The sequence below is a fragment of the Nematostella vectensis genome, chromosome 13 (genome assembly GCF_932526225.1).
Source record: "Nematostella vectensis chromosome 13, jaNemVect1.1, whole genome shotgun sequence".
Lineage (NCBI taxonomy): Eukaryota > Metazoa > Cnidaria > Anthozoa > Actiniaria > Edwardsiidae > Nematostella > Nematostella vectensis.
Genome location: NC_064046.1, coordinates 9,277,704 through 9,337,512, shown reverse-complemented (window position 1 = coordinate 9,337,512; position 59,809 = coordinate 9,277,704). Strand labels below are relative to the sequence as shown.

Below are 59,809 nucleotides of genomic sequence, written 5' to 3'. Positions count from 1 at the left end.
AAAAAGGCGCAAAAAAAAATTAAGGCCCTCCCCCAGAACAAAAAAAACTAAAATTATAGTGTAAATACAGCAAACATAGCAGCCCTCCCCCCGTTAAATAATGACCCTTCCCTACAAGACAAGAGAATCTATTAGAATCAGGCCATCCGTTCTAAATTATCAATCACATCCTCAAAGAAACTTCCAATAGACACACTGCTTTCGATATTTTGAAATATTTTTCGCGTCTTCCGTTTAAAATCATCGGAGATTTTTACGTAATCGACCTGAAGTAAACTGGTGACAATGCGGCTTTAAGCTCTTTAAACAACCATTTCGGCGTTCTTTTCTCCGTGGGGAAAGTTACTCGCGCATTTTATTACAATATAACTGTTGAACTAATATATACAATAAAATTTACAATTATAATCGAAAATAATATGAAATAATAGATTCATAGGGAAAATATTGAATAAAAAAAATAAAATAATAAAAATAAAATAAAAATTTTATATTGATGATTATGTGATATCAAGTGTTAAAAGCTAATTTAAAAAGATGAGTCTTAAGTTGCGTTTTAAAATTTAAGATATTGCAATTGATGGTGCAAAGATGTGCAGGGAGAGAGTTCCATAATGTAGGTGCAGCAACACTAAACGATCTGTCACCGAAAGACTTCATCATTTTTCCTGGGGGATGCGTTAAAGAAAGGCCCTCATTTGAGCGCAGTGAATAGCGCGCGTTATTCTTAATTCTAATGAGATCAGTTATGTAACGAGGAGCTAGCCCCTGAAGAGCTTTGAAAGTGATTAACAAGATTTTAAATTTAACCCGATATCTTACAGGCAACCAATGAAGATTTCTTAGCACAGGCGTAATTTGATCGTACTTTTTGCACGACGTGAGCAGCCTAGCTGCAGCATTCTGCACCCTTTGCAATTTACCCATTTCTCGTTCTGGTAGTCCATAAAGGAGTCCATTACAATAATCTATTCTATTGGTAGCAAAGGCATGTAACACCATTTCTAGTTTATCCCTAGGCAAAAATTGGCTTATTCTCTTAATATTGTGCAGCCAGAAAAACGCTGAACTACAAGACTTAGAAATATGGGTCGGCATAGAAAAATGTGAGTCGAACCAGGCACCAAGATTGCGCACTTCTGAAACGGGCATAATATCTATATTGCCAACACGAACTGATCAATTATCTACTTTCAACAGCTGTTGTTTTGATCCGATAACAAGAAATTCAGTTTTATCGTCATTGATTTTTAACTTGTCCTGGTACATCCAAGTACGTAAGTTATTGATGCATCGTTCCATAGCATCCAAAGAATCCGCTAGCTCCGTCTCACTATTGGGATCAAAAGATAGATAAAGTTGTGTGTCATCAGCGAAACAAAGAGCTTGGAGGTGTAAAGAACAAACAGAAGCGGGCCAAGACGGCTGCCTTGTGGGACACCAAAACGCAGATCAAAGCTGTCCGACGTCACCCCCTCAAGCAACACACGCTGGCTGCGCCCTGATAAATATGACGTAAACCACTCTAAAGACTTCCCACAGATGCCGAAGCTAGCAGCTAGACGTTGGAGAAAATTAAGTGATCAACTGTATCAAATGCAGCACTTAAATCTAAGAGTACAAGTAATGTAACGCGCTGCGAGTTCAAATTCAATAATATATCGTTAGCAACTTTGACCAACGCCGTTTCCGTACTGTGATGCTTGCGGTATGCAGACTGTAATGGCGGATAAAGCGCTGACTGAATAAGGTAATTATCCGTCTGATTGAAAACTGCACGCTCAATGAGCTTGGAAACATAAGCTAAATTGCTCACAGGACGCAAGTTCTTGAAGATAGATTTCAATCCCTGTTTCTTTAACAGTGGTACGACAATAGCCTCTTTCCAGCAGTCAGGAAAAATTCCTGATTCTAACGAGTTATTGATTAGCTTGGTGATCACGGAAACAAGTGGCTCACTACAGGATTTCAACAAGTGCGTAGGTATGGGATCGAGGCAACAAGAAGTACATTTCGAATTCTTAATGAGCATGCGTACATCTTCCTCAGTCAACAACTTGAAAGCTTCCATTCGAGGGACTAGAGAGACCGTTTCAACAGTACAGTCATTCACCAGATCACCACTCTGTACATTCTCCGAGGCATTACAACCCATGTCAAGCTCATCACGCAGTCGGTTGATTTTTTCCACAAAATACTTTCCTATGTCATTTGCCAATGCTGATTTATCCGCATAGTCCAAGAAGCATAGTGAGTTCTTTTCCACTAAAAGATCTTTCACAGCACGAAATAACTTGCCTTGATTATCAGAATTCTGACTGACAAAGTCAGTCAAAAAAGCAGATTTGGCTTCTTTCAGCAAATATGTCACATAATTTTTGTCTCAGACGTGTTTTCCGAAATTCAAACTTCGACAAAGAGACCTTAACGAGCTGGCCAAGATCGATAACTGCCACTACTCTAAAACACGATGAAGGCAGAAGCTGATTTTCTATACGGCTCGGCGATAATCTTAGAGAACTTTGGGTCCGGGTTACAAAACACAAGATGACAAAATAGCACAGCAAATATCATAAACACCGGAGACCCACTCTTAACCACCATCTTCCTCAGGCGAACGTTGAATACTAGAGGGTGCGCTGTAACCACTGGCAACGTGGACTTGTGGTGCGAAAATGTAGATCAACAATTTTCTTTGTATCCGAGTTACCCCTTGACTGGCCCACCCAACCACCCAACCACCGAATTTCTCTCGAATTTTTGGATTTGTTTTTCCAAACGGGTTTTGGGGGTTCTTGACCGGTTACAAAGTCTATAATAAAAATTATTATATTGTTATCCATGAACGCACTCGACAAAAGAAAATTCGTTACGGCCAAAGAAAAGCGCTTTTTCTGTCGTAGCCAGTCAGAGCTGTAGCAGACCTCGAACTATGTGGATGCGAGGGGGGGGGGGGGGGGCACGATACAGAAACACATTGTTGGCAAAGCCACTTCCCTACTGGTCATTTCCTTATTAACGTTCGAAAAAAGCGTTTTGGGGGCACGTACCCCCCTCCCCCCCTTCCCCCTGCTACAGCACGGTCGATCTAAAATCATCGTGTGACTATATATGAGTATAAGGACTAAAATTACTTGAAAACCCGTATCCAATTCGTTATCAATTAATTAGTCTTATACAAAAGGTTAGAGATAGTTAATAATTCAATGCGAGAATGCCCTCAAGAGTGGCGTTTTTTTGTTAGAATGGAGAGTTTTTGGGTGAGGATTAAATTTGGTATATCTATATTAACAAACATGAATTTAAAAATCTATTTAACCGAGGTTGAAAAAGACAACGAAATTTTTAAAAAATGAAGGAATGGAATATATCTTATAATAGGGCGTTCATTTTAATAGAAATAAAACTAGAAAACCCTGTCTATATTTTTAAATCAATTGTTATACTATACTAATATGTATAGCAAACGATTTGATCAATTTGATAATAAGTCTTACCCTTCTAGTACAGTTCCCGACTTGCACTGATCACGTGACTGTTTCAGTAGCAAATCCAAAATCCAAGCCGAAATAACCACAGAAATGACTGCTCCCGTCACCCCAGAGAACGACAAAAAATTAAATGAAAATAAGCCCTTTCTGACAACAAACAAATATGTCGATTTGTGTTGTTATTTTGCGTGAGCGCGCTAGTGTGCCACCCAAAAAGTCATGAGATCTGTTAGCGCAAGCCACATATTGGTTTGCCCACCTTTGCACAGATTACTAGCACAGATTGCTAGCACAGATTGCTAGCTCAGATTACTCGCACATATTACTTGCAGATTGCTAGCACAGATTAAAAGCACTGATTCCTAGCACATGTTGCTAGCTTCGATTACTAGCACATATTACTTTCAGAGATAACTTGCACAGATTACTACACAGATTACTTGCACAGATTACTAGCACAGATTACTAACACAGATTACTAGCACAGATTACTAGCACAGATTGCTAGCTCTAATTACTAGCACAGATTGCTAGCACAGATCACTAGCACAGATTGCTAGCAGATTGCTAGCACAGATTACTAGCACAGATTATTAGCACAGATTACTAGCACAGATTGCTAGCTCTAATTACTAGCACAGATCACTAGCACAGATTGCTAGCTCTGATTACTAGCACAGATTGCTAGCACAGATTACTTGCACATATTACTAGCTCAGAGTACTAGCACAGATTACTAGCACAGATTGCTAGCACAGATTACTAGCACAGATTGCTAGCACAGATTAAAAGCACAGATTACTAGCTCCTCGTTTATTCCATTTGAAAATATGAAAATCAAATTAAACTGGGAAAACCCTAAGCATGTTTCATATCAAAGTCCTTGTGTTCGGATTTGTTTTTCCAAACGGGTTTTGGGGGTTCTTGACCGGTTACAAAGTCTATAATAATAATTATTATATTGTTAACCATGAACGCATTTGACAAAAGAAGTTCGTTACGGCCAAAGAAAAGCGCTTTTTCTGTCGTAGCCAGTCAGAGCTGTAGCAGACCTCGAACTATGTGGATGCGAGGGGGGGGGCACGATACAGAAACACATTGTTGGCAAAGCCACTTCCCTACTGGTCATTTCCTTATTAACGTTCGAAAAAAGCGTTTTGGGGGCACGTACCCCCCTCCCCCCCTTCCCCCTGCTACAGCACGGTCGATCTAAAATCATCGTGTGACTATATATGAGTATAAGGACTAAAATTACTTGAAAACCCGTATCCAATTCGTTATCAATTAATTAGTCTTATACAAAAGGTTAGAGATAGTTAATAATTCAATGCGAGAATGCCCTCAAGAGTGGCGTTTTTTTGTTAGAATGGAGAGTTTTTGGGTGAGGATTAAATTTGGTATATCTATATTAACAAACATGAATTTAAAAATCTATTTAACCGAGGTTGAAAAAGACAACGAAATTTTTAAAAAATGAAGGAATGGAATATATCTTATAATAGGGCGTTCATTTTAATAGAAATAAAACTAGAAAACCCTGTCTATATTTTTAAATCAATTGTTATACTATACTAATATGTATAGCAAACGATTTGATCAATTTGATAATAAGTCTTACCCTTCTAGTACAGTTCCCGACTTGCACTGATCACGTGACTGTTTCAGTAGCAAATCCAAAATCCAAGCCAAAATAACCACAGAAATGACTGCTCCCGTCACCCCAGAGAACGACAAAAAATTAAATGAAAATAAGCCCTTTCTGACAACAAACAAATAAGTCGATTTGTGTTGTTATTTTGCGTGAGCGCGCTAGTGTGCCACCCAAAAAGTCATGAGATCTGTTAGCGCAAGCCACATATTGGTTTGCCCACCTTTGCACAGATTACTAGCACAGATTGCTAGCACAGATTGCTAGCTCAGATTACTCGCACAGATTACTAGCAGATTGCTAGCGCAGATTAAAAGCACTGATTCCTAGCACATGTTGCTAGCTTCGATTACTAGCACATATTACTTTCAGAGATAACTTTCACAGATTACTACACAGATTACTTACACAGATTACTAGCACAGATTACTAACACAGATTACTAAAGCACAGATAAAAAGCACTGATTACTAGCAGATTGCTAGCTCGGATTACTAGCACAGATTACTAGCAGATTGCTAGCACAGATTACTAGCACAGATTATTAGCACAGATTACTAGCACAGATTGCTAGCTCTAATTACTAGCACAGATTGCTAGCACAGATCACTAGCACAGATTGCTAGCTCTGATTACTAGCACAGATTGCTAGCTCCGATTACTAGCACAGATTACTAGCAGATTGCTAGCACAGATTACTAGCACAGATTATTAGCACAGATTACTAGCACAGATTGCTAGCTCTAAATACTAGCACAGATTGCTAGCACAGATTGCTAGCTCGGATTACTAGCACAGATTGCAAGCACAGATTACTAGCACAGATTGCTACCACAGATTAAAAGCACAGATTACTAGCTCCTCATTTATTCCATTTGAAAATATGAAAATCAAATTAAACTGGGAAAACCCTAAGCATGTTTTATATCAAAGTCCTTGTGTTTTCATCCAGTCAAATCACAGGGAGCCCACTCAAATCAGCGCATTGTTTATTTAGCATGTGCTTTGGACTTTGTTTATGAATATCAATTAGGTCACGAAGTTCTCAATAAAATTCCTTCCAAATACATATGTCTTACTCTTTATTGCATCCATTCATGTTTGTACACTTATTTTACACCCCTGCATCAAATATTTTCAGAAATATTCGGGTTTTGCAAAAACCCGATTTCAATCCTAAAGGCTTAAGTTCAGACTTCACTCTAATCCCCAGATGTTTCTGCCATTGATTAACTTTTTCATGCTTTCTTATTGTTAGGAAAATCTAATTTCAGTCATAAAACACATGCTTTGGAGCTTACACCAGTGAAACTTTGAGCAGCAAAAGTATGGATATACTGTATATTCCAATTCACCACACATAAGATAAAATTCTGATGCTTGAAATCACCCTTGTAACAATAAACACTCTTACAATTCTTTAAGATAAAAAAGGACATGATTTCTAATCTGCCTGAATATAATTTAAAATTTGTAAACCTTTTTGTGATCAGCCCATTTTTAGCAATGGAAAATTCTGGGTACAACTGGGGGTTGAGATTCTTGCCTTTAGTCTTGGTATCTGCAGATCAAAAAGTACTTAAAATATTGTCCCTGTCTAATTGGGAAAGTTTTGAGCAGAAATTACATTTCAAAGCGGGCACCAGTAAAGCTTTCTTGTGACCATTCCTGAAGTCAAACCTTCTTAGTGCACAGTCCATTCTGTTCATCCTTGCCTCCATTATACATAGCCCGGGATGGCTCAAGATAGCCACCAATGACAATCACTTTCTCATGTAGAACTGTCATAGAATTAACTTGAAATTCAACATAATATTTGTCCATTTATGGCACATAATATTTGTGGCACAAGAGACCACATGTTGGTGCTTATATCATACACTTGAAAAGGATCTAACCATCCTCTGGGAAAGCAGCAGTGTAGATCTTACCATTTGACAAACAACAGCAATTCTCGCCAATGGCTGGTACGAGCATAGGGGCCAGATGTTCCCATGTGTTCAGTACTGGGTCATATCTCTCTACCGATCTCAAATTTACTTGTTCTTCACTAGCAACACTTTTAACTTTACCCCAAACAACATAGATATACTTTTCATTATATACAACTTGAGGATAACACTTGGCCTCTGTAAGCGATGTGACTTCCTGAATACTTGCGTCAAGCATTGCAGCATCAACAGTTAACCTTGATCCACAATGCGAACAGCTAGGGTTGTTGTTGGGCCATTATTGAACACAGAGGTGACATCACAAACATAAACTTGGGTGGGATAAGCACCAGGCCCAATGAGTCTTGAACCACCAATAATATACAACATGTTGTTCAAGCAAGCATAACCAGCCTGTGTAACATTGGCAACACCTTGAGAGACAGCATAGAATGACCATTTGTCTGCATCCAGATCATAGCGATATAAATGTAGCAACTCATTTCCTGATCATGGGCCACAAAAGGAATTGACCTGTTATAGTATATAAAATTGTGATAGCATTTCAAATACTTGTGGCCCACACTTTGCCACTCCATGTTATGTGGTATAAAAAAACAAGGGGGTCTAGGTAGAGCTTCTTTTATCATCCATTCCACGGTAGTGCAAGTACAGCACTAATATGTGTGTCCAGGAGGTTGATCGCTTGTTGAGGTAGGCTGGTATTCTAATCCTAATGCTATGACCACACGGTCTTGACACTGTGGGTTTTAAGACACTAGTTGTTCACCCATAACTGTACTTTGAAGAAACTCTTTTGTTAATGAACACAATCGTATTAATTAAAGAGAACAGCTTGGGAAACAGAAACGCCCTTCCATATTGCTTGAACTTCACCCATTTGATAAGTGCATGGTAGACCTCTTCTTCGCTTTTGATGATGAGGTCATCATTTGCGATCACGTCCTCTAACCCCTGAGGGCTAAGAGATAAAAACTCATCCAACTCTATCAAAGTTGCAAAATTCTTGCAGATCAAAGACAGCAAAGCTTTCTTAAACAAAGGGGATTGGTATGTCTCTGCAGTTTCATAGCTTATGAAGAAGTTTTCTGACATTTCTTCTGCAAAGTCGGCCAGGGATTCATCTATTCTATATATTTCAGATCGTCCGAAAGCAGTAAAAATTTATCTACTGCTTTTAGTATCGACAAGGCATTTTCTTGAGTTAGCACAATATTCCCAGTGTAGATGAAGCCAATAACTTCTTCAAATATACCGGGATCGATTGCATCCAAGTTGATGACATCTTGGTTGTTCTCTTTCATGTTAGATTCGAACAAACCTCCGAAAACCCCCTCATTTGCAGCTAGTACCGCACGATGCACTGGGGATATACGTCCATTCACGTCGATGCTAACATCACATAGATGACTAGTGGCTCGAAAACCATAAAGCTTTTCAAGTGATGCTCAGATAAAAAGATTTTTTCAGTGGGTTTTCTCAACTTCTTTGTATACATCTCTCGCAAAATAAAATAAAACGAAATACATGGCTTCCAGGACGATTCACGGTCAAGCACAGGTAGCCCATAAGGTACGGTATAAAAATCTGTAAAGCTAATAGAGCAGATTGTTTTTTTCTAACAACAGAAAAAATTGATTAAAAAATAGATAGTTAACGTTTTTTATTCAAGGAGATTTCAGGTACTTATTTTCAGCTCACTAGGTTTTACTTCCGCTGACTTGGGGTCCCTGTTGTTTTAAACGATCAGGAGCCTGAGGACTAAGAAGACCAATTCTCCCGCCAAACATCGATCGGTCAGACTTGCTCAAACTTCCGATAAACAACATAGCCCTTCGCTACCGGTTCCTTGTTTACCCGGTTTCCCGATTGTTTCTCCCCAAGCACCCATTTAGATCTCTGTGTCCATGTCTTCTACAAGGAGCCGAAAGAAACAAGGTATGGATCGTCAAGTAGAAACAGCGAAATTTGAAGGTTATTTTATGGTTGCTTGTTTGAAAAATTTTCTCATTCATTTGAACGCTGATTGAATGAAAAGACACTAAGAACATGCGAGGGAATAAAATATATATTTTTATTTTTTTATCTGTGAATTAAAGTTAATTCTTTGATCCCTTTTGTTATAAGCTTTTGCGATGCACCGGTCAATGTAGATCTCGGGGGGGGGGGGGGGGGGGGGTGATTTAATTACATTGACTGATAAACTGATCATAATATAAGCACAGCCTGTCTAGTTTTATCGATAAAATTGATATTAATCAATCCCAATCGATACAATTAGCTAAATTTAATAATAATCTATAGTAAAAAAAAAGTCAATTGATAATAATTATTATTGAGATGGATTTCCATCTGTGTGACAAGGCCATAGAAAACTTTGTTCAGGGGGATAGGCTGCAGATGTTTTTTTGTTTTTTTTATTTCGGGGACAAACACTTTTTTTATGTCTTTTGTAAATTCCTGCTGCCCCATGCTGTTCTGATAGCTACAGGCCTGTGTAGTTGATATGACTAATTTGGAAGGGTCATGCAAATCACGGTTATTATTGATCCTCCGAATCAATTTCAATTAAATAAGATTATCAATTGATTTCAATATATAAATTTTTAACTAAATGAGAGCAATCCACAAACAGTTCAGAATAACAATTTTTGACCTGATCTGTTCCTCCTTTGTCACCAAAAGTAAACGATTATAATATAAGTTGTCCCTCTAGTTCAAATATACTTATGGAGGAAAATTAAAGCAAAAATAGCTAAAATTCGAAATGATGAAGAAATGTCAACTTCCAGACATAACCTTATAACACAACTTGATTTGTTCCCCCTTAAACTTAAACCTTCTCACTATACAACGTGTCCCGAAATTCACGAATCATGTAATGTGCACAATATATGATAAAATAAAAGATTTCATGTAGATATCAGGGGGCATAAAACATCTGTGCACCCCCTGCCCCCCCTCCCTCTCTTATTGAAACCTTGTTGTGGGAGTGATCAATCGTCTGTATACACACTTTTCTCCCTAAGTCTCAAGTCTTAGTCATCAAATCTCCTTAAATTAGAAGTAGAATACTCATTCATTTTCTTGCCAAATTGTTCTACACATCAGCTGCCGCCATGTCAGATGTGGCACCTTCCCCCAGAAAGAAAATCAAAACAGAAACCAATGGCAGCACGTCAGCCAATGGGGTGGGAGCGGTGGTTAACATAGCTTGCAAGTGGGAGCACGAGGGAGCAAAAGACAAATGGAGCCAGTACACTGGGGAACAAAGTAAAGCCATCTCTGAGGCATTTAAGGAAAGAAAGACATGTGTGGAGATAAAGAACAAGGATGCAACACTTGTGGTTATGTTTGACCGCATGGTACAGAGAAATGCCATGTCTGGCTGGGAGAAGAGAGTCCGGTGCATGCCGTCAGGGTGGAACCATCTGGAATGTAAGGGAAATATATGGAAATGTAATGGCCTGATTCTTATATGCTGTGATTTTTATTATACTGTTCAACAAATTCCAACCGCTAAACCGCTTTCTGGCCTTTTTAATTTAAACAAAGGTAATTACTGTGAGTTGGCATCATTGGGAATAATTGTATTGATGGCTAATTAAAATGCTAACAAAGATTTTGAATGATGGGGACCAGAGGGAAAGGCTATCGGAAATTGTTGGTGACAGTTCACAAAAAATCAAAAACCATAGTGTACTTGAGAACTTCAAGGTCATTATTCTTACTTTACTTAACCTTTCTAGAGTAACGCTCATCATTTTGATTGTGTGGTATATTTTTTCACAGTCAATTACAATAATGTTCCACAATAAATAGCATAGAGTCAATTGGTAGCTGACCAAAATTATAGGTCTTAATTAGATTACTAATATTTCGAGGGTAACATGCAATCAGTACTGACAAAAAAAAGTGTCCAAACTGGAACTTTACATCACAAACATGCTGTGCACCTGGTCATTAGCTACTGCAATGGAGACAAATTGTGTTACCTCCATTTGTTCAAATTTAAATTATCCAGATAAAACCCCATCTTTATCCAAATAACATCCATTGCTAGAACCCATTGTATTTGGGGACACTATTTCATCATCTGTAGCTGAATTACAACATTTTAACCCCTCCTCCCTTCTCCCCCTGCTAGTTATTTCAGAGATACTTGTGTAGTGAATTTCTAGGTTAAGCTGGAAAGCACCATTAAGAAAAAAGAAGTCCCAGTGATGAAGTATCTAACATGTGAAACAAAAGATTCTAGATACAGTATTTTTACTTTAAAGGCCTTTTCTCCGCTATTTATTTTGGGCATTTCATTTTTAGGTATACAACAAATGTGATGTACTAGACAAAACCTTTATTTGTTAGATGTTTGGCAATGGATGGAGGGAAAAAACAAATGGTCTACCTACTCCCAAGCAACAGTCCACCTACTGGAGGCTGCTCACATGCATGGGGTTACTTGTGTTACCTTTTCTATGATGGGTAAACAGGCTAGCGTAGACTTGACCAGCTACAAACAGACATTAGCAGGAAACAAGACACAAAAGAATGTCAGAAGAATCAAGGCTGATGAAGCAGGTTAGTATTGGGAATGAAATTGGGCGGATCTAAGATTGGGCAGAGTGCGCATACCCCCTCCCCCATATTTTCAGTATAAAGCACTCCATAAAATAACAATGAATGGCCCTACTTTCTCAAAATCCTTGCTTCAGTCCCCCTTCACTGGAACTCCTCTTGTAGACAGTATCATAACTCACTGTCACAGACACCATAACTTCCTGTGCCTGCAATACTGAAGAAATGGGAAAACATCAACATTACAACTTCCCCTTAGTGTACAGTACTACAGAATATTGCCAATTGAAATAATTGCCTAAAAAAATAGAAAAAATTTAACTTGAAATAACCTTTAAAATTCTACCATGCCCCCTTAGTATCTGAAGGTTTGTTCCCAATACTGAAAGCCGACTGTTTTGCAGTTAGATACACAATACCTGGGAGGTCTGTGGTATTACGCCAAAGGGGGGGTCAAACAGGTCTCATTTTATCTATTTGTGTTGCATAGGTGAGCCTCCCGCAAATGATGCTACAGTGACAACTACAAAAACCAGACCAGCAGCTAAACCAATGAAGGATGTGAAACCCAAGAAGGAGGCTGTGAAAGAGGAAGCTGTAGAGATGAAGTCCTTAACATTTTCTGGAAAAGCACCTGTGGACAGCTTCTGCTCAATCAAGGACAAGGTATGACAGTAAAGAGCTTAGTTTTACTCAACTCATTTAGCAAACACTTAGTCCAAACCATATTGCATCTTGAATTAGCAGGCTCAGGAGTTAAGCCGCATTGTCGCTTGTTTACTTCTGGGGGAGCGACAGAAACCTCAACCGTTGAAAGACAAAAGAATCTATTAAAATCTGAGATATTTAACAGCCCATCCGTTCTAAATTATCAATCACATCCTCAAAGAAACTTCCAATAGACACACTGCTTTTAATATTTTGAAATATTTTTCGTGTTTTCCATTAAAAATCATCAAGATTGTTACGTAATCGACCGGAAGTAAACTGGTGAGGATGCTGCTTTAAGAGAAGTTATGTTACCTTGAAAATTTGTAGAAAGAAAGAATTAAATGTATACCACATATACCAACCAAATTCCCAAGACTTGTTGCCATATTTTTAGGGTATAGCTTATACATCACTTTTATTTTATAGAACACATCTAACAATGCAGTTATTTTATTGAATGACCCTCAAATGTACAGTTTTCTTTATTTATTTAGGTGCATGTCTTTTGTGAAGGGTCTACAATCTGGGATGCAATGTTGAATCAGGTAATATTTAATGAGTTTACCTCTCCTTTATTTATCAGACGATAATTTTCTTGATGTTGGACTAAGTGGGCATATTATCTAGGTACTAGTACAGCAAAACATCAACAGCAGCAACAACAACAACGACCAAAATAACAATCACAACAACAATAACAATAACAACAGCAACAACTACAACAACAACAGCAACAACCACACAGCAGCAACCACAACACCAACAGCAACAACCACAACACCAACAGCAACAACCACAACACCAACAGCAACAACCACACAGCAACAACAACAATAACAACAGCAACAACCACAACACCAACAGCAACAACCACACAGCAACAGCAACAACCACACAGCAACAACAACAATAACAACAGCAACAACCACACAGCAACAACCACAACACCAACAGCAACAACCACACAGCAACAACAACAATAACAACAGCAACAACCACACAGCAACAACCACAACACCAACAGCAACAACCACAACACCAACAGCAAAAACAACGCCAGCTACAGTCACAACAACAACAACAACAACCGGATTCCATTTGTGGCTAACTACTGACTAGAATTATCACCCTACCACCACCCATTATCATCTTAGCAAGTAAACATAGCTGGGAATGGGAACAGGCATGCAAACACCCTCACAGCTGCCAAAAGGTTTTCTCTGAAAAATCAAAAAATCTTAGGATTTAAACAAAATACCTAAGCCTAAGATACACTATAAGTAAACCCTGGCTATACGCCTATAGTCATAATTGTCATCACCATCGTAATTTTTGACAATTCAAAATAAACATCACTTTATTGATTAAATACTATTGATATTGCTATTGTATTTCCCTCTATGAACAGACCAATGTGATGAATAACAACAATAAATACTACTTGATCCAACTGTTGGAGGACAATACAGCAAAGAAATACTACACCTGGATGAGATGGGGCAGAGGTATGTGTGAATTCAGCTTATCTTGAAAACTTCTAAGAAGCTGTTTAGAAGTATGCCCCGTCAATCATGTAGCCTGGTCATACACATACAGCGTTACTTATTGATACACATACAGTAGTGAAGCTTGTAGAGGCTTTATAAGGCATAGTCACATTTACGCTTCACCTTATAATGTTATCAACATAATAATGTAATCATCATCATAGCCTTAGTTCAGTTGGCACTGTTTCAAAATTGTCAAATATTAACCTGATATCAATTAATCTGTCAAATATTAACCTGATATCAATTAATCTGTCAAATATTAACCTGATTATTATTATTATTGTTGTTGTTGTTGTTGTTGATTTTGTTCTGTTTTGATTTGTTGTTCATATTATTCTTTTTTTTAATAGAAGGAGCAAAGGGCAATTGACTCCTGGTCATATGTTGGTATAACATACAGAACATCACAAGCAATCTCATCATGATCTTTTTTTTATTTTTAGTTGGATTTGATGGACAAAAAAACTTGCAAGCATTTGGAGCCAACCTAGATGCTGCAAAGAGAACATTTGAGAAAAAGTAAGAATCTTAGTCTTATCTTAAATGTTTTACTGTAAGAATTTCTGACAATACTAAAATTAATCATTTTTCTGTTAGATTCTCAGGACAAATTAAATGGAAGATATTCTGTTCTGCATTTTTTTAGATTTTTACATAAGATTTTATTACAAGAATAATGATGAACCTTTTAGTAGATTTCATGACAATACTAATTTAAACATTTTGTTACAATAGATGTGATGAGAAGAATAACATTTTCCAATAGATTTTATGACAATACTAAGATTGGACATGCTTTTTCCTGTTAGATTTTTTGAAAAGACTAAGATTGAACATGTTTTTCTTCTGTTAGATTTTCTGACAAGACTAAGAATGACTGGGAGGATCGTGCCAGTTTCACCAAGGTGCAAGGGAAGTATGACCTGCTCATCATGGATTACAAGGCTGAAGAGAACGATGAAGTGGATGCACCTGTTAAGGAGGAGAAACCTGCTAAGCCGGAGAGCAAGCTTGACTGCAGAGTTCGTGAGCTTGTAGAGCTGATCTGTAATGTCCAGGCAATGGAGGAGGCACTAAAAGAGATGAAATATGATACCAAGAAAGCTCCATTAGGTAGTTTCTCTGAATACCATGTTTGTCACTATACCATACAGTATACCCTATGCCATAAAATTGTTAATTTGATTTGGGAGGATTAAAAAAACAGTTTCTATAAACTGATTAACAAGACAGCTCTCCACCACAGCCCAGACATTTTGTCTTCCTTTTCAATAGCTACTTGTTACAGCTGTGTGTTTATTATTTCATTTTTATTTATTATTTTTTTATAAACCTAACCACATTGGCAGGGATAATGCAACAGTGTCATTTATTGTGTTTATGTTCCAGGTAAGCTGACTACCGACCAGATAAAGGCTGGCTACGAAGCCCTCAAGAAAATCGAGTCATGCATCAGCAAGGGAGATTATGGCAACAAACTGGTGAAAGCCTGTGATGAGTTTTACACAAGAATACCACACTGCTTTGGGTAAGTGCCTGTTCTGATCACAGGGATTTCATAAGGCCCCGGCTGCAGGCGGAACGCCAGCTATTGATTTAAGTTTTATTTGAACTAATAAAATCAAATAACTTCCACCCCGTACTAATCAATCTCCACCGCCTACTCTAACTTACTATACTAATGAAACCCCTTAATCACATTCATGTTAATACAGTTGGGTACCTAAGACGTATTAGACAGTCGTATTAGATGGTGGCTGTAATATGACCAATCTAATATTTCCGACATTTTCCTGCTTTTAAGGATGAAGAGACCTCCTCTATTGAGAACAAATGAAGAAGTCAAAGAAAAACTTGAGCTACTAGAGGTTCGTAAGAATGCTCACTGGTTTTTCGGTTCATATACCATTCAACCCTTGTTATATTCACAGTGAGATCAGTAACAATACCTCTTGTTCTCTATTGATGACTTACAGAATTTTGGGCAGTATATGGTGTTTAGGTGCAACTTGGTTAATGGCGTTCTATAACCCTTGGCGGTATAGGGCGATGAAGGAGCTTATGGGTTAATGGCGTTCTAAAACCCTTGGCGGTATAGGGCGATGAAGGAGCAAATGGGTTAATGGCGTTCTATAACCTTGGGCGGTATAGGGCGATGAAGGAGCAAATAGGTTAATGGCTTACTATAACCGAGCGTGGTATTCAGTGGTGTAGGAGGAATTGGGTTGACAGCTTTCTGTAACCTTGATTTGTAAAAAAGCTTACCTTGGCCGGTATAGCTGGTTTTATATAACCTTGGGCGGAATATGGTGTTGCAGGAGCAAATTGGTTCATGGCTTTCTATAACCTAAGGTTGTATAGGTTGGTACGTTATATTAGCAAATGGGTTTATGACTTGATACAATCTTTGCCGGTATAGCTGGTGTAGGAGCAAATGGGTTAATGGCGTTCTATAAACTTGGGCGGTATAGGGCGATGAAGGAGCAAATGGGTTAATGGCTTACTTCCGAGCGTGGTATTGAGTGGTGTAGAAGAAAATAAGTTGACAGCTTTCTGTAACCTTGATTTGTAAAAAAGCTTACCTTGGCCGGTATAGCTGGTGTAGGTGCAACTTGGTTAATGGCGTTCTATAACCCTTGGCGGTATAGGGCGATGAAGGAGCAAATGGGTTAATGGCGTTCTATAACCTTGGGCGGTATAGGGCGATGAAGGAGCAAATGGGTTAATGGCTTACTATAACCGAGCATGGTATTGAGTGGTGTAGGAGAAAATGGGTTGACAGCTTTCTGTAACCTTGATTTTTAAAACAGCTTACCGTAATCTTGGCTTGTATAGGATGTGCTAATTGGCTTGTACAAGGATGAGTACAGTGCGTGAAACCATGTATTTCGTGCCTGTAGGCTTTGGGAGATATCCAGGTGGCCATTACTATGCTAAAGGAAAAAGTGGACGACAAGATGCACCCAGCCGATAAGCACTATGAGTCACTCCACTGCGACTTGGAACCCCTCGACCATGCCCATGACGACTTCAAGGTATTGTTTTCTTTCGTCCGTTTTTGGCTAAAATAGCCAACATCGTCAGCACCATAATCACAATATTACAATCACTACGATTTATATTATGAATTTCCTCATCGCTGCAATCATAATGTAATCTTTGTCAACGTGTTTTTTTATCAACTTCCAACACAACCTACCTCTAGTACCTTCTTTGTACAACCTTAATTTCTAGCAATTGATTGTCTTTCAGATGGTCAAGATGTATGTTGAAAATACTCACGCGCAAACTCACAACCAGTACAAGATGGAGGTCGAGGACGTCTTCGTTGTTCGACATCAGAAAGAAGACTTTTTGGATGTAGGGAACAGGTATAAGAAGTTGTTGTTGATATGATTCCCGACAAAGAAAGTTACGTTTTCAGGCCTCCTTACCATAAAAATAAAACTGAAGACAAGTCAAGTTTAACTTATCTCGGATTGAACCCGGCTATCTTTATTTTGTAAATGGATGCTATACTTGTATGACTTTACAAGTATTTATTTGGGCTTAAGGTGTAGTTCCAGTTGAAGCGACAATCGAACCTAGTTTGCTCTCGGTCAATTAAGAAATAATCTCCGAGTGGGAACCTCGAAAAATCTTTCAATGTTGTAAAAACAGTCTGTGTCTATTGGAAGTTTCTTTGAGGTGACTAATTTAGAGCGGATGGCCTGTTAAATAGCGCGGTTTATGTTTCGGTCGGCCCGCCTGAAGTAAAATTGTGAGATTGCCGCTTTAACTGGAATTCGATACCAAATGATTCAAAGTCTTGCTTCCTGTCATTTAACACCCTGCTTTATTCTACAGAATGTTGTTATGGCACGGTTCACGACTTACCAATTGGGCAGGGATCCTTAAGCAAGGGTTACGTATTGCCCCTCCAGAAGCCCCGGTCACCGGTTATATGGTGAGAAGTGCTGTCATACAGTAAATCAACGATATAAATATTTAAATTATAAATTATCAAAAACAATCAGATAGAAAGAAAAAAGATATGAGAAGAAAACGGGGAAATGAGTGGTAGTCTTTGTTTGGATAGTTTCTAGCCATTATATTTTGATCAATTTTTAACTCTCTACCTTCTCTCTACCTATACTTGCAATTATAATCAGTTGTATTTTTGACTAGATTGCAATAACAGGTTTCTTTAAAATATCCGGAAAGACACCAGAAATTCTAGTATAGAAAGCCATCTTCCCTTCTTTTGATTCACCAAGTTATTGTTTTTATTTGGTTGTAGTTCGGTAAAGGAATCTACTTCGCTGATATGTCTTCCAAGAGTGCCAACTATTGCTTTGCCACGAGGTCCAAAAACACTGGGCTTGTTCTTCTAAGCGAGGTAAGTGATGGAGACGCACAGAGCGCGGCGCCAGCGCTCGGCAGGATTACTGGCGCTGCTATTATGCTCGGTTGACCACAAAACAACGGGAATGTTGATAACCTTCTCCACAGCACCGCTCCGCACGCCTGACCACATGACAAAGAAAATGTTGGCGAACTATTTCACTGCACCTCCCAACATGGTGTACAAACAGTGCCAGCATTTTTGACAGTTTAGGCCAGCGCTGTTAGTTCATCTGGAACCCAGGGTGTCGAGGTCATCGCAACGAGGCGCGATAACGAGGCGGTGCAAAGGGGGTGGGGGTGGGGGTGGGGGGAAGTGCGGGAGAGAATAGAAAGGAACGACAAGAAGTTTCCTCGCTCCTATTTCTTCTCTCCCGCCCCTACCCCTCCGCCGCCTCGTTATCGCGCCTTGTTGCGCTGACCTCGCCTCGTTCTCGCGCAGGGAGCTGGACGCTCTGGTTTTCCGAGGATGGTTAAAACTCAAATCTCACCTACTGCAGCCATTGTGGGCTGACTGGCAAATTGTTAAGGATTTTCAATCCCCATTAACATTAGCTGAAAAAGCCTTTGCTGAACAGTATTAAAGCTTATAACATAGCGTTCTGCTACGATCCCCTGTAAGAAAATGCAGTCTTCCTAGTGCCTTTGCCTTAAACTCGGCAATGTTATATCTGACATGTCAAAACCATGTTATTACGCTCCATCCTTAAACTTAAAATTGGCAACGTTATATCTGACACATGTCTAAACCATGTTGTTGCGTTCAATCTTTAAACTAAAAATTGGCAACGATATATCTGACACCTCGTAACCATGGTTACGTTGCTCATCAGGTTTCCCTGGGAAAAAGCAATGTTCTTCTGACAGCGGACTACAATGCGGCCAAGTTACCTGCAGGGCACCAAAGTGTGAAGGCTCTTGGGAAGTTTGCCCCAGATCCCACGCAGAATGTTGTCAGGTATGGGACTTCCTGGCTGCACTGCAATGCTTTCCCCCACAATATTAAAAATGGTTACCTAAGCTTCCCCGCGCCCCAGGTGTAACATTGAGTAAAGCGACCAGGAGCAAAGTAGCTCGAAATGCCTTCCAACATTGCGCAAAGACTCAGGGCTGCTTATGTCATTTTTACCTGCACTGTAGCCTTCTCACAGCCATTGCACCTTGTTATGTAGTGCGAACATTAGCGTAGAATTACAGTCAACTTACAACGGAGGGCGAGTCAAACAAAGTAACCTTACATGGGACTTTGGTAATCTCAATGCGAGAAAAACAAATCACATCAACTTGGGAGTATATTGCTAATGATAGTCATTTAAACACTTTCAGACCTGACGGACTGACCATTCCTTGTGGGAAGGGGATTGCAACAGGAGTGACAAGCCCCAATGGATACACGCTGATGTATAATGGTAAGAGCACAAGAATACCAGGGTAATCACCCCCATTTCAAATCTTCGTAATCATGTTATTGTTTGCCAATCAATCGTGAAATTTGTACTTTACTATTTACTATTTTAAGTACTTTATTATTTATTACAAGAGGCTCGAGACTAAATTTATAAATTTAGCAGCGATATCCTTGTGATTGAGTGGGGTCTATATGCATGCGCCATACAGCTAACAGTTACTTATATTTGTTTACAGAATACATTGTATATGACACAAGACAAGTAAGTAAAACATACCTTTTGATCACGAAATCCTTTAAGTTTAAAGCGTTTTCTAGCTTGGTGGAGCAATGAGTGGTTTATGTGCTATTTTTGTGTGATCACCTTGAGAAAACAAAAGAGCTAGCAGCTCTCGTTAGTGTGAAGCATTCATTATCTTAGGCGTGGTGAAGTTCGAGCTCCACTTACGACTTCTCGGTTTTTCCGCGGTAAGCAAAAAGAACAAAACCAAATTGGAATTGTTAATTTATATTGTTTTTCACGAGAATAAAGATGATACATACGCAAGCTTTAGCAACGCCAGTACCACACTTGGCAATCATAAGTCTTTTCTTTTTTCAATTTTCCCATTCGCTTTGTAACAACATTACTATACAGTGCCCATAAAACTACCATTGTCAGCTGTTGTTGTACATATCGGTACTTGCGCTTTAAATCGTATTAAACACTAATCAAAAGCTCATCTTTCTTACAGGTGCGGATGCGATACCTAGTGAAGATGAACTTTAATTTTAAGTAGAAAACGTCGATTTTATTATCACGACAAATAAGGCAAAAAAAAAACTAAAAAGATATTTTTGTTATGTTTATGAACACAAGTCTATTATGTTATGGTTATGTCTGTTGCTTGTATGTGGCCGCATCAAGTGTATGGTAGCACTTCTCTGGGATCTCAGATGTTAATCGATGATTCCAAAAAATACCACCTGTAGGTTGGTGAACGTATAATGCTGTTTTCGGTCAGAAAAAAAAAAGAATTACCACCATAGACTATTTCTTGTAATAGTTATTTAGATGTAATAGTTATTTAAAGCGCCCACCAAGATATTGGTTGTTATATATTTTTTAACAAGCTTTATTTTGATATTCAAAAGTGTGTTGGGGTACACTTACAGGCTTATGGCAAACACCATTCTTTTCATGTGCCATTCCTAATGCAAATGCGTACATTTGCATTAGGAATGATACATGAAAAGAATAGCGTACGCTCTAAATTAGCTCAACGGGAAATTACCCAAGGTTATTGTAGTGTCTAACTTCGGGATGGAAAAGATTACACAGGATGATTGTCAACACAACGCTTTACTCGCTCAGTTTCCGCATGTACATAATCCAATATGGCGATTTACTTTTTCTCGTACCCAGGCCTCGCCCGGCTACACAGCCTACCCACTCGAACAATTGAGTATCAATCAGACGTTTAGTTCAGGTAGTTTATTAGTTTGCCGCTATTGAAAACACTTCAACGGTTTACAGTACGACGCACGCTAGCATGACCACCTCGGCAGTAGCCATTCGCATTATATGTCCATCTCGGTCATGTCTCCATCCAGGTGACCTGAGATGAGTATTTTAAGGTTGTGTGAGACCAAGTCATCCAAGAATGAATATGAAACTGTTTTAGGCCCGATAGGCTACAATTTTTTTTATTATAGAGAGAAACACTCCCTCAAAACATGTGCTCCCTAAACGACAGAACCTGAATGAGTGGACAGTTTTCCTGTCATTTGGTTGTGTATGTATATTTCAATATATTCAAATGGAATGCTTGCCCTTATCATTCCATTCAGAAGGTAACAGACTGAAACGAAGCCACCTTCTGGAAATGCGCAATGCTTCTAGCTTCCTACCAACCTGGAATTTCCCTGGCTTCGAGTCTCATTCCCCAGAGTTTTTGATTCCCTTCTAAAGGGGGGAAGGGGGGGGTAAAATCACACATTACTACAATAGCTAGGTAATTATATTCTATAAAACCAATATTTACAAAGCCCATTTTGATGATTCTAGTAATAAATGAATGGCTCTTTTTAGTGCAGGTATCCCATTGCCGTACTTCCCCGAGACTGCCATGACAGGAAGATCAAATTCTCTCTCTAAACAACTCACATCGATCGAATCAGCTAGGTCAATCTTATTTGCCACAATGGCTGCTGGCCTAGATGACAGCCCTTTCTTGTAGAGTTCAAGTTCTCTTTGTAGCGATATGAACTGGCTGTGGAAGTCCTTCTGAGAGATGTCTAGCACATACAGTAAAGAGCAACAGCGCTCAATATGTCTCAAGAATGTGTGGCCAAGGCCTTTGTTTAGGTGAGCATCTGGTATGAGTCCTGGGATATCTGCAACTACAATACAATGATAAAAACGGTTTAAGGCTTTTACTTGATTGTCAAAAAGACAGCTGTCTAAAATGCAGTGCAGTAACAGCACAGAATTGCACTGATTGCACAGCACTGATGCTACATTCCAATTGCTTAACAAAGGTCTCTGAAGGAATAAGGTGGAGATAAAAAAGTATACCTCGAACCGATTATAAAATCACTGTCCAATGGAGGGGCCTTGGCTATTTTCAAGCGCATTCCCCAAATAATTGCCTCAGCTAAATGGAAAAACTTGAATGACCCCCCCTCCTCCAAATACGTGCCCACCTAACTGTGCTACACTCAACAGACTTTGATGACAAGGGGGGGGGGCTGCACATTAGAAAGGTATCAATGATAACTGAGAATACTACCTGCTGCAACAGAAACAGATTTTGTAATAAGGGCCTCTCCAGAATAAGCACCTCTTCTGGGACATGAACAATTAAAGAATCGCCGATGGACTTTTCCAAGCAATTACAGTATCTTTCAATAGGGATTTCTGGTAAATAAAAAGTTTTCACATTCATGTAATACAGTCATCGAATACATCACCCAGGGGTTACCTGCAATTTGTGAAAAATCATCATACTCTACCATCCCAACAGATGGATTGAGGGTTGTAAATGGGTACGCTGCCACGGTGGGCGTCGCTCTTGATATCGCACGTAGGAGTGTTGACTTGCCAGCATTAGGAAAACCAACCTTAAATAATTCACATAAAATGATATTAAACAAAAATCTATTATTCTCAAGCACACTGCAAAATGGGTTATATCGGGGGGAGGGGGGGTGAACATAACCTGTACACCTCCCTCTGTATACATGCCCCCCTGGTTACATCAGCAGTACCCCCCCTGGTTATATCAGCAGTAACCCTCCCCCCTGGTTATATCAGCAGTACCCCCCCCCTGGTTATATCAGCAGTACCCCTCCCCCTGGTTATATCAGCAGTACCCCTCCCCCTGGTTATATCAGTACTCCTCCCCCTGGTTACATCAGCACCCCTCTCCCTGGTTACATCAGTAATCCCCCTATTTATATCAGCACCCCTTTCCACTGGTTACATCAGTAATCCCCCTGGTTATAACAGCACCCCTCTCCCTGGTTACATCAGTAATCCCCCTGGTTATATCAGCACCCCTCCCCCTGGTTACATCAGTAATCCCCCAGGTTATATCAGCACCCCTTTCCACTGGTTACATCAGTAATTCCCCTAGTTATATCAGCACCCCTTTCCACTGGTTACATCAGTAATCCCCCTGGTTATAACAGCACCCCTCTCCCTGGTTACATCAGCACCCCTCCCTTTGGTTATATCAGCACCACTCCCCCTGGTTACATCTGTACTCCTCCCTGGTTATATCAGCACCCCTTTCCACTGGTTACATCAGTAATCCCCCTGGTTATATCAGCACCCCTTTCCACTGGTTACATCTGTACTCCTCCCTGGTTATATCAGCACCCCTCTCCCTGGTTACATCAGCACCCCTTCCTTTGGTTATATCAGCACTCCTCCCCCTGGTTACATCTGTACTCCTCCCTGGTTATATCAGTACTCCTCTCTGGTTATATCAGTACTCCTCTCTGGTTATATCAGCACCCCTCCCCCTGGTTATATCAGTACTCCTCCCTGGTTATATCAGCACCCCTCTCCCTGGTTACATCTGTACTCCTCCCTGGTTATATCAGTACCCCTCTCCCTGGTTACATCTGTACTCCTCCCTGGTTATATCAGTACCCCTCCCTGGTTATATCAGCACCCCTCCCCCTGGTTACATCAGCACCCCTTCCTTTGGTTATATCAGCACTCCTCCCCCTGGTTACATCTGTACTTCTCCCTGGTTATATCAGCACCCCTCCCCCTGGTTACAACTGTACTCCTCCCTGGTTATATCAGCACCCCTCCCCCTGGTTATATCAGTACTCCTCCCCGGTTATATCAGTACCCCTCCCTGGTTATATCAGCACCCCTCCCCCTGGTTACATCAGCACCCCTCCCCCTGGTTACATCAGCACCCCTCCTACTGGTTACATTAGCACCCCTTCCTTTGGTTATATCAGCACCCCTCCCCCTGGTTATATCAGCACCCTTCCCCCTGGTTATATCAGCACCCCTCCCCCTGGTTACATTTGTTTCCCTCCCTGGTTATATCAGCACCCCTCCCCCTGGTTACATCAGCACCCCTTCCTTTGGTTATATCAGCACCCCTCCCCCTGGTTACATTTGTTTCCCTCCCTGGTTATATCAGCACCCCTCCCCCTGGTTATAACAGCACCCCTTCCTTTGGTTATATCAGCACCACTCCCCCTGGTTACATCAGCACCCCTCCCCCTGGTTACATCTGTACTCCTCCCTGGTTATATCAGCACCCCTTTCCACTGGTTACATCTGTACTCCTCCCTGGTTATATCAGCACCCCTCTCCCTGGTTACATCAGCACCCCTTCCTTTGGTTATATCAGCACTCCTCCCCCTGGTTACATCTGTACTCCTCCCTGGTTATATCAGTACTCCTTTCTGGTTATATCAGTACTCCTCCCTGGTTATATCAGCACCCCTCCCCCTGGTTATATCAGTACTCCTCCCTGGTTATATCAGCACCCCTCTCCCTGGTTACATCTGTACTCCTCCCTGGTTATATCAGTACCCCTCTCCCTGGTTACATCTGTACTCCTCCCTGGTTATATCAGTACCCCTCCCTGGTTATATCAGCACCCCTCCCCCTGGTTACATCAGCACCCCTTCCTTTGGTTATATCAGCACTCCTCCCCCTGGTTACATCTGTACTTCTCCCTGGTTATATCAGCACCCCTCCCCCTGGTTACAACTGTACTCCTCCCTGGTTATATCAGCACCCCTCCCCCTGGTTATATCAGTACTCCTCCCCGGTTATATCAGTACCCCTCCCTGGTTATATCAGCACCCCTCCCCCTGGTTACATCAGCACCCCTCCCCCTGGTTACATCAGCACCCCTCCTACTGGTTACATTAGCACCCCTTCCTTTGGTTATATCAGCACCCCTCCCCCTGGTTATATCAGCACCCTTCCCCCTGGTTATATCAGCACCCCTCCCCCTGGTTACATTTGTTTCCCTCCCTGGTTATATCAGCACCCCTCCCCCTGGTTACATCAGCACCCCTTCCTTTGGTTATATCAGCACCACTCCCCCTGGTTACATCTGTACTCCTCCCTGGTTATATCAGCACCCCTTTCCACTGGTTACATCTGTACTCCTCCCTGGTTATATCAGCACCCCTCTCCCTGGTTACATCAGCACCCCTTCCTTTGGTTATATCAGCACTCCTCCCCCTGGTTACATCTGTACTCCTCCCTGGTTATATCAGTACTCCTCTCTGGTTATATCAGTACTCCTCCCTGGTTATATCAGCACCCCTCCCCCTGGTTATATCAGTACTCCTCCCTGGTTATATCAGCACCCCTCTCCCTGGTTACATCTGTACTCCTCCCTGGTTATATCAGTACCCCTCTCCCTGGTTACATCAGACAGACAGACAGACAGATTTTATTTATTGGTCCCTTGAAACAGTAAAGTTACATCGGTTAGTGACCAAAAAATTTTAAAAAAAAGTTAAAATAGTACGTATATAAGACGTACAACAGCTATTATGCGATTGTTCTTAGTTTTAGTTTACATTGTATTTCCTTTCTTTCATTTTTTCTTTTTCTAAATCTTTTCTGATTGTTTTTAGTTACTACTTAGTTTTACATTGTATTTTCTTTTTTCTTTTTTTCTTTTTTTTCTTTTTTTTTCTTTTTTTCTTTTTTTACATCTGTACTCCTCCCTGGTTATATCAGTACCCCTCCCTGGTTATATCAGCACCCCTCCCCCTGGTTACATCAGCACCCCTTCCTTTGGTTATATCAGCACTCCTCCCCCTGGTTAAATCTGTACTTCTCCCTGGTTATATCAGCACCCCTCCCCCTGGTTACAACTGTACTCCTCCCTGGTTATATCAGCACCCCTCCCCCTGGTTATATCAGTACTCCTCCCCGGTTATATCAGTACCCCTCCCTGGTTATATCAGCACCCCTCCCCCTGGTTACATCAGCACCCCTCCCCCTGGTTACATCAGCACCCCTCCTACTGGTTACATTAGCACCCCTTCCTTTGGTTATATCAGCACCCCTCCCCCTGGTTATATCAGCACCCTTCCCCCTGGTTATATCAGCACCCCTCCCCCTGGTTACATTTGTTTCCCTCCCTGGTTATATCAGCACCCCTCCCCCTGGTTACATCAGCACCCCTTCCTTTGGTTATATCAGCACCCCTCCCCCTGGTTACATCAGCACCCTTTCCTTTGGTTATATCAGCACCTCTCCCCCTGGTCACATCTGTACCCCTCCCTGGTTATATCAGCACCCTTCCCACTAGTTACATCAGTACCCCCTGTTATATCAGCACCCCCTTCAACTGGTTACATCAGTAATCCCCCTGGTTATAACAGCACCCCTCCCCCCGGTTACATCAGCACCCCTTCCTTTGGTTACATCAGCACCCCTTCCTTTGGTTATATCAGCACCACTCCCCCTGGTTACATCTGTACTCCTCCCTGGTTATATCAGCACCCCTTTCCACTGGTTACATCAGTAATCCCCCTGGTTATATCAGCACCCCTCTCCGTGGTTACATCAGTAATCCCCCTGGTTATATCAGCACCCCTCTCCCTGGTTACATCAGTAATCCCCCTGGTTATATCAGCACCCCTTCCTTTGGTTATATCAGCACTCCTCCCCCTGGTTACATCTGTACTTCTCCCTGGTTATATCAGCACCCCTCCCCCTGGTTACAACTGTACTCCTCCCTGGTTATATCAGCACCCCTCCCCCTGGTTATATCAGTACTCCTCCCCGGTTATATCAGTACCCCTCCCTGGTTATATCAGCACCCCTCCCCCTGGTTACATCAGCACCCCTCCCCCTGGTTACATCAGCACCCCTCCTACTGGTTACATTAGCACCCCTTCCTTTGGTTATATCAGCACCCCTCCCCCTGGTTATATCAGCACCCTTCCCCCTGGTTATATCAGCACCCCTCCCCCTGGTTACATTTGTTTCCCTCCCTGGTTATATCAGCACCCCTCCCCCTGGTTACATCAGCACCCCTTCCTTTGGTTATATCAGCACCCCTCCCCCTGGTTACATCAGCACCCTTTCCTTTGGTTATATCAGCACCTCTCCCCCTGGTCACATCTGTACCCCTCCCTGGTTATATCAGCACCCTTCCCACTAGTTACATCAGTACCCCCTGTTATATCAGCACCCCCTTCAACTGGTTACATCAGTAATCCCCCTGGTTATAACAGCACCCCTCCCCCAGGTTACATCAGCACCCCTTCCTTTGGTTATATCAACACCACTCCCCCTGGTTACATCTGTACTCCTCCCTGGTTATATCAGCACCCCTTTCCACTGGTTACATCTGTACTCCTCCCTGGTTATATCAGCACCCCTCTCCCTGGTTACATCAGCACCCCTTCCTTTGGTTATATCAGCACTCCTCCCCCTGGTTACATCTGTACTCCTCCCTGGTTATATCAGCACCCCTTTCCACTGGTTACATCAGTAATCCCCCTGGTTATATCAGCACCCCTCTCCGTGGTTACATCAGTAATCCCCCTGGTTATATCAGCACCCCTCTCCCTGGTTACATCAGTAATCCCCCTGGTTATATCAGCACCCCTTCCACTGGTTATTTTTCCACTCCTTCCCCTGTTTATATCAGCACCCCTTCCCGTGGTTGTATCCTCTTTCAAAAAAGACACAAAATCTAGTGAATGCTATGATAAAATACTTAAGATGGAACACAGAAAAGCTTTAGCCAAACTCAGACTAGGGAATCTTAATCTAAATATAGAAACAGGCAGACACACAAAACCTCTGATTCCAAGAGAGAAGCGTATCTGCCAGATTTGTAACACTTTAGAGGATGAAAAACATTTCATGCTTTTCTGCATCTCATCCCACTCTGAACGAAAGCAATCCCACTACATTTTCTTTGACAATCTAAGTAATGATGATAAAATTCTGTTCCTTTTTAAGTAATGGTTCGTGTAAGAACTACGGTACCCTGCGGCAACGCATGCGCAGAAGTAGCTATAAAACTTCAGTAAAATCCTGCCCTCTGATTGGCTAAAATACATCTTCGGGTGTTTTCCGTATCTTATCCATTGATTGACAAACATTTAAATTCAGAATAAAACAGAGGTTGCATTGTTACGACTTATCCCCGAGTTTTGTCCGAATCGTATGTTCGGAAGTTACATTTTCGACCTAGCGCTCACGTCGCCATTTTGAATTCTACATGCTTCCTCCTCGATATATTAAGACAAGTCTCTCGCTATTCATTATCTCTTCGAAAATAGTTTGAAAATCTATTGTATATACTTTAAAGAGACGCTTCTGAGTTCTGTTTGCTTGCAAACTTTGTCCGAGAAGTTAGAAAAGCTTGTTATGGTGTTCAAAAGGCAGGCATGTTGCTGCCCAAACCACGAGGCTTGGTGTGGCAGTAAGCCTTCAGATGTGGAACAGAGGTCCCTGAGAAAGGCGAACAGAGTAGAGAAAGTTTTCTTGGAGCTAGATGACAAAGGCAAAAAGGGCTGGTCTAGAAGCATTTGTACATACTGTCGACAGCGAGTCGATTTGGAGCTTGGAAACAAACGCATGAAAACTTCACACGAGGTGAGAAAAATGATCTTTCTCAAAGTCAATGTTCTGTCGCTTGCCGTATAGATTCTGCTGTTTCTGTACTGTCTTTACCAGTCTTGATCCTCCTTTTCAATTTATTATTTATTTCGAAAATCAAAATTGCAGAGCTGTAGAGATGAAACTGCCTCAAGTTCCAGCGTGTTTTTCCAACCGGAAACCTCATAGGTTTCATAGGTCAATAAGTACTTGAGAGACAAATAATTGGTTCAGAAGGGAACGAAATATTTTACTCGTTCTATTTTACTAAAAGAGTTTTATTACGGGAAGTTGTCATTTGAGTTTACGATGTGAATATGTAAATATAAGTTATGTGAGCCTGATTTATAAGCTGGGTGAAATGTAAATACCAACAAGCCCGAATGTATTCCTTGAATGTAGCGAAACATCCTGGGGTTTGACACCCTGAAATTTTGAGGTACAGCAAACTCCCGTCTAAGTGAAAAAATTGTTAGCGGGTAACTTAACAAAATGCAGGGTTTTGTCTTCCTTTCCATTAAAACAATGTCTTTCTTCATTTTCATTAGCTGGCAGCGCTTGTAACACTGTTTTTAGTTCCTGACGCTTCTGAGGGAGTTGACTGTAGTTGCCTTGTATTTTATATAAGTTCTGATATTCAAGAAATGAAGTGGAGAAGGAATCTTAAGTTTGTGTGTACTTTTTTTACAGGACATTGAGGAAACCTCTGCACTAGGGCAAATTTTGCCGTCATCAGTTGATGCTATACGACTCATGAAAGCATCAACTAAACTAAGGGACATAGAACTAAAGGACATAGAACGATGCATTGAAGTAGAAGATACGTTTGGTGAAGCGAAGATATTTTTTTAGAAAATTGTAAAATATAAATATCAGCAATAACCCGCAATTGTCAGTAAGAGCAGTGGAATGCTTATGCGGATGCAAAAAGCTGAAAGAAATAGTGAATATAAATGCAGCCCGTCTGGAGCCAGAAGAATTACAATTTCTTCGCAGAAATTTTCCGTGAGTCCTCATGGCCTACTATGTATCGAAGACGGAGACCCCGATTATAAGCTGGACACTCTCGAATTCATCAATGAGCTTATGGAACAAACCTTGCTTGCGGCTTGTTTTAAGAAAATATTGTGCGTTCTGTCTGTGTCGATGAAATAATAATTAGAGGACTGCTACTACTGTGAATTCCAGTAAACATTATTGCTGTAGCTTGTATGCGATAATAGTTGTATTGAGGATCGAATAAAGCAAAATTGGTAACTTTATTTAAAGGCGTGAATCGTTTTAGTTGTCAATCTTAACATGAAAATCGTTGTCAAAATCTTTGAAAGAAAAAGAGGCTTTCTTTGGAAAGCTAAATTCTACCGCACTAACAGGCTTTTGGAAATGTGAGACCGTATTTTCACACGTTTAGCAAGCGGAATGTTTGCTTTGGCAAGAGACAAAGCGCAAAATTGTAATAAGTGAAGTATAAAAAGCTATTAGCAGATATCCGAAAAGGATTTCTCCATGCTCCGAACATACGATTTTAACAAAAATGCAAAGGTTGAAAGCTTTCTTACTTCGAACCTAAGCCCCCTAATGAATATGAGTGCAAGAGCACTTATTTCAGAGAAATGTGACTCCAAAGTTCAAATTTGGCGGGCAGAGCGTCTTGAACCAATAAGCATAGCAATATTAATTAACGAACCCCTATTGCCGCAGGACCTATCGATTCACCGTAGTTCTTACACGGAGCATTACTTAATAATGTTGACCCTTTTGTGAATAAGAAAGTAGCCCACTTTATATGCAAAACATTTAAATCAAGACAGAATACTCTCATTTAAGCCATATTATGTTACGCAATACCATCAATTTAAATGGAATGCAAATAAATAAATGTAAAAATGTAAAATGCAATGCCCTTTCCACTGTGTAATAAAAGGTGTTTACTTCAAAATTCGGTTGTTTCTTTTACAATAAAGCTCTACAAAATCAAATCTACCGAGTGAAAAAACTACAACATAAGACAACGAGGAGCCCCATCCTCGGGGGGCCCATAAGATACATAAGGGGCCACAGGGGGCCCAAAACAAATAATATTATAACATCTCCCTTCTCAACAAAGTGTTAGGTTAAGTGTTCAATAAATGTTCTTAACAATGTTCAATAAGTCTTTGTGGTTTTTTGATAACCCTGCCAGATGCTGTGCTCATCGGTGTCGTCTCGTGTTGCCTCTCAGAAGACTTTGGTGGTGTAGGCGATGCTGTCACATTATTGCTTAACTGTGTGGGGTTGTTGGTACTTTCTGGTGGTAGTTGAGGAATGGCTGGTATAACAAAAGGACTTGTGCTCATCGATTGATCATTAGGTGTTGAAATGATTTGTCGTCGATTTCTCCTGAAGACACGCCCACGCTCATCTCCTAATAAGTACGATCGGGGCAATACTTCTGCTTTCCTCCACTCAGCCTCCCGGTTTGGACGGATACGCACCTTATCTCCAACTTGTAAAGGAGGGAGATCATGACTATGACTATCATAATACTTTTTTGAAACACTCTGACGATGTTTCAATGTCTTCACAACTTGATTTGGGTCAACAGGCTGAGGCAGTAGCAAACGTCGATGAGTCGGTAGTTGGGTACGTGTTCTCCTACTCATTAGCAGCTGAGCTGGAGACACACCTAAGTCATCAAAGGGTGTATTCCTGTATTTGAGTAATCCTTCAAAAGGATCTTTGTTGTCAGCAGCCGCTTTCTTTAAAATCCGTTTTGCGGTCTGAACTGCTTTCTCGGCAGCTCCATTTGATTGTGGATACTCTGGAGAGCTTGTGGTGTGACGGAAACCCCACTCATCTGCAAACTTTTTGAACTCATGTGAACTATTAAAAAGGTTTCTAGTGTTACTGTACTGGGAGCCATTGTCGCTCAGAACTTCCACCGGGATCCCAAACCTTGCAAAAATCTTCTTTAAGTTATTGATAACACAATTAGCAGTGGTTTGGCGTAACAACTCAATCTCAAAGTACTTTGAATACAAATCGGTAACAAGCAAATAGGAATGTCCGGCATATTCAAAGATGTCAGTACTGATCACTTGCCAAGGCAATCCAGGAACCTCACGTGGTAGTAGGGTCTCTCTTGGCTGTTGGTTTCGGAAGGCATTACATATGGAGCAGGAACTAATCTTGTCTTTGATCTGTGCAGTCATTGAGGGCCAGAAAACATATTCTCTTGCAAAACTGAGACTTTTGTTCTCACCCATGTGTGCGCCATGAATTTCTTCTAGCACCTCTGCCCTCAACGATCTCGGGACAATGATTCTGTCTGCTTTGAATAACAAACCATCTTCTACGCTAAGTTCCTCTCTAAAACTCCAGTATTCTCTCGCTAGCTCATCAAGTTGATGTTTTTCTGCTGGCCAACCTTTAACGACATATTCCATGACCACTTGAGAGGTAACATCGCAGTTTGATGCTTCCTTGAATTTTTGCAAAGTGCTTGAATCTACACCAAGACTGTCAATTAAGTTGATTCCAATCATCTCTTCTGGTTCACTAACTGGTTTAGTGTCACTAACTGGGGCTCTGCTTAAGCAATCTGAGATGAATTGTTTCTTTCCTGGCACATAACGAACATCAAGGTCATACTTTGTCAGCTTTAACAACATCCTCTGCAATCTCGGTGGTGCTTCATTCAAGGGCTTTTTGAAGATGGCTTCTAGTGGTTTGTGGTCGGTTTCAACTACAACACGACGTCCATAAACATAAGTATGGAACTTTTCAGTTCCCCAGACAATTGCCAGAAGCTCTCGCTCGATGTTGGCATACCTTGTCTCAGCAGGTGATAGTGTTTTTGAGCCAAATGCTACAGGTCTTTCGTCCTGCAGAATCACAGCACCTAATCCCGTGCCACTTGCATCAACATTAAGCACTGTCTCTTTGGTGTTGTCAAAATAGGCTAAAACTGGCGCTGAGGTAATGACTGCTTTGAGCTTGTCAAATGCATGCTGTTGAGGTGTCTCCCATACGAATGCGGTATCATTCCTTGTTAGCTGCGAGATAGGGCCCTGGAGATCAGCTTTATGTTCAATAAATTTATCCAGATAGTTTACAGTTCCTAGGAAACGTAGTATGCCATCTTTATCGGTCGGGGCAGGCATCTCGTTGATAGCTCTTACCTTTTAAGGATCAGGCTTTAAACCGTCTGCAGTAAATAGGTGTCCAACGTAGCTGACTTCAGGAACTCGAAGTTTGGCTTTACGTGGATTGAACTTTAGACCTATCTCACGGCTCCTCTTCAATACTGCAATCATCTTGTGATCTAGCTCACATTGATTTCCACCATGTATCAAAAAGTCGTCAACGATTATTTCTACTGGTACTCCTGCGAAGAGTCGGTCCATCTCTCGTTGGTAAATCTCGGGCGCGGAACTTATGCCGAATGGGAGCCGCAGGAATCTGTATCGACCCCAGGGGGTATTGAAAGTCAGGAGCTTCGAGCTTTCTTCGTCTACTGGTAGTTGCCAAAAACCGCTGCATGCATCCAACGTTGAGAATATTTCAGCACCGGTGAGTTTGTTGGCAACCTGTTCCACTGTGGCCATCGGATAATGGGGTCTCTTGAGGGCTCTATTGAGGTCACGTGGGTCTATACATATTCTGATGTTGTCTTTGGTTGGTGGGCTTTTCTTTTCTTTGCCTTTTCGTTTATCGATTACTAACATCGAAGAGACCCAAGGGGTATGTTCTTCTTCTTTAACAATGATCCCATCTTCTTCCATCTCTCTCAGCTTCTGTTGAGTTGGGTCTAACATGGATACTGGGATCTTTCTGGGTGCGTGTATAACTGGAGTTACTGCAGAGTCTACCTCTAGGTGTACTTTGTTGGGTAACATTCCTGGTTTGTTACTGAAGCAATCAAGGTAATCTTTCAGAACAGGGTCACTTGTGAGGGTTGTGGTACTTTTGCTTTGTTCTCTGGACAAGTCGATGTTTGATGTTTGTGCTGATGGTGAATCTAGCAATGTGAGATCCATGAACTGTAGGACTTCAAGATCAAGGCAAGCCTCACAACTTAGTAGTGGGGTGAACTCTCCATCAACTACAAGATATAACAGATCTATCTTTCGATCTTTGTACTGTGTTGGAAGGCGGACACATCCTTTAGGGTAGATGGGCTTAGTCGCAAGCCAGCCCTTCAAAGGCTGGTGTACACGTTTCAACGGCTTGTTGGTGATGCTCTTGTACAAGTTGTAGGGGATGACAGTAGCCTCCGCACCCGTGTCTGCTTTCAGTTTGACCTCTTTTCCTGCTATCATGACTTTTATCAGGCTCTTTTTGGGTTGCTGGTTCTGTAACACGCTTCCGACTTCAATGGATCCAAAGTATGTGTGGGTTTCGTTGCTGTCACTTGAGTCATACTCCTGTTCCACCACATGCACTTCTGGATCTTTTTTCTGTTTGTTTTTACACATCTTTGCAAAATGGCCTGTTTTGCTACAAATCTTGCAATTCCTTTTAAAGGCTGGGCATCGTGTTGGGTGTGCAAATGAATGGCGATATCCACAGAACTTACAAGATGGCTGTTCTTTCTTAACTTGGACTGGTTGCACAGACACTGTTTTACTTGGGACTACTGTCTGTGGAACAAACTTATACTTCTGCAGCTCAGTCGCCTCATAAGTTCTGCAGTAATCATGCGCGGTTTGTAGGGTAAGGTCTGGCTTTTTCAACAACTCCCCTCGCAATTCATCGCTGGTTACTCCCCCCACAATACGGTCTCGTATCAATGAATCTCTAAGTGCTCCAAAGTCACAGTTTAATGAAAGCCGTTTTAGCTCACTAACAAAGTTGTCAATTCGTTCACCCTCCTTTTGGTTTCTATGATTGAAAAGCAGTCGCTCATAAATGACATTCTTAGCTCCTCGACAAAGTTCATGGAACTTTCGGCACACATCACCATAAGATTCATTACTCTCGCCTGCAGTATACACAAAGTGGCTATACTCTTCAATTGCACTCGGTCCAGCACAGTTAAGTAACAAATTAACTTTTAACTTATCTCCCTTGTCGTCCTTTCCTTTTGCAACCAAGTAAATTTCGAACTGCATTAGGAACTTTCTCCAATTTTCTGATGCATTCGCATCCAACACCAAAGGTCCCGGAGCTCGATGATACATTTCCCCACTTTCGGCCATCGTTTCCTTGTTTTGTCGACTTTTCTTTAACAATTAATATTCTCCAGTGGTTAACCACTTCTGACACCATGTAATAAAAAGTGTTTACTTCAAAATTCGGTTGTTTCTTTTACAATAAAGCTCTACAAAATCAAATCTACCGAGTGAAAAAACTACAACATAAGACAACGAGGAGCCCCATCCTCGGGGGGGCCCATAAGATACATAAGGGGCCACAGGGGGCCCAAAACAAATAATATTATAACACACTGGTTACACCAGTGCCGCCCCCCCCCCCCCTTCCTGGTTATGGCAGCACCCTAGCCCCTGGCTTCATCAGCGCCATCCAATCACTTACCAGACCAACATCAGCAATTGTCTTGAGTTCCAGCTCAATAACTCTCTCCTGACCAGGGGTCCCCTGGCTACTTTTCTCTGGGGCCTGGTCAGTGGCTGTCTTGAATGTGGCATTTCCCAGTCCTCCCTCTCCTCCTTGGGCAATTACACAGGACTCCCCTTCCTCTGAGATGTCTGCTATCACTTCTTTGTTGTGAGTTGCTATAGTCCCTAGAGGTACCTTAAACATGAATTTAGCAGTTTGAGGTGTGACAATGAAAAAGGGGAGGGGTGATAACTGGGTGGAATTGGGTAGAATGTTTGAGTGGTAACTTCCCTGTAAATACAAAAACCCAAATAGTCATGTTCGTGAACCAGATAACCTGAGTATCAGGCACTCCTATGTTTCTAACGCGGTCGATAGAAATCAGAGAAATCGTTTTCTATAACATTTTTTTTAAATGTCTTTTTCCTCTCCTCATTTTCTTCGGAAAACTTCTGCCTGATACCAGGTTAGATATTCAAATGCCTTGCCCAGGCCGGCCATTGCGTGTCTTTTTTTCTCGTTTTTTGAAGCGAAGATGTACTAGTTATATCAAAGCTGTTGGATGTCATAGAAGCTGCTTAATACTACTGACATTATTAGTAGTTTCTATCAAATTGTTAGACAGACCAGGCGCAGAATATTCGAGAAATTTGTCTGTGAGAGCACGAAGAATGCTTGGGGTTTTTTGCGCCATGTCTTGTGAGTTGATGATCGAGTGAGCTTATCAAATAATGGCATTTGTGTTCAAGCAGCGGTTTGTCTATTCAGAGGAAAAAGCCTGTAGTAAATTGGTGATGTGAATATCCTGTAGTAATGTGTGGATATACTTAAAGATATATATATTATACGTAAATCTCCTGAGCCGTGAACTATCTTTGTGTTTCAAATCATTTAGCATAAAGTTACCCTCACCGGGGCTCGTCGTTACTAAAATTATTACCCTTGCATGTAACACCAATGTATTTTTTTATTTGGGCATTTAATTGTGCCGCTATGCGAGTCATTGGAAAATTGACAGCCAACATATTTTGACAAAGGCCTGAAAAGGGGCGGCAGGCGTCGGGTCTAGTATTTGTGTCAGGCATACTTTTATTTTTCCTCTCAAACTTTTGAAAAACAAAATCGCCTGATACTCAGGCTATGAACCAGAAAGATAAATACAATACACCAAAAACTGGTATTCGACTCTGCCAAATTTTCGTCTTTAATTACACTTCTTCAGGGCTAAGACAAACGCTGTTCTTTTCATGTGCTGTTCCAAATGCAAATAAATATTTGGAACGGTACATGAAAAGAAAGGCATCTAAACTAAGTCAACTCCTCCTTTTATTATGAGGCATTCAGGCATTTTATGGGAAGTAATCCTTTTCAAGCTTACTTAAAAACATTGTCTACCTTGACAATTAAATCTGAAGCATTTTTCCCATGTCGATTGTCAATCCCCCCACTCCCTCCATTCTCTGCTTTGAGGTGCTTCTTGACATGCGCAAGTTCCTGTAAGGAGGAGTCAGCAGACAGAATGACACTGCCTCCCCGCCCACCATCTCCGCCATCAGGTCCTCCTTTGGGTTGGAATCTGGAATTTGTGAAATAATAAATCCTTTTTTTATCCAAAACTTAAAAAGGGGGGGTACCAATGATAAATGTATGATGGGGAAATTAGGAAAGTAATTTTTTACAAATTTTTAGCCACCATACATTTCTCCTAAAATTTATGTCTGAGGGGGGGGGGGGTACCAGTTCTCCTGGACATCCCCGTGGATTTACCACTGGGGTATGACAAAAGTTAAGACAAACTGATTCAACTAAATTATATATATATACCTACCACCCCTGACCCAGAAAAAAAATCTAGTGAATTTCTTAGAATCGCAAATTGGATTATGTGGAAAAGGAAATGAAATAAAACGTTTTAAAATGCTTTTTCAAAAGATAAAGAACATGTGATATCTTGGTTGCCTGCCTCCCATCTCCCTCTCTTCCCCAGCCTCCAGACCGCTTAAAAATGATGTTCAGCCGTAATAACGCCAACCAGAGATCCCTATGTTGGATGTACCTTAATCTCTTAAAATGTGTCAGGCCATTTCCACCATCGCCAGCCTTTACAATTACTTTTTTCCAATCTATAAATTTCCTATCCTGAAAATAAAAAGAAATAAATCAAGCTCTACTAAGTAGACAGAGGTCACACAAAATATAAGATATTTGTGCACCTTGGTGCACAGAAGTGTGACTTGTCAAGTTCTAATGTAACTTTAAATCTTCTTGACATAGAAAATAGAACAATCAACCATATAAAGGTTAAATCTGAGTTGATGGTTGAAGATGGTTGATGAGAGTTCAGGGTGACTTAGCATTGAGTAAGCTCCTAAATAGACTGTTGCAGTAATTTTTAATTAGAAATGTGTTTTTTCACCTATTTCACTTGAATAAGATTTTTTACAGAATTGTTACTTAATAATAGAAAAACCACATAACTTACATTATGCTTGGAGCAGAAATGACAAACCGAAAGCTTTATCAGTTGCCTAGCTGCATTAGTTCCGAAATCCACATTTTTCCCTAGGCTACAAAGTGTCATGCCTACCCCGATACTCAAACATAATCATTCCACTTCCGGAAAACAGCGGGTCTTCGATGCACGCTCAGTGTCTCAATACGCATTCATTGCATACAAGTACCGCTGAGAATACCGCCTTGCCGTGAGCTACTGCTGACCAAAATGATTAATGTAGCATATTTTAAGTGGAAGCTCCGCTATCAAGTTCTGAACACGCGGTGGCTTCAGAGTACACCCGCTGACGATTTGTGAGTCTCCGATACAAGCCGTTCTGTGTTTACAGACCGTGAGGACTTGAGAAGACTTGATCTGAAGACATGGCGGGGAAGAAGCACGTGGTAGATTGTTTGGCATTATTCTAATCCACTCTTTTGCATTCCCAGTTTATACTCCATCAAGAAATCAGCATGGCTAATGAAAGCAGACCCAAGCGGAGGATCGTTCATCGATGTTTGGTAAGTGAGAACTTTCTTCGTCTCCGCGTGTGGTTGTCACCTTGAACTATGCGAGAACCGAATTCCAAATGAACTACTAATATTCTTGTTTTGAAGATTTCTTCTTTTGCTAAAGTTCTTTACTTCTTGGAATAATTGCAATCTCCTCGATTCGCTTATATGCTATACTTATTTGGATAGATCGAAACCTTTAAACCTTTTTCAAATAACTTTCAAGTTAGTGATGCTGTTTTGTAGCTTTGCGCAAAGCAAGCCATATAAAAACAATCCGTAGAAACGAAACAAAATAGTCCCTTGCTTAGCATTTGTTAAGATATTTTACACTTACAATCTTTGGCTTCTCTCTGGCTTTCCCTGCTTACTGTATATACGCAAAATCCTAGAAATTGAACAGTAATAAAACAATATCTTACATAATATTTTTAACCCCTCCGACCAACTTGAAACTCCCTTTTTGCCATCATAATTTCCATGCTTTTTCATTTTCTCAGAATTCTCTACTTTCTATCAATAAAAACAGGAGAGCTTTTCTTTTCCTTTGCGTGATGTTTTATTTCATATTTCCTCCGTGCTATTTTCGTTAGTTCCGGGCTTTTAGATTGGTTCCACATCAATCTTTCTGATGGTGATGTTTGGGTTTCTGTGTTCCGGTTTCTCAATCCTTCCTTTTTCGCAATATTTCAAGTGCATAAACTGTGACAATTTTTAATCATCTTCCCTTTTTCGACAATAAGATAATAACAGCTTTGATTTACAAAAACAATTGAAATAAATACAAGTTTATGAAAAGATCAAATGGAGGCTTGTTGTTCTGGTGTTTTCTAAAGCCTATAAAAAATCGTCCACTTTTGACGTTATTAAATTACCAGCTCATTTTTTTTTTTTTGTTTCCCAAAGCCATCAATATAAAAAAAAACGGGTATTTGAGAGGTTATCCATAATATATTTAAGGAACAGTATATCCAATTTGAGATAAGATCGTATAATGGGGTGTATAGCATTCGCGAGAAGTTGTTGATTATATCTAGTACAATTCCTATTGCTGTTTATCTAGTTTATATCTGCCCAATAGTTCAAGCAAACCTCAGTATCTTGCACAAGATTTCCATATAAATAGCAAGAATCTTCAAGGAGCACCTATGGAGACAATGGGGTTAAAGTTTCCTAGGCTTCCAATTATTTGATTATTTGGAATATGGTACGCTCTTTTTTATTATAAGAACGTCTAATTTTTAGCTGAGGCTGAGCCATTCTTATTTTTGGAGCATTTTAAGGCTGAAACTGTTCTTATCAATGTTCTTAAATTTCAGTGACCTGAAATCATACACACCAGCTAAGTAAAAATAGAACTACACAAATGATCAATAACAATTATATTTTAATTCGCTAGTATGAGCAAAATTTGATTCTTCATTTTTAGAGTGATCACTCTAATGAAAAAGATATTTTGCTGCTATCTGAGCCTCCGCGTGTTCTTAGCATGTTCTTAAATGTTGTCAAAATCCCAGGCTGGAGGTTCTTATAAAAAAAGAGTGCAACCATTTTGATGGTAAAAAGGGTAATAGGCATTCGCAGTTTTATTTGACCATATTCACATGGAGATGTCTATTTTTACACCACATTTCCTAAATAGCAGGCCAAGAGTGAGGGAAGGTTGGCTAGCCTTCAAGAAGTTAAGGAAATACTGCAACAAATACTGTGTACAAAAAAATATAGTTTCTAATATAAACAATTCTAGTTTTCCGCATAACATCCCCCCCCCCCTAAAAAGAAAAAAAAAACACTGTATGTGTGTTTTTGTAAACAAATAATTTTTTGAATTTCGACCCTTTACCTTATAAGAAACTGACAAAAATGGGAAGTCGGTTTCAGCCCCCCCCCCCCCCCCTCCCTGCTCCTCCTCTACGGCTCCATACAGTACTGCTGCACTTGAAAGAATTAAAAGTTGATTTTGAATTGTCTTGTTCTAGGAATATAATAATGGTCTTCTGCATGAGGAAGAGCTTGCTCTCAGAAGGGCCCTACAGGCTTCAATCGCTACCTCCAAAGCCTCCTTTCCAACTCCTCTCAGTCTTTCACAGAAAAATGCCAAGGCAGTCAAGCCGATTGGCAGCAGCACTTCAACCCAAACTGAGCTAAAATCCTCCATGAAAATTAGGAAGAAACGCAACACTTTGATTCCTATCAAGGAAAGTGACACATCTTTACAGAAGAAAAGAAAAGTTCGGTCATGTAGTCCTAGTAGTTCAAGAAGCCCTTCACCAAGACCCACTAGAAAACCTGAGCATTCATCATCGTCTCCTGCAAAACTTGGTAAAGGAACCTCAAAACTAAGCCCAAGTAGTCCCAAAGTTTTATCCAAAGTTTCTGACCAAGATACTGTTAAGTCAAAGAGATCAAAATTTCAAAAATTTACAAAGAAGAAAGGTTCTGGAAAGGACACACTTTTGAAGAAAAGTTTTAAAGTCCGCCAAGAAAGACTGAAGAGGAAGATATTGGATGTGTGTGATGGAATGTCAACTAGCGAAAGTGGTACAGAGAGCACTGTATCAAGCACAACATCCAGCTTAAAAATTTCAAAAAGAAATAGAAAAAAGTAAGTGTTAATTGAAAAAAACAGTGGAAAAAAAACCTATCCCATACATTTCAGCTGTTTTCCTCCAAACTACATGGTTTTAGGCTTGTTATACTTTTGGGGCTAAAAAAACAAGTGAGTCTCATTAAACTATAATTTAGGTGTGAGTGTACACATGCAACAAATAAAGCGTGCAAAGATTATGTTATGAGTTTGGATCACATCCCAATTGATTTGTAATGTTTGTATGGTATCAGGGTTCTCTCCCATGGCCTGGCACAGAGAAAGTTTGCAAGCCCTCAACACTCATCATGGTCAAGCACGTAAGTGTTTTTTTAGACTTCTTGCAGTGTGATGTTTTGCACACATATCCAGGATATTGATCGTATGTCTCACTTGACAATAACTTTGTAAGTATTCCAAGCATTCAATTGGTCCAAAAGGGTAAGCAGCATATTTTTCCCATATAGAACTTGAGAAAGGTGTTTGGCCTGTTTAAACTTAAGAATCATTGAAAGCTTGCAAAAGTTTGTGTTAAAACAAAGTCAAAATTAACTACATTTTATAACATCATACCTGCCAACTCTCCCGGTTTTTATCAAATCTCCCGGTCTCTAGGTTTTACCTTAAAGGCCCATTTACACAAGCAATTTTTAGTTGACAACTTAAGTTAACCGTGTAAATGGGCCTGCAATTTTTTCCTTTAAACTTCCTTTAAATCTACTGTACACAAACAATTTTCTTGAATTGTCGTTTTTTTTTTTTTATTGCTGGGAAAAAGCTGACCTGCTAGCTTTTCAACAAGCCAAGTTGTCACTTAAAAAGTGCTCACTTTGCACCAAGCAACTGAAAATTGTCAACTAAAAGTTGTCAAGGAAAAATTGTCGGCCCATTTACAAGGTCAACTTCAGTTGTCAACTAAAAGTTGTCAACTAAAAATTGCAAGATGGCTCAAAATCCAAGATGGTGGCTATGAATTGCTCGATGCCGGTTTTTGGCTATAAAAACACCAGCGCTGCCGGCTATACAGGTGTGCAGTAATTCAGAGGCCCGTTGCTCTAACCCTTACCCTAACCAGAACTAGAACTTCACTGAGGCAAAGATAGCCATTGGATGAAAAAGGCAACAAAACGTATTTTCTGATCTCATATTTGTTAATTGTTAAATAGCAAAATGTCAACATTTTACTGTATAAGTTAATGCAAACAGCTTTCTGATATCTGATTTTATCAAAACTAAGAGTACTACATTGGCAATAATGTTGATGATAAATCCTTTTCTCCGGCCGCGCTCTTTTAGGCATAGTGCTCAGTGTGTAACTGTATAAGTGTCAAAATAAAAGAACACACACATCTTCAAGCAAAACTCTTGTGATTTACTATTCCCCCCTTCATCCCGTACCCCCTCCCCTCCCCCCTAAAATATCCTGTGTTTTAAGTCTGGGGGTTGGCAGGTATGTTACATGTGCAGCCCGAAATAAGAATTGTGGTTTGGTGTTGCCTTGTCATCTGTGTCATCATCATTTATATAGACTTGAAGATGAGGATGAATATGAGAATCCTGATGCCACTCCGCTAAGAGCAAGAACAGAGGACTTCCTAACATTTCTTTGCCTCAGGGGTAATACTGAAACTATATCTGACTACAGTACTGTAATTTAAGAACTTTTTTATTGAAAGTTACAATATAGTAGAGGAAGAGAGGGACCAGCAGATCCTCAGAGTTCATTCAGCCAAACTATTTTTCTTTTTATTCTATGAAGTTGTGTGCATATTTGTGGGGGCTATGGTACTGTTTATCTTGAAAGAGGATAAAATGGTGTTAGTACATTTAATCTCCAGTTATCATTGATTACTAGAGCAAAAGTGAGTCACGCTTGTGTTCTTGTTTTCTTTCAAAACTGGAAAAAGTCATTATCTTGAAATAACCATCTAAAGACTTTTTTATTTATTTTAATTTGGAAAAATGGCTATGGTTTTTGCAAACCAGCCAATGGAAATTGATGTTTTTGCACACTATTTTGCTATATGTACAGTATAATACACTCTTTTTTTATAAGAACATTTTTTATAAGAATGTGCAGGCTGAGATTTAACCAAATTTTAAAAACATTCTAAGAACAACATGCCGAGGCTTAGATAGCTTTAAAATATTACTTTATTAGAATAATGGTTCTAAAATGCAACTTAAATTATGTTTATCAATAACAACCTCAAATATTATTGCCATTGATCATTTGTGTGATTCTTTTCCTAATATTTAATTTTGTACTATATTTTAAAAGAATTAAAATTTAAGACCATGGTTAAGAACATTTTCAGCCTCAAAATGCTCCAAAAATAAGAATGGTCCAGCCTCAACTGAAAAGTAGACGTTCTTATAAATAAATAAAAAGAGTGTAAGGCAGTTGACTTGAACTGTTTAACTTGCATATTCCCTGATGAGTTTGATGTGATAAACAAAATACTCCTAAACACCTTGTGACTTTTCCATGTGTAGGTGACCCATCCATGCCTAAAGAATATGAAGTGTTCACCCAGCCCTGGAACTTCAAGGCTTCACTCCCTGGCAATGAATCTGCATTATCAGCACCATCCTCTCCCTCCCCGTGTGGATCCCCCTTGTCACCAGAGTCGTGTTCTATTGTGCATTCATCTCCTGATTCTCAGTGCACCACACCCAACTCCAGCATGATTGCCGACGACTGTGAGAATAGTCCAGAGCTTCATGCGATTAGGATGTTTGCCGGGATAACTAATCACTTCTCTGCTAAGGAGAAGTCTGATAGTGGACTTGTTGGGTCTCCTGAGTTTGACAATGAAGATGTAAGTACCAGGCGTTACAAACCTATTGGACCTTGAGAAAAGAAAACCAACCGATTGTGACAAGTAAACAAAACAGGGTCTTTTTCCAAAATTGGTATATTGGGCTAGTCGTTTGCAAGGTTAACAGTTGATGCTTACTCGGGTGATAAGTAGACTGGTGCAGAATCCCATGGACTAAAAAGCCATAGTAGAGGGATTGGAATGCCGCTGAAATCTTGATGCTGATTTTTGCAGGCAAACCTGTCATTCAAAGGCTACATGCTTACAAAGATGTGTTAAATTCTTAAATATAGTTTTAAGTTGTTATGTCTATAGTTAAAGCTCTCTAGTTATTCAGTCCCTGATTAAGGATACTATAGTACTACTTAAGTACTTTAAAGTATGCATATAGTTAAAGCTATATGGTTATTCAGTTGCTGAGTAGTTAAGGATACTACTTTATTTATTACCACCATTATCATTGAAGGTTTCTACACCCAGTCCATTACCAAGACCACACATGAGCTCCTCACCAAGGCCAACTTGCAACACAACACCTAAAGGTGCCAACCAACTGCACCCTATACCACTGCCACCCATTCACAGGTCTGAAGCCTGCTGCTCGCCACCTCCTCTCCTGTACATCCCAGCCACCGCCCAAAAGGTCACACACCTCCATGGTCCACCAACACTCGAGAGGGCACCAGTCGATGAGCCAAGTGTTGTCATTGCTGATGACAGATCCCAAGATAGTCCTCCCCAGTTGACTAAACATTTACCAAGGACTGTTCAAGATGGAACTCTTGGTAATCTTAATATGCCAATCATTGTGCCAAGCTTTCGAGCCAGTTATCAATCAAGCATGCAATGTTCTTGCTACAACAATAATTTGCCTGCAAAATGTAGCATGCCTTGTAAAGACCCCCGAGTTATTGACTTGTGTGGTGACATAGCTGTACAACAAAGACTTCTTTCAAGACAAGATCCATGTCCTTTGCATTCCCTTAGTGATACCTCAGGAATAAGTATAAGGCAGCCCATTGTTGAGTCTGATCCCAGTCGTACAGCCTACCCACTGCTGCCAACCAAAGCCAATCCAGTGATTAGAGGCCTGACATCTCAATCAGTGTTTGAGCTCTATAGCAAAGCTCCAGCTAATACTGCTGTTTCAACTTTCTCGCCTCATAGAGAAGGCAAAATGAAGCTGAATTCACCAAACAAAGGAGACGTCCCTGTCATAGATCTTTGTGACCCAAGTACTTCTGAACTGCCTCTTAAAAGCCAGGGAGCACCCAAAGGTTTAGATCAAACAAGCTTCTACAGTGCTTGTAAAAGCCAAGTAGACTCAATACCAACTGTAGGCAGTTCCCCAGTACGTAAGCTGAGATCTGGCTCCCGCCAAGAAATTATGGTGCTATCCCAGTGCAGCCCTTCCAAGGATGGTCCTGAAACCTGTTCTGACAACCATAGCAAATTTGTTAGCCTGTCTCCACCTTGGACCCATTTACAGGCATCTTACCCCCATAGTACACCACCTTTGCAAGTGTTCTCACCGACATTGACATCATCTGCAATAGGTACCACATCAACCGGCTATCCGTCAAATTATTTGCAGTCACAAACAACGACACTTGCCAGGCATGATGGTCCTATGATTGCCATGGAAACTGAACAAAGTATTCAAGGAAGAACTCCAGACTTTTCAGGACTGAGATCATGCAAAGAGCCTGGTAAAGTCCAGGAAGGTTTAAAAGGGCAGGCACCAGGCAACAGCCACCATAGGAGCGAAAAACATGTGGAAGCACAATCACCAAAACAAAAAACGTCTAAAAAGAACAACTCTGAGAAATCTAAAAGAAAGGAAGATAAGAAATCACCTAAAAAGAAGCTCAATTCAGACAACAATGAAACCACACCAAAAAGGAAATTGACAAACAGTGCTAGTACACAATCTTTTAACCCTACTTCCAAGAAGAAGAGTGCTTTAGATTACTGTATAACTCATAAACCAACCACTGCCTCTCCTGTTTTGAGGCCAACAGAAGAAGAATTTAAGGACCCAATCAAGTATTTGCAATCGGTGCAGCCTTCTCTCAAAAAGTATGGCATTTGCCTTATTGAGCCCCCTGAGAGCTGGAAGGTAGGGTTTTTTTTAGGATCTATTTGAAAACCACCATAATATTTTTTTAATTCATAGACAACGAAGTTGAGGCTTGCTCTTTTAGATCCTTTTTCCCATATAAGTAATGTTTAAACATTTTCGGCTCAAAGTTGACTTTGACCCATCAAAGCTCAAGACTATGAAAGGCTTATAAATTCTTGACAACATTTGATATTGCCTTTATAACACTGATAAAGCTGACTGTGTTTCTTTGTTGATAAAAAAAACATGCACTGTATTAAAGCAAATGTGTAATGTGCACATTTCAGTATCTCCGGTGGTAGATGTGTTTGTGTATGTGTGTGTGTTTTGCTCCTCTGTTATAAACACAACTCGTGGCACATCTTGGGCCTTGCTATCCAAACTTCTATACCCATAATTTAACACTTCTTGTCTTCCAGCCTGAAAGCCAGCTTCCACCAAACTTGCGATTCAATAGTCAGCGTCAGTTGGTACATCGTTTAAAAGAGAGGTTTGTTGCTTGATGTTTCATGAAGAAAAGTGCAAACAGTTCAGTTCACATGCAAAATGTATTCTGTGAAATGTGTTGTCATGTATGCCACTTAGTGATCATATTTTTGTTTTTGAAGATGGGGTCCAGTAGAGATCAAACTTGCTTGTATTGAGAAGCATCTCAAGCAACAGGGGAATCCGGAACCTCTCAAGCAGATGCCTCAGGTGTGTAGCACAGCTGTGCATTCAATTATATACTCATTGTTAACTATTCTATACTACTTTGTTCTATACTGTTTTTATACAGTAACTGTTCTATAACTGGTTTTATGCTCTTTTACTGTTACCATATATTGAGTGATAAGCTATAGATGCTGAGCTTTGTTTGCAAGGCGAAACAAGACAAACACTTGTGTGGGATATATTGGCTATACAAAGGATGACAAAATTTTATTAACATTAATTCTTAATATAACAATACAAATATTATAAAATGATTATACCTCGCAAAGGTCAGGGCAAAGAAAAACCGCTTACAAGTTAAACTAAAAACATACTATTCTAACTGTTCAGTGGTGGTACAGGGGAGAAGTACTGTAACTGTTCTTTGCTGTTTAATACTTGTCTTATTTAGATTGGTGGCATGGATGTTGATCTGCTTGAGGTATCACGCATCATGGCAGAGTTTGGAGGAATGCAAAAGGTGTGTTCTAAGTCTAGATTAAATTGTATCTAGGTTGTGCAGTCAAATAGTCCCCAATTGCTTTTTAGTGTTACAAGTAGTACTACTCCATTCCAAAAATGCTCATGTTTGTAGGTGATCGACGCAAAGAAATGGGGCAAGGTGGCGGACACCCTTCGAATTCCAAAGACGGTAAGTAGGCCATTTCTCATCAATGAGGATCTGAATTTTTTCATGGGGAGATGCCGTTGTTATCAGGATATTTTTAATCGTACCAAACTATGCTCCTGTAAATTAGTCTAAATGGGTGTGTGCTGCAAATATAAAATTTGTTTTACATACTGTAGATAATCATTTCAATGCCCCATCCGCTTATATAATTTTTTAAGTGGCAAGGAGGGCGCTTATCGGAAGCTGGGGGTTAAAATTAGCATTTATGGTGTATGAAAAAGCAGATAAATACAGCTAGCGCGCTTTTTGGTGTAATGGAGATACACGAGATGTGTTATTTGTCTCAGGCTCAAGATCGGATTGGCAAGCTTCAGGATGTCTATTGTAGATTCCTGCTTTCCTACGACCTTCTTTCTCAGGTGTGTAGAGATTGCTAGACACCACTATAAGAAGAGTCACTCTAAGCAAACTTAGACCCTCAAATCTTAACCTTTTTGGAGGGTGGAATTGTTTTGGATTAAGTGTTGAATGAGATCTTAGCCATACTTTTATATAAGCTCATCTTACTGTTTTACAGTTTTACATGATTGAGATGAGTAGATACCAGACAGACAGTATAGACACTGGAGAGGGACCCCACTTTCTAGAGTTATTTCATGGCCAATAAAACGAGAAGCAACAAACAACTAACACACTTTCAGAGATACTGTATTATATGAGAAAGGAACTATTTGTTCAACTGTCGCAGGATGAAAAGAGCACCTTGGAAGAACAGGTTAAGAGCGAGGTTCAAGATAGGTCAACAAGAACAGATGCTGAGAAAGAGTCACAGTTTGTGAAAAAGGTAAAGCTAGTAATTGGGAAACATGAATGCAATCCTCAATCAACGTGTTTTTTTTTTTTTTGAAATGTTAATTCTTTTAAAGAAAATATATTGAGCTTTTTTGAATTGGAAGTGTAGGAAGTCTTGAAAACGAAATGTCGTTATAACACTGGTGTCCTTATAGTGGGGCTCAATTTAGATAACCACAACTTGTATCATGACCCAACTAAAGCTTTTTGCTTCACCTAACGATTCTGTGAGTTGTCCAACCATAAGCCAATCATTGTTTAGCATGCTTTCACTGTTGACCAGAAAACAAATACACACAGCAACTATTTGCTTGTGAAAGCTGTAGGGGTGATAAAGGAAAGCAGATTTGGGGCATCAGGGGAAATCACTTTGAAACCAAAAACCAGGAGTTGAACTGAAATATAATATACAGTAACTTGTTTTTTGTAAATTAGTCTAGAATATGCTGGCTGTAGTTAACAGCTCAAGTTGACAATAGTTGCAGTACTGCCAATCGTGCATGTCGTGGAAACCATTTTAAAAAAGTCAAAAGAATTCGTCTTCTTATTCATCAAGGAATGGTAACCTGATTCTTGGATGTATTTGTTATTGAACACCACGTCAGGAGAAAATGCCGTTTTGCCGTTTGGGGTATTTTATTTAACATTAGCGAAAATCGAGTGGCATTAGCTCTATTTTAGCCGAAATCAAGGGATTTTTCTGTTATACTATAAGTAACGAATTTGAATTTTACAATATTAGACAATTTCTGCAATCACAGTCTTTCTGCAGACGTACAGATATTACACAATTTGAGCGTTGGATCCTTTTCAACATAATGGATTTCGTTACTTTTTCACATGTCCGTAACTTACTCCTTTGAGAGCCCTTCAGTTATTTCAATTTCCTCTACTTTTACAAAAATTTGATATTCGACCCCTTACCATCCATAACAAAATGGCCATACTCGATCCTTCAATGATTCAGTTCCTAAAGATACAGTAAAAATAACACTAAAGCATGATTAAGTAAAGATACTCCCGCATTTCAAGGACACTTAACACATTTTGTGTTCCTAAGGCTTTTCTTGGCGGGAGTCCTCAATTTTGAGGAGACTTTGGATTTTTTGGGTGAAACAACAATTGTCTATAAAAGAGTAAAAATACCCTTTAGTTCCAGGGAAGGTATAAATTTATACAATCCCAAACAGTCCCGGAGTTCAAATAGGAATGTATAAATTTATACAGTCCCCGAGTTCAAAAAGGAATGTATAAATTTATACAGTTCCCGAGTTCAAAAAGGAATGTATAAATTTATACAGTCCCGGAGTTCAAAAAGGAATGTATAAATTTATACAGTCCCCGAGTTCAAAAAGGAATGTATAAATTTATACAGTTCCCGAGTTCAAAAAGGAATGTATAAATTTATACAGTCATTGACATATCTTCCGGTTAACATGGACATTTTTATCGGTTATAGCTAAAACACTCATTGCTTTCTTTTATGAAACACGTCATTCGAGGTAATTTCTGTTTTTTTTATAAATACAATAAATGATAAGAAATGGATGTTTTAGACATTCCATCCCGGAACACATAATCATTTGTGCCACGAATCGTAAAATTATCGATTGACTTCTTAACGTAAAACTTTAGATAGTTCTATGACTTTGTATTTGAATAGTGTGCACAAATTAGGTTCATAATTGAAGCCAAAGTAATAAAAGCAAGGGGAATGTGTTTTGCATCCACAGGGGAGGGTTATCCGATTCTTGGAGGTATTTGTTATTAAGACATGTGCTTGTTCTATCCTAGGGTAAATATCACTCCGCCGTGTCTTTCCAGCGTGTGGCACGCAACACACAGGAACACTTCTTCAAAACACAGCCATCCGCGGCAGATGTCGAGGTATATTGGGTTCCCATTTGATTGTGCCTTTGAAGCTGACCCCATATACTAGAATAAGTACAAGCCTGCAAATTACAATCACGTGTATGAGGTCATTTGAAATGGCTGTCTCTGAAGTTGGTTTCACCAGGCAGCATCCACAGCAAATCGTTACTCCCCTTTTAATTTTTTTTTACGGTGTCCAGCTAAATGTTTAAGAGGTTCATAGTGACATTCATGGTAACAATGCCGCTAAGTATCGTCTTTGTCAGTGACTGTAGAAATGGCCACCAGTTAAAACAGGATGACTTTCACTTTTTCCTTGCAGAGAGAGTATTGGCGGATCATTCAGTCACGTGATCGTTACGTGTCGGTCGAACAGTGTAGGGTGGACACGGGAGAGCAAGGGTCATGCTTCCCAGTTGGAAAGAATAATCCCTACTCTAAGTAAGTCGAGTCGACTTATTTGAAGAAGACCAGTCGCTGCCATTTTGTCCCCAAGCAATACCACACGAGGATCCGCAAAATACCACAAAAAGCATCCATATCTTCCGGCTGTTTTTAGCTCGTTATTGGGATACTTTCTAATATACAGTTAAACATTTTTTAAAGGAAGTTAAAATTACCGTCTAAATTATAAATATTAACGTTGGCTAAAAAGGTCTTCAATCACGCTGCACAATATTTGCCACAAAAGTGCCAATCTCAAAATAATTTATTGTGGAGTATGATAATGCAAGCTTTGATGATTTAAGCCCAAGAATATCGCCTCACATCTGTTATTCCTTTTGAAGGTCTGGCTGGAACCTGAACGTCTTTCCTCGACTCAAAGGATCAATTCTTAGACACGCTGCGAACGTGGAAGGTGAGCGAATAGAGAATGAAACAGTAAGATGGAAGGCGAGAGAATAAAGAATGAAACAGGGAGATAGAATGTGAATGAATAGAGAACGAAACAGGGAGTTGGAAGGTGAGGGGATAAAGAATGAAACAGGGAGATGGAATGTGGATGAAAAGAGAACGAAACAGGGAGTTTGATGGTGAGGGGATAGATAACGTAACAGGGAGTTTGATGGTGAGGGAATAGAGAATAAAATAAGGAGATGGAATGTGAATGGATAGAGAACGAAACAGGGAATTGAAATGTGAGGGAATAGTATAAGAGAGGGGTGAATTACAGATGGATAGAAGAAAAAACAGACAGTTAAAGCGTTAATGTGTACAATTTTTGTTTTCAATTTCACTGCAAATATGCCTATAAAAATGCGACCATAAAATTTCAGAACAACCAATATAATTTCCCCCCTTTACACCACTGCGTCAGATTAAAGAAAAAGATTGATTTTAAGAAAAACATTCATATACTTATTCGAGGATTTCTTCGTTGATAGCTCCATCATTTTCTGTAAGGAGCCAGGCTTGTAGACTTTGTTTGTGGCTTGCCTACTGAGTGTTATGTGTTCATTTAGGCTTGTCTTTACCGTGGCTATCGATTGGCATGGTGTTCTCAACTGACCGCTGGAAGGTGCACCCGCTTCAGATGTACACATTGAGCTATCTTCACACTTCTGCCGACAAAGTCTGGTGAGAACTAAGCTAGTGCTATGCAGTGATAAATATGAACTAGGCTACGTTATCAGATGTGCATCTTATGTGATTCTTCTGGTTTCCGCGCTAACGTTTTCGAAACTATTTTAATATGGTATTCGAATAAACTAAATCACAAGGTAAAGGATCTTTCGTCCTTTTATTACTTCGGTTACCAATGAATAGTTTCAAACAATTAGTTTTTGTCCGAATCCAATAAATGAGACGTTTTGAACTAAAAAATGGTTGCTGTGGCCATCTCCCGTCTTCGCCAAATTTCACTGCTGTGAAAAATAAGTAATACAAAAGGGTGCGCGCAATTTCACCACCACATTTTAAATATTTTGACGATGCCAAACCGACATTTGCTATGTCTTTGTAGGTACGGTGTTCCAGAGGCGGACGTTGCCAAATTCCCAGGCTCTTTACGACCCTCCCAGGCCGACATCCACGATGGCAAAGACTCCATGGTACGAGAGTTTTGGAGTCCCGTGAAAGGTCGGCTGTTCAAACTACAGGGAAAGGGATGACATAATTTTTGTGTCTCAACAGGTGTCGCCCTCTAATCTGCTTAGAGAGACAGGTCTCACGGTGACACGGCTTGTTCAGAAACAGGGCCAGTTCGTGGTCGTCTCTCCCAAGGTAAACTCTAATGATTTGACATTCATTGAACTACTGCATCTTTCCGTTCGTCTGTTTGTCCTCCCCTTTTTCTGCATTGTCCGGCCGTCCACTGCATTTGTCAGGCATCCCGCCGTCTTTCTGCATTGTCCCCTTCACATATTTTGTTATTTCCATCCCTAGGCTTATCACTGTAGCATCAGCAGTGGGTACTCCATATCTGAGTCTGTCGCCTTCGCTTTCCCTGACTGGCTTCTTGGGATGCGTAACTTGCCCAAGGTAAAAAATCTCAGGGGCGTAGCAGGGGGTGGGGAACTGAGGGCACGTGCTCCCCCTAATATTCTCTTAATGTTTCTGTATTGTATTCCCTCCCTTCAATATTTTGAGCCCTGCTACAGCTCTTCCTTTCCAAAAAAGATGCTGATACATAAAATTTCGTTTCTGAAACAATACACTTAAATGGCTTTCATCATAGTGTAACTTTCCTGCAAATAAAAGCTGTCACACACACGCCAAAAAAGGCGGGAGCACTTAAGCCGGCTTTTTCACTACCAAAGGGAACAGAAACAGAAAGCGTAATAAAATGCTGGAATGTAAGTGAAGTATTAGCTTTACTCCGCAGGCCTCTCGAGTGATTTGGGAAAAAGGCTTTTCTTTTTCGATTTCGGGCTTCCTGTGGCGTGTTCAAGAAGGAGTGGGGCCTGGATTAGAGGGAAAAAGGGACTTTTTGACGTTGTTTTATCAGCGTAACATTTACGTGCAGCCTAGCTTGATTAGCTTCCGCTAGTCAAGCGGGTGCGCGCACCGAAAAATTACCCCCATTTCTATGCAACACTTGTTTTTTTTATACGTTAAGTCTAAAAGTAACATAATAATTGTTGTTGTTGTTGTTGTTGTTGTTTTTGTTGTTGTTGTTTGGGAAGTACCCTGTGAGTTGTATTCGTTTGGATAATGATGACACACTAATTCACTAATCACAGGATGTGCTCGAAGATTGGCCTTCACTTCCAATCGAACAGATGGTCATCGCCCTCTCTGAAGAGGTAATCTTCTGATTCAGATGCTACATAACACTGACCCTTCAAGGAGTGTTCTGTAAACAACAACTGGGGGACGCAATAAGTCCTCAGGCAGTGACCACCTTCAGTGACTGTTCTTACTAGCAATTCACACACGAGGGCACTTGATTTGAAGCCTCGAGCTGTTGTCCCTTCCGCAACGATAAAATGGTAGAAGTTCAAGCCCCCTCATTACTCACGCTCTCGCTGACACACTCTGCTGTATTCAGTATAAGACCATACATTTGACGATTTTTTCGGACAAAAAAAACCCTCTCAAAACATCAAATGATTTTCAGTGAATTTGAACCTTTCTGAGCTCCCTAGCATTGTCAGTTTTATACACCTTCCACTCATAGATTTCGGAAGTTAGAGCGTAACCGCTAGAATGGTCGAGCATTACTACTTTTAACATCTCCGTATTGTTATAGGCGCAGAGTTTGAGTCAAGATGTGATGGAACATTTACTTAAGGAGCTGATGGACATAAGGTGACTATTCGTAGAGCATGCTTACCCCACGGTATCATGTGGTTCTTATAATGTAAGCTTCAAGTATAAAGGAAAGCATTCACAAGCTTTGTGGAATGACCGAATTTTTCATAAATGGCTGTTTTCACTAGAGATTTTTATTGACTTCACGTCCGTGGAGGTTTAGTGTTTTGATTATTCACAGTAGAATCAAATTTCGCTTGTTAAAAAAGTAAGGGGGGATTTTGAATACTTTTTTCTCCTTCAGAAAGGGAGGTTCGAAGCTAAATAAAAGTGCAATCAGCTCAAACCGCTTTTAAAAGTCTTCATCAATCTTCTCTCTTATACTTCTTGTGTACTTTTGACAGAAAAAAGGAGTGTTCCTTGAGAAATGAACTGAACAGACTTGGTGTAAAGCATGAAAAATGTATAGCCTCAGGTATATAATATTCGTTGTTACGCGACCACCGAGAATTCACATCCATTTCTCATCTTGTAATAGCAGGTAGTCAATCATACCTCCATGGAAAACATGGAAAACATGGTCTAGACGGCTGATTGACTACGCGCTATTCCCAAACGGGACAAGGATTTCGGATTCGCCGAGGTCGCGCAAAATCGAATTTGGCTATAAACATAGTATTATCCACGTAGGCAATACAAATAAATGTAAATTACCAAGTTTATTGTTTTATCTTCATTTGCATTGGATAGGCTTATGGACTATTATGACAGAGTTTTACAGAGCTTTACAGAGGCATCGCAGTTAGCCACAGGGGAGGTGTAGTATAGATAATAATTTGTCACAAGATTGAAGGGAGCTAAATAACAAAAAATTATATCAGAACGACTGGCAGACGAGATACGTCGGTATCCCCATAATTCATAGCAACCCAATTCAGGGTTTGTACATGTCCTTGAAAACCTTGAAAGTGCTTGAATTTTAAAATGAGAAATTCAAGGTCTGGAAAGTGGTTGAATTCTTATTGACAGTCCATCAATATTTGATGAAAGAAACAAAAGTTTTTATGTAGAACGTAGATTTATCACAAATTCCAGCCAAATATATGGTTTGCTAGCACTTGCTATGTATCATTTTGGCCGCAGTCCAGTATTTTAGGTTACCTTTTTTTGAAGCGGGAAAACAAGTGGCTAGCTGTTAGCGTGTAGGGTTTTTTGGCCTTGTTAATAATGATGTCAATAAGTTCTGAAAGACACCGAGGAGAAAGAAACATTGTAAGGATGTAAAAGATAAAGAATAAATAACCCATGGCCAGACAGGATTTGCCTAGATCCAACGCGGATTGTACAGTGTAAGGAAGTGTTCTTCGCCAGGCTAAACCTCTTGCTAAAAAAAAAAACGTTGGCCGTATATTGTCTCTATGATTTTTTTGTTATACTACTCTTGAACTTCTACAAAAAGTCCTTGAAAGTCCTTGAATTTTATTTGTGGAAAATTGACGAACACTGAATAATTCCCGTGATTCATCGTTTGGTTACCAGTTACAGTAACTACACAATGCCAAGATAAATTTTATTATTTAGTTAGTTATTATAACGCTACAAAATGAGAATTAAAAAAAAATGTAATGCGGAGAAGCATCTCTGTTCAAATTTTGAAGCAAGTGCAGGCATTGAAATATAAATTATAAGACCCCAAGCTTATTTAACGCCTACCTTGAAGAACTTTCTCAATCATATTTTTTTAAAAATTATGTTCGAACTTAATATTTTCATTCCCTCTCAACTTGCCCTCAGTCAAGGGAAGCAAGAACAAGATGAATACGCTGCAAGTTGATGGCTGTAGCCTGTACTGTGAACAGTGCGAAAAACTGTGTCAAATCTCAGCGGTAAGTCCTTCATATGTAGCGACAGGTCACTAAAATGTTTATCTCCGCCTACTAAAATGAAGACGGAACTAGTTCATAAAACAAAGTATTTCACTATTTGTTTAATCCCTTCTCTTATTTCTTTGCCCGTGAATCGTTTCTATAGACTATAAGTACGAGTAGGGACGTTTGTCTCATATCTTATGTCTAAGATGAACATTGCATTCACACAATGAGCACTTACCGTAAAACTCTGTAATTTTCGCGCCAGCATTAAAGCCCTAGTCCTGCTTCCTCTTACCCAGGCGTGTTCAGTGAGGTTTCGCGCAAAGGATTAAGGGGACAAAGAATAAGAGAGCTCATTTCGGGTCAGTACGCAGCTCTTACAAGCTGCAATTTGATTGGTCAAAGAACAATATCCGCACCTCCACACAAAAAACGAGGAGAATAGAGATAAAAAGAACTCCTTTGTAGAACAGAGATAATAGGAGACAAAGCAGCTGCGTACTTACTCATTTCTTCGGTTAACCCTTCCTATGATCCTTTGCGCGCATGCCTACACCTTCCCATAAGGATTTCCGCGGCAACCTCTTCAGTTATAAATGCGAACAAGGCAGTTAGATATAGTACGTTGTCATTCAGTTTGGTTATTTGGCGGTTTGGTTGTTTGGCGCAAAATTACAATTAAAGTTGTAGAATTTCTTTGGTGAACCAATATCCCGTAATCCTTTGCGCACGTTCCTTTGAGGGCCACAAGTTTACTAGTGTATTACACTATTAAGTGCCACCCTCTGTAAATAAAGTTATTATTATATTATTACCTTCCAAGAATGCTTTCAGCGGCAACATCTCTAGCAGATTTATAAAATGGGAACGAGGCATTTAGTCTCGTTAGGTATAGTGCGTAGTCATTCAGTTTGGTTGTTTGGCGTAAAATTGTAAATTCAATCATAAAGTTTTGTAAGTATGTAAACCTCCGCTTTTGGCAGGTTATGTTCAAGGACGAAGGGGAGGCCCTGTGCCTGGGGGACGCAGTAGACCTGCTACGCAAGGATCCTGACCGCCCTCAGGACCGACACATCGTCTCATGCTTCAGTCTGGTAAGATCCAAACAGGCGCGTACCCGACATGACGGAAAAACCTGGAAAACGCGCAATTCCAGATATAGAGAAAAGACACAATTTCTTCAGTGACTATAGGTTCCTTGTATTACGGACTGATTTTTAAAACACAAATATCGTGAGGCTTTTTAAGATAATTTTTCCTTGATCATCATTGCCCTGTGTATCAGTTCAGGGACGAAAAGCTCAAATTTCAATGACACAAAAGTCGCATCAATTTTAAAAAAGTCGCACTTGATATTTTGTTTGCTATAAGTTACTAAGTACTCAGATAAATTCTCCGCCTTATCCGATGTGAAATGGACTTATTTGAAGCGTCACGTCATGTTTTTCCGCCATGTTTGCGTACCCAGGATTGGCTGGGGGGGGGGGGGGGGTGCTTAGTCAAGTATCATGTGGAAAACTTAAAGGATTTGAAGATTCCTTGGTAAGAAATGATCCACTTTTTGGCCGCCAAAGGAGGGGGGACCTCACCCTGCGCATCCCCCCCTGTGTAAGCGCCTGCCATGACAACTCGAAGGTTAGGTCATGATTGATTTAAACCTTCTCCTTTCCAAACGATTTGTTATGAGAATTTAAATAGCGATGAAGTGATAAGCCGCCGTACTGGTAGGGTCTGTCCTTTTTCAATGAATAGCAATCAAACTCAATCATCTACGTATGTTTTCAATTTCTGGACAACTTCAGAATACAACTTCACAATGGGACTTCACACCTCGGTTTCTATAGAACGAGCCAGTAAATACAAGGGAAATGCAAATAAGTGGACGTGTATGCCGAGCTTTCGCGTCTAAGGAACCAGATCATATATTGTCTACTTTGCAGTCTTTCCACGTAAAAGATTCGTTTTCTCTGCTCGTCGAATCCCCCCCCCCCCCCCCCACCTTATCCTCCCCCGCCTTGCTCCATCTCGTCCCTGCGTCTTGTTACACTGACCTCGACGCCCTGAGTTCTCGAGTATGCAACATCTTTATCAAAATTATGATAATCTTCACTGTGTAACACAGCTCCTATAAAGCAATCGGATTAGTGTATATCCTTTCTTTTACTTTTTCCAAAACGAGTTTTTGACTTCAGTTGAGATGTCTTCGTATCGCCAAGACTCCCGGCCCTTTGGATATTATGGGGAATTACTGCTGACCAGCAATAAGTGTGACCGGGGGCGCGTAGGAAACGTATTTCTGCTGGGCCTATAACAGGATTTACGTTACCCGCTATGTTTTCTTTTTGGCCTTTAACTAATGATTATTGTATCTTTTTTAATCAGAGCCAGATAGATGATATCATCGGTAGTGTCAAGGATAGACTCCAACAACTGCGCTCAAGTTGACGCAAGCGAGTGCATAGCTCGATACTGCTTAACTAGAACCTAGCATACTTCAAATTGACGCTAGAATAATCATACGCCCATAGATTCACTTAATTGACGGCTTCGGTTGCGCCTTCACTGCGTCAAGCCGAACACATGTACACACAGTTTAGATATACAGTGAATGCTAGCCAAGCTGACGCCAAGAGAGACGAGACCGGAGACCGGTTTAGGTCCTTGTATCTTATAAAATTTAAATTAGGAGAACAGCTGATATAGGAGAGTTCTCGCTCGCTTTCGTTTACCGCTCAGGGGTGGAATTTGCGGGCGAAGCCTTGTGTAATTAGACCTCGATTTTCTCACATCCAAAGCGCCTTCCTTAGAACTGCAATATAAAAGGGCTTTCCTTGCCCCCTTTCGGCTGAATATAACTTCAAGATGACAACACGCCGTAACATTGCTTCGGTAGTGAGACGTTTTAGTTAGGTTATCGATAATAATTTGAACTAATTTTTACTGCACATTCCTGCTCTTTTGGTGGGTTATTTATTGTTAGTAGCCAAGAGAAAATAAACCGAGCAAACGAGAAGAAAAGCGCCTCAAAAATTGAGTTTGGGTTTCGCTCCTCGTGGGCAAACAAGACACGCTCGACTGAACTCCGGAGCTCCGCACCGCGTAGCAGTTTACTGACAACTGAGCCTTTCGTAGACCTGGGCCAGGCCTTTTTCTAGTGCGGGTCATTGTTTTATTCGAAAAAGGTTATGAAGATGTCACAATCATTGTGAAATTGCCACCTTCCTCAACATAGCTTGTTTATATCCCATCGGTGCACCATCGTCATAGCACGTCATGTTTTTCTAATGTATTCTTGTGTTAGAAACGCTGAAGATTTTGCACATGTAGTAAAATTATCCAGCCAAGGTCCCAGGCCTTTTTACCCGGGTTACTGATCGGGTTTCCTGTGGCTGGTAAGAGTTATGACGTCACAGGAACCCGTCTCCCCTGAACTTCTATGGCTGGGATCGTCCTAGGCACCAGGCTGCCTCGCGGTTTATCTCCAGTGGGAGGAAACCTTGTAAGAATCCCTGGGATTTGGCTGGTGTACTTCCAGATAACACTTGATAAGCTTTTAAATTGTGTTGAATTCCATCCTAAAGAAATATTAGGGACCGTAAGCACGGACGACGGCTAGGACAACGCGATCGAAAATTATGCTTTCGAACGTGGCGATCAATAATAATTTAATTGCAACGGAATAAGCAAAACATTATAGTCAGAGACAGATAAAAATAAACTAAGGACATAATTTCTACAGCATCGCACGTATTTAGTGGAGTTTACACTGCAAACGTCCGCGTCCTCAATTGACCGTGAAACTTGGAGTTTTCACGTCGTGGTTTTATGAGTAACGGCTGAAATGTATCAGACAGAACGCATTTCCACGTGCTGCTATTGAATTCTGAATGAAATCCCATTGTTTTCTGCCGTCGGCGTCCGCGTTGCCGTCGTCGTTGCTTAAGGTCCCTATAAATTTTCTTGGGAACAACTGCTCGTTGGAAGGTTCCACGCATTGGCTCTACGTTGTACCACAGCCCGTTTTCTTACGCTGTATATTAAGATATTGTGTTTAGATAAAATACTCAAACACTGGCGATCTCTATGGCTCTTTTTGTCTTCTTCCTTTTTATTTTTACAGGTAAAATAAAACTCGCGTTTACGGTCTAAAGGATTCCATTTATAATAGTTTTGCCTTTAGATGTTTAATTTTTTTTTGTCGCTTTCTAGCATGACGGCCACACTAATTTTCTGTGTTGGTTGTTGTTTGTTTGATTTTTGTTGTTGTTGTTATTTTCTCTTGTTTGGATTTATTAAGTC

At 40.3% G+C, this 59,809-nt stretch overlaps 4 protein-coding genes and 1 long non-coding RNA gene across 7 annotated transcripts; 4 read left to right on the top strand and 1 right to left on the bottom strand.

Moving 5' to 3' along the window:
• The first annotated feature begins 8,853 nt into the window (after positions 1–8,853).
• On the top strand, positions 8,854–20,803 carry LOC5518592 (poly [ADP-ribose] polymerase 2). The gene is made up of 18 exons (XM_048720530.1): positions 8,854–9,029; positions 10,203–10,529; positions 11,457–11,669; positions 12,157–12,332; positions 12,872–12,922; positions 13,786–13,882; positions 14,371–14,446; positions 14,781–15,040; positions 15,317–15,455; positions 15,732–15,795; positions 16,828–16,962; positions 17,180–17,298; positions 17,774–17,873; positions 18,207–18,305; positions 19,144–19,268; positions 19,637–19,719; positions 19,955–19,980; positions 20,453–20,803. Exons 1-18 carry the CDS (start codon positions 8,999–9,001, stop codon positions 20,495–20,497), a joined length of 2,166 nt encoding a protein of 721 aa, XP_048576487.1. The 5' UTR covers positions 8,854–8,998; the 3' UTR covers positions 20,498–20,803.
• Positions 20,804–21,041: 238 nt separating this feature from the next.
• On the bottom strand, positions 21,042–38,025 carry LOC5518591 (GTPase Obg). 2 transcript variants are annotated; one of them, XM_032363207.2, is made up of 7 exons: positions 37,844–38,025; positions 37,418–37,500; positions 36,757–36,937; positions 35,338–35,556; positions 22,682–22,820; positions 22,490–22,617; positions 21,855–22,100 (listed from the first exon to the last, which is right to left on the bottom strand). In XM_032363207.2, the coding sequence occupies exons 1-7, from the start codon at positions 37,940–37,942 to the stop codon at positions 22,062–22,064; spliced, it is 888 nt and encodes a 295-aa protein (XP_032219098.2). In that variant the 5' UTR covers positions 37,943–38,025; the 3' UTR covers positions 21,855–22,061. The 2 variants fall into 2 exon arrangements, with proteins under 2 accessions (XP_001638477.2, XP_032219098.2); XM_001638427.3 differs by lacking the exon at positions 22,490–22,617 and having other exon boundaries at positions 21,042–22,100; positions 37,844–38,022.
• Positions 21,364–22,644, top strand: LOC125558958. Its single transcript, XR_007306198.1, has 2 exons — positions 21,364–21,493; positions 21,795–22,644. It is a non-coding gene; the product is annotated as an uncharacterized LOC125558958 (long non-coding RNA).
• On the top strand, positions 28,374–30,134 carry LOC125558957. 2 transcript variants are annotated; one of them, XR_007306197.1, is made up of 2 exons: positions 28,374–28,818; positions 28,951–29,364. XR_007306197.1 is itself a non-coding variant. In XM_048720531.1 (2 exons), exons 1-2 carry the CDS (start codon positions 28,591–28,593, stop codon positions 29,671–29,673), a joined length of 390 nt encoding a protein of 129 aa, XP_048576488.1. In that variant the 5' UTR covers positions 28,393–28,590; the 3' UTR covers positions 29,674–30,134. The 2 variants fall into 2 exon arrangements, 1 of the variants encoding a protein (XP_048576488.1); XM_048720531.1 differs by lacking the exon at positions 28,951–29,364 and adding an exon at positions 29,512–30,134 and having other exon boundaries at positions 28,393–28,818.
• Positions 38,026–38,145: 120 nt separating the features above from the next.
• On the top strand, positions 38,146–59,586 carry LOC5518590. The gene is made up of 25 exons (XM_001638492.3): positions 38,146–38,376; positions 40,347–40,972; positions 41,209–41,274; positions 42,483–42,571; positions 43,451–43,776; positions 44,243–45,895; positions 46,318–46,388; positions 46,507–46,594; positions 47,004–47,072; positions 47,187–47,243; positions 47,570–47,641; positions 47,971–48,066; positions 49,869–49,961; positions 50,269–50,387; positions 50,735–50,805; positions 51,410–51,524; positions 51,910–51,997; positions 52,080–52,169; positions 52,332–52,427; positions 53,129–53,191; positions 53,638–53,696; positions 54,044–54,114; positions 55,434–55,525; positions 56,494–56,604; positions 57,893–59,586. Exons 1-25 carry the CDS (start codon positions 38,329–38,331, stop codon positions 57,953–57,955), a joined length of 4,392 nt encoding a protein of 1,463 aa, XP_001638542.2. The 5' UTR covers positions 38,146–38,328; the 3' UTR covers positions 57,956–59,586.
• The last annotated feature ends 223 nt before the right edge of the window (positions 59,587–59,809 follow it).

Coding starts and splice junctions, on each gene's coding strand:
- LOC125558957 (XM_048720531.1), top strand. CDS start 28,591: ATGGTGTTCAAAAGGCAGGCATGTTGCTGCCCAAACCACGAGGCTTGG. Junction 28,819..29,511: donor GCATGAAAACTTCACACGAG/GTGAGAAAAATG, acceptor CTTTTTTTACAG/GACATTGAGGAAACCTCTGC.
- LOC5518590 (XM_001638492.3), top strand. CDS start 38,329: ATGGCTAATGAAAGCAGACCCAAGCGGAGGATCGTTCATCGATGTTTG. Junction 48,067..49,868: donor AGTCACAGTTTGTGAAAAAG/GTAAAGCTAGTA, acceptor GTTCTATCCTAG/GGTAAATATCACTCCGCCGT. Junction 51,525..51,909: donor ACTTCTGCCGACAAAGTCTG/GTGAGAACTAAG, acceptor ATGTCTTTGTAG/GTACGGTGTTCCAGAGGCGG.
- LOC5518592 (XM_048720530.1), top strand. CDS start 8,999: ATGTCTTCTACAAGGAGCCGAAAGAAACAAG. Junction 12,333..12,871: donor TCTGCTCAATCAAGGACAAG/GTATGACAGTAA, acceptor TTATTTATTTAG/GTGCATGTCTTTTGTGAAGG. Junction 16,963..17,179: donor ATGCCCATGACGACTTCAAG/GTATTGTTTTCT, acceptor ATTGTCTTTCAG/ATGGTCAAGATGTATGTTGA.
- LOC5518591 (XM_001638427.3), bottom strand. CDS start 37,942: ATGACACTTTGTAGCCTAGGGAAAAATGTGGATTTCGGAACTAATGCA. Junction 35,557..36,756: donor CTTCAGATTTAATTGTCAAG/GTAGACAATGTT, acceptor TTCATGTTTAAG/GTACCTCTAGGGACTATAGC. Junction 22,821..35,337: donor CAATTGCTGATGTTGGTCTG/GTAAGTGATTGG, acceptor GAATTATTTAAG/GTTGGTTTTCCTAATGCTGG.